General features: G+C 38.3%; 6 protein-coding genes, 1 long non-coding RNA gene and 2 pseudogenes across 7 annotated transcripts; 8 read left to right on the top strand and 1 right to left on the bottom strand.

The window, feature by feature from the left end:
- Positions 1 to 3,093: 3,093 nt before the first annotated feature.
- On the bottom strand, positions 3,094 to 4,595 carry LOC110725103. The gene is made up of 3 exons (XM_021904570.1): positions 4,356 to 4,595; positions 3,788 to 4,267; positions 3,094 to 3,738 (listed from the first exon to the last, which is right to left on the bottom strand). Exons 1-3 carry the CDS (start codon positions 4,593 to 4,595, stop codon positions 3,094 to 3,096), a joined length of 1,365 nt encoding a protein of 454 aa, XP_021760262.1.
- A 13,965-nt stretch (positions 4,596 to 18,560) lies between these two features.
- LOC110725102 lies at positions 18,561 to 19,661 on the top strand. Its single transcript, XM_021904569.1, has 2 exons — positions 18,561 to 18,841; positions 19,268 to 19,661. Exons 1-2 carry the CDS (start codon positions 18,561 to 18,563, stop codon positions 19,659 to 19,661), a joined length of 675 nt encoding a protein of 224 aa, XP_021760261.1.
- Positions 19,662 to 23,019: 3,358 nt separating this feature from the next.
- On the top strand, positions 23,020 to 28,184 carry LOC110725101 (annotated as a pseudogene).
- Positions 23,562 to 25,416, top strand: LOC110725295. The gene is made up of 3 exons (XR_002512154.1): positions 23,562 to 24,608; positions 24,697 to 25,004; positions 25,097 to 25,416. It is a non-coding gene; the product is annotated as an uncharacterized LOC110725295 (long non-coding RNA).
- A 2,901-nt stretch (positions 28,185 to 31,085) lies between the features above and the next one.
- Positions 31,086 to 34,669, top strand: LOC110725100 (annotated as a pseudogene).
- A 2,586-nt stretch (positions 34,670 to 37,255) lies between these two features.
- LOC110725050 (GDSL esterase/lipase At1g29670-like) lies at positions 37,256 to 39,791 on the top strand. Its single transcript, XM_021904523.1, has 4 exons — positions 37,256 to 37,822; positions 38,524 to 38,754; positions 38,918 to 39,158; positions 39,277 to 39,791. The coding sequence occupies exons 1-4, from the start codon at positions 37,418 to 37,420 to the stop codon at positions 39,498 to 39,500; spliced, it is 1,101 nt and encodes a 366-aa protein (XP_021760215.1). The 5' UTR covers positions 37,256 to 37,417; the 3' UTR covers positions 39,501 to 39,791.
- A 1,082-nt stretch (positions 39,792 to 40,873) lies between these two features.
- Positions 40,874 to 43,499, top strand: LOC110725099 (GDSL esterase/lipase At1g29660-like). Its single transcript, XM_021904568.1, has 4 exons — positions 40,874 to 41,293; positions 42,167 to 42,394; positions 42,605 to 42,851; positions 43,282 to 43,499. Exons 1-4 carry the CDS (start codon positions 40,874 to 40,876, stop codon positions 43,497 to 43,499), a joined length of 1,113 nt encoding a protein of 370 aa, XP_021760260.1.
- Positions 43,500 to 46,350: 2,851 nt separating this feature from the next.
- LOC110725293 (GDSL esterase/lipase At5g45670-like) lies at positions 46,351 to 48,600 on the top strand. The gene is made up of 3 exons (XM_021904784.1): positions 46,351 to 47,027; positions 47,223 to 47,450; positions 47,719 to 48,600. The coding sequence occupies exons 1-3, from the start codon at positions 46,647 to 46,649 to the stop codon at positions 48,196 to 48,198; spliced, it is 1,089 nt and encodes a 362-aa protein (XP_021760476.1). The 5' UTR covers positions 46,351 to 46,646; the 3' UTR covers positions 48,199 to 48,600.
- A 1-nt stretch (position 48,601) lies between these two features.
- On the top strand, positions 48,602 to 51,827 carry LOC110725292 (G-type lectin S-receptor-like serine/threonine-protein kinase At1g34300). The gene has a single exon (XM_021904783.1). The coding sequence runs from the start codon at positions 49,211 to 49,213 to the stop codon at positions 51,536 to 51,538; it is 2,328 nt and encodes a 775-aa protein (XP_021760475.1). The 5' UTR covers positions 48,602 to 49,210; the 3' UTR covers positions 51,539 to 51,827.
- The last annotated feature ends 7,982 nt before the right edge of the window (positions 51,828 to 59,809 follow it).

Genomic DNA, 59,809 nt, shown 5'->3' with positions numbered 1-59,809 from the left:
CGGTAAGTTTAAAACGGGTAATTTTTATATTTTTTCAAATTTCACATGTCGGGTACCCAACCCGATAAAAATAAGTGTAGCAGGCCGGGTCATGGGCCGCCCTTGTACTAGGCAGGTACCCGCTGACTCGTCAAAGTTTAGTATTTTTTTTTTTTTTAAAGCTTAGTATCCTAGGACAGTGGCATGGATTGCTAAGATAATAGAAATTGAGAATCAAGGGCTTTGCGGCAGCGTCTACTCATTACCGAGACAGTGGGGTGCTCTTTCACTCTTTGTGACAGTAAATAACAACAGATTATTTATTAAAAAATAAAAAACAAAATAAAAATGATTGAATTAAAGTGGTAGGAGTATGATATTCAAAGTTTCTCAACGACAACTACTGCCCCACCTCCCTCCCCCCCCCCCCCCCCCCCCCCCCCCCCCCCCTCTCTTTTTTTATATTTTGCTAGTAGGGTTTTATTTCCCCTTTCAAAGTTTCAAAACTTTGGCAGCCACCATTCTCTTTCTCACACGGCCATCCGCAACACCATTGCACAAGCCTAGCAAATCACAGCGTATTTACATCAAGAGATCTGAATTTAGCTTGACAATACCAAGCATGAGATCTGGCCACACCATTGCAAATAAGCTTGTATTTTTTATTTTTTTTTAAAATTATTTTATTTTAATTGATTACATTTGACAAAATGATGATTATAATTACTTCCTCCGGTTTCGGTTATTTGCAACATTTACCTTATTGGGGTGTTTGCTATTATTTGCAACAAATAGATTTTTTTTCAATATTTGGTTTTTTAATTGTCAAATTACGGTAACGCCCTAAAAAAAACTGATTATAATCTAATCACAAGATTAACTCTACTTACCTAAATTTAATACCCACCCAATTAATATAACCATTCCCACCAAAAATTTAGGGTTCCCATCCTATCCCATTTACCCTCTCAGTGTTCATCTTCCCAACCACCATATTGAATGCAAGTTCTACCCACCACCATTAATGGCGGCTGTTCAAAATCCTTGTTCTTCCCCCTTTCTACACCACTTATTCCTTGTTTTCGTCTTTTGCTATTTCACTCTCACTGTTCTCACTGTTACTTCCTTCTTTAACTCACTCTCTCTCCATTTCGAAACCCTAAAATTGGCAGATCTAGGCTTTCCACTACCTATTTCTTCCAAAATTTCTGAAAAATGAGTTCCCCTAACCAAAACAAGGAAGATCCTGACATTATTGCCACCTACAAGTGCCACCCACGCACGGGGAGGATGCATTTGATAGGTACGCGCACTGCAATGTACCTTGATATGAAACGTCGAACTGGAGGGGGTGCAAAGCTGACTCCTTACGTCTCCGATGAGGAGCGTGGTCAGGCTTCGAAACCAGATCTGGGCAAAGACGTTGAGGTTTTCGTCAATAAGCCTCCTGAAATTGTTGTTCTTGACAGCGATGATGATGAAACGCCAATTGCAACCTCTGTCCAGGCCAGATCCGTTGCGGAGGAGGTGGGAGTGGTCAGATCTAAGACTACCCAAGAGTACTCTGGAAAAAAGCGCGTCAGATCTGAGTCCCCTAAGGCTTACAGTGTTGAAAGTGCAGGGTCTTGCAACCCTTTCACCACTACCACCAACTAATCTAGCAGCGTAACGCATTTCTTAACCTACTTCTTATTCAGTCCTTTATCTCATGGTTTTTGATTTTTCTCTTGATTTGATGTGGCGTTCTTTGAAAAATTTGCGTTGAGTAGCCTGATTTTCATGCTTATTTCCATATTAAGTATGTGGTATATGTGTTGTTGGTATTTCATGCTGGTTGCCCTAATTGAGATTGATTGCTAGTAACTGTATTGTTGGAATTTGATGTTGTTTGCCCTAATTGAGATTGATTGCTAGTAACTGTGTTGTTGGTATTTCATGCTGGTTGCCCTAATTGAGATTGATTGCTATTAACTGTGTTGTTGGTATTTCATGCTGGTTGCCCTAATTGAGATTGATTGGTAGTATATGTGTTGTTGGTATTTCATGCTGGTTGCTCTGTATCCAAATTGAGATTGATTGCTAGTAAATGTGGGATTATTGAGTGGGATGGTTGTTGGGCTTGTTGTCCTGAGGCTGATGCACATAATTTGTAATTTGTTGGCTGTATTGCTTGCTTGTTGTGCATCTTCACCTGTTTGGAATTCTGTTGGCTGGTGGTTGACCTATTCATGCTCTGTCTGCTATTCATTGTGGTTAGTTGTGTGCTTGGTGGTTGGGATTTTAAAAAAAAAAATTAAAATTGTAGAAAATTGGTTGGGCTGTGTAGGCTGTGCTTGTTGTCCTGAGGCTGGTGCAGATAATTTGTATGTAGTTGTTAGATGTATTGGTGGCTTGTTGTGCATCCTCACCTGTGAGGAATTCTGTTGGTTGCTGGTTGACATGCTCTGCATGATATTGATTCTTGTTTGTGGTTTGCTTGGTGGTTGGGATGGTTAACCAAAAAAAAAATAGTGGGAAGGTGGTTGGCCTGTTTATGTTGTGTTTGTTGTCTTGAGGCTGGTGCACAGAATGAGGACCAATAGGTTGCCTGCATGAGTGTCCCTGTATGAGTCCCCCCATGTGATACCTGTCCCTAGGTGAATAGAGTCCCTCAGTGTGTTGTGTTGTGTGTGCCTGCAAAATCCAAGTGATGAAGGGACTCATTTGACACTTAACATTCATAACTAGGAATTGCTCCAACAACTCCATATAAGAGTTGTTGTTGAGGGAACCAGTTATGTAATGTATGTGAAAAAAACCCCCATCTAATGGAATGATGCTTTCAGCCTGATTTGCACATATAACTCATCTTGTTTGTAAACACTTGTAAATAATTGAACCATCAATGAAGTGGTAACACTTACCTAAAACTTGTAAATTTCCCAACAATAGGATCTTAAGACTGCCTTACAATAATAGTTTGCAAAAATTTAAACAAAAGACACCTAACCAATGATTGACACAGTATACTTAATCAAAACAGCACATACTGTGTTGCATGCTTGTTGTTTGATTTTCAATGGTTATGTGTGGCAGTCTCAGTCTGTTGATCTTCTTCATTTGTTTGAGTTGAGTTCAATCAGCATCTACTTGCATAGCTTCATCTTCTTCAATACCTTGGCCTTGGTGAACTGGTATGAAAATGCTGTTGAGGTAATTAACAGCCTGTTGCACCACATTCTTGTCCACCTCCAGTTGCTCTGGCAGCATCCCCATCCTCTCAAGCCTTTTTTTGCCTTTGTGGGGAGGGATAAAGTTATTCCCTCCTTGGTTTATCAGAATTTCTTCCATAAAACATTGTAGACTTATCCAAATTTGCTTGTTCAACTCTAGGTTGAACATCTGATAAGCCTCTGTCACTCTTTCAATGAGTTCCTTTAGGTTTTTTGGGAAGGATTGGTATTGTATTGATTGGATTACATTAAATAGCCCTAGATCCAACACATTTAAATCTGGGGACTGAGCTGGTTGGTAAATGAATTGAATGTTGAATCCCTCAGAGTGACAAACTGTTTCAAATTCCTCATCCCTAGGAATTTGATGAGGTCTGGCATTATCCCACTGAATAAATATGTCCTTGGGTAGATGGGCAGGCCATTTAGCTTTGATTGATGGAATGACATTGTTGATTAGCATTGCTCTTATGGCTTCTTTGTTGACATTCTGTGTTGCCTTGATTTCCACAGCACCAGCATCCCTGTTTTTGCTTTTTTTTCTTTGCTATGTTTTCATAGACAAATGGAAAAATTCCATACTTTCCATCATGTACTAATGCTCCATCAGGACCAAATATGGGTTTGCCAATTGCTGCCATGAACATACCTTTAACTTTGAACCTCTTGGACTGTTGGCACATGTATGGGTTTGCCTCATTTGGTAGAAGGTAGAACCTCCTTGTTTCTGGGTTCAAGTAGAACCATTTTTCATCTACATGGATAACTTGTTGCATGTCCACAAATTTGCAATCCCCATTCTGAGTGGCTGGCAGTAAATGAGTTAACACCCATTTCATTCTTGCTATTTTGTGATTGGATGTCAATGCTGGGTGATTTGTTGCTGTATGTGTTCTCAATATTCCTTGTTTCTTTAGCTTATGGATGGCTGAATGTGAGATCTTGAGAGCACATGCATAGCTTCTCTCTGTTGTCCTCTTATTCAATGGTGCTGACTGTAGGAACTCATCAGTGTACTCTCTGGGTTTGGGTCCTGTTTTGCCTAGTTTCTTGCTTCTCACATCTATGACATTGCCCTGTGCCATTTGTGTTTTGATGTCTGTAAATAATCTCAGGATGGTTGACCTGTGTACATTGAATTTTCTTGCTTGTTCTGATAAGTACTCTCTGGGCAACTCCCACCCCCTCTAACTTAAGTAGAAAACCATCTACCAGCTCCCTTTTTTGCTGAGTAGTCAGTTGTTTTCTTGTTGTTGGTCCCTGACATGAACCCTCATGCTGATTGCTGTTGCTGTCATTCAGTTCAGTCCCTTCTTGGTGGTTTGCTTGACTTTGTCCCATACTGTTTTCATTGTTCAGCATCTGATCAATGCCAAAATATGGATCATTTGCATAATCTGACATGTTCAAATTACTAATTTTACTGAGTTCCAGTTGTCAGGTACTGGTGATGAGGTGTGGGAGCTGTTTTTTGATTGAGTTGCTGTTACTGAACCAGGGAAGAAGAAGATGAAGCTGCAACTAACTTAGTAGATTTTTATGTCTGGAATTTAGGCAGAACATTCATTTTGGGACTGATTTTTGTGTCTGGAATGTAGGACACAAATTTTGTAAAGAATATTTCTCAACTGTTTTCCTGGTAGCTTTAAATGCCCCATCTTTGAATGAAAAATTTAAAGGGGGGAGGGAAATTTGAATGGGTTTTGTAAATTTGGATTTGGTGGGAAAAAAAATTTCGGTGCTGCCCTCTTATCATTTGGGACCTGACTTGAAAAAACAGGAGGGAAAAAATTTTGAAGGGGAAAAAATGGTGCCAAAATAATTGGGGCCACAATACCCCCAATTATTTGAAATTTTGGGACCATATGTTTCTCTTTTTCTCTCTCCTCATTAAATTAGAATATCTTTCCCTCCTTTTTTAATTTATTAATCACCTACCCCACTACCCAATTTTCCACTACTAAACACCTCCTAAAAGTTTTGCATTGGTATCCGTAAACGGTACCAATGTTGCAAATAACCGAAACCGGAGGAAGTATGTGTAATGTGTTTTATACGAAGTACATAGTATCAAGTAAAACCATGAAAGATTTTTATTTTTTTAAAAATAAAAATATAGTAAGTTAATAAATTCGGGTACCCTATGACCCGACCTGGAATAACTGGGTACCCGAAACTCGGGTATCCAGTTTTCTCAGGTTAGGACATGGGCCGAGTTTTAAACTACCCGAAAATCCGGGTACTCGCTTTTTCGAGTACCCGAAAACCTAGGTATCCGGATTTGAACACCTCACTACTAATGTTTTGGGTAAAAATACCCAGGGCCACGTGGACCAATCAGATGGTGACTTGATCACCTTACGAGAGGTTTAAAAGAATCAATCCTCTCTTAACACGTGGCACACCCAGTCATTGGGAAAAAGGCGCCTTTCCTGCTCCAATTCCCGAGAAAGCCCACCATTCCTAGGTTTCCGTAACCTAGGATAGCGGCACGCATCCCGAGACCCTATAAATAGAGAGATGTTCCCCCATGGGAAAACACTCAGAAATATTCATAAAAACAGAGCAATCATTAATTGTAGATATTTACTCTTGACCTCGGAATCCGAGAAGATACTTTACTTTCCGCACTCTTTACTGACTCCATACCTATGTGGCCCCAGACGGGTCACTCAGAACCAGGCGCACTCGTCCCATGGAAACAAGGGAACGGGGCGAAGATCAAGCTGATCCAAGCGAGCCAATCGGACAGTCGTCTAGATAACCCCATGCGGCAGAAGGCGCAGCTCTAGATACTAGAGATGAACTCATGAAATTCATGACAAGTTTCAAAGGGGAAATCAAGGACCTAATCAACAGGAAGACGGCTGGCTCCAGCAGGGGTCAGTCGGCCAAGAAGAAAAAGCCAGTCAAGGACCGAGTGCCTACTCCGCATCCCAAACCAAAGGATGAGAACCGACCCTTGATTGAGCTGTCTAAGATCCGATTCCCTGAAACAGGGAAGAGGAAGGCCATCCGGCATGTTCAGCCGGATGGATCAAAGAAGACTTATTCTGACGCCCGGATGTTAATCCAGCAGAAGAAAAGTCAGCAGCTATCTGAATCGACCTCAACGTCGACTTACCCAGACAGCTTTCAGAATACCTCGCAATCAAACCGAGAGGGTCAGTCAGGCGGCCTGTCCATCCACTCTGGCCCTCAGATAATCCACTCGGCTCCGTATGTGCCTCAGCAGCCATACATGCAGTATGGGCAACAATATATGCAGCCGACTCTCTTTGGGGGCCAAGCGGCACAGAATGTCCAACCTTTGGACTGGAAGCTTCGTCTGCTCAAACTTGGGGAACAACCTTCTGCATTCTCCAAGGAGATAACCGAGGCGGCCCAGCCGGCCAAGGTTAAGAATGTGTTGGTAGGTACTTATGATGGTACCACCAACCCTGAAGATCACCTGATGGCCTACACCAACCTCATGTACTTACAGCAGTTGGATGATGCCACTTGGTGCCGATGCTTCTCGGCTACATTGAAGGGCATTGCCCAACGATGGTTTGGTAACTTGCCAGCCAGTTGCATCAATAGCTTCAAGACGCTTACGTACTTGTTTGTATCTAACCTCTCTATGAACATCCCTGCTAAGAAAACAAGCCTGGACTTGAGTGCCATACAACAAGGATATAGAGAAGGGCTAAGGTCCTATGTCAGGCGATTCAATCTGATGAGAATTCAGATTCAAGGGATGTCTGATGAAATGACTTACACAGACTTCTTCAAAGGTCTGAAAGACGGATCGACCTTTAAGTTCGATCTCGTGAGGAAGAGGGTTGCTACCCTCCAAGAAGCCCTGATGGAGGCGAAAGCCTATATACAAGCGACTGAGCTTTGTGCCATTAGTAAGCAGTCAGACCCTAATAAGTCTGACAAAAAAGAGAGTCGGTCTGCTCAGCCGGCTAAAAAAGAAGAGAGTAAGAAGAGAAAGGAAGTCGGTGTAGTAGATTACTCGGAGCAGCCATCTCAGAAAAAGAGTTTAAACCGTATGTTCCTAAGTACGAGTTTAACAAGGACTGCTACTCTGTCGTCATGAAGATCAAAGATCGGGTGACTATTGACAAACCGACTGCAATGAAGGATTCCTTAAAAAATCGGAACAAGAACAAATATTGTCATTTCCATGAGGACATAGGTCATAACACCAACAACTGTTATAGCCTTAAACGGTTGTTGGACTGTTTGGCTGATAAAGGGGTGCTGAAGTCCTACATCCTAAAGTCCAAGTTGACCCTAAAAACAAACAATGGACAACCGTCCAAAAAGGCAGCCCAACTTGCTATTAGCTTGGACACTAATGAAGAGTCGATCTATACAATAGCAGGCGACTTTGCTGGAGGGGGTCCAACCATTCGGGGCACCAAGGACTACATCAGGCGGTTGTTAGAGTTTATCTCTGTAAAAAACGACTGACTCTCTCTCTAATTTCTTGGAAATGTCCAAAAATGGGAAGGGTAAAAAGTTACTTAAGGAAGGGTAATTCAAGGGGCATCCCCGTAATTTCCCTAAAAGACAAATGGTTAAAACTGATCACCAACGACCGAGTGACAAGTGTCACAGATGCCACATGGCACGCCACGTCACACCTGTGAGGGCCATATGTTTTGGGTAAAAATACCCAGGGCCACGTGGACCAATCAGATGGTGACACGTGTCACCTTACGAGAGGTTCAAAAGAACCAATCCTCTCTTGACACGTGGCACACCCAGTCATTGGGAAAAAGGCGGCTTTCCTGCTCCAATTCCCGAGAAAGCCCACCATTCCTAGGTTTCCGTAACCTAGGATGGCGGCATGCATCCTGAGACCCTATAAATAGAGAGATGTTCCCCCATGGGAAAACACTCAAAAATATTCACAAAAACAGAGCAATCATTAATTGCAGATATTTACTTTTGACCTCGGAATCCGAGAAGATACTTTACTTTCCGCACTCTTTACTGACTCCATACACGTTCTAACTTGATCGTCGGAGGCAGAATTCCAGCCAACCGGAGTCTCCATTGTTTTGCAGGTACAGGGGCCCGGAATCTAGTCTTGGAATTGTAACTCTCCCGAGGAACACGGAAAACCCCGAAACAACTAATACTTTTTTTTAATAGCTACTGTTTGGGTCCAATTCATTACAATTGGGCCGGTCCATAAATGTTTTAATTACAAAAGCCCAAACAAATGCCAAGTCAGTCAAGGCCCAATCAAGGTGGTAAGCCCACTTGGTCTAAGGTCCATTCATCCATTAAGCAAAGGTATAAAAGCCTTCATTTGTCTCTCTTTACATTCATTTAGAAAAAGCCTCAAGCAATTAATACTCTTGCATAGCTTTCTCTCTCTAACACTGTACTGACTTCGGCATCGGAGGGGCCTTTCTCAGCACAACCCCCGAGGCCAGTTTACGTGTATTTGTTGTGCAGGAAATCCTCGGCCCATTCATAACCTAGACCGAGATCAGTCTTCAGCCCTTAAAAGGGCCTGGTCGAAGGTCCTATTGTTTTCACCCGAAACAATTTGGCGTCGTCTGTGCGGAGTGACATTCAAAATCAAGTTAAAAATCAACCAATCTTAGCAAAAATGTCTAAGAGCGGAAAGAGTAATAAGAAAAACGACCCTTCCTCTTCGAGGAAAGGTCCAATTACGGTGAGAAGGAATCCACCTATTCCACCATCACCAGAACCTTCTTCTTCTTCTTCGAAAGCTCCCTTGCTCTTCCCCGGAAAGGTTAGCGCCGGAGAGGTCACCATCCCATCATACTCGCCAGCCGACCAGCTCCTATCGGCCGAGTCAGTCCAATGCAAAAGTTCCCCTCGAAGTTTCCATTCTCGGTCTCAACCGAGAACAACTCCTCAAACGGGGCCCTCTACGGAGGAAGTGACATGTGTTGTTGCGGTCTTCATGGACCTCATGAAGGTCCAAGGAGGCAACCTTCCACCACCCCGTGACCACTCACCTCTTCCGCCAAGAAACCTGAGAAGGAGGACTGGCCAAGAGGAAAGTGGACGAGCTCCATCCTTCAAGGAGCTCGGGAATAAATGGGAGGAGGACACTTGGAGGACCGAATGGGAGAGGAAAAGAACCCTCAGTTCTTCAAAAATTCCAAAACCCGGGACTCCCGAAGCTACAAAAGCAGCAATACAACCTCCGTGTGGCAAGAGCCTGCTCGCGAACGTTCACGAATGTCTTAAGACCAAGGGAGGTGAGCGTGCATAGTCGCCTCACCTACCCCGAGGGAATTGAGCCTTGTCCCGAGTCGTCTCAGCCGAAGACAAAAACCATTTCAACCTCTTTGAGAGGGAGGAACGAGGTCCTATCGGTTAAACATAAGTGAAAGGCCGTGATGGTTCCCACCAGCTCACCCTTCCAAAGCTGGATTTTGGAAGAACATGTGCCCACAGTGAAAATTCTGGCACACATAACTTGTGATGGTACTTCGGACCCGAAAGACCACATTGCCTCTTACGAGGGGCACATGTACCTGAACCCCAGGTCCGAAGAGACCTGGTGCAAATATTTCCCTACCACCCTTAAAGGTGTTGCACAAACTTGGATCACCAAGGGAGTAAGGGAAGACTCTATAACCGGTTGGAAAGACCTTTCCAACAAATTCAAGAGCAAGTTTTCTACGGCGATTTGCCGGGAGAAGAGAGCTGCATAACTGATGAGTCTGCAGCAAGGGGAGGACGAGAGCCTTCGAGACTATCTGACTCGCTTCAGCTACGAGTTGTCCAGAATCACAAGTCTGGACCATGGGCTAGCCGTTTTCGCACTGCGAACGGCCTGCAGGCAGGAAAGTTCCTTGACTTCATGATCATGAATCCCCTGCGGACCTTGGAGGAAGCTCTGGATGCCTTGGATAAATACATCTAGGCCGAAGAATGGAACAAAACCAAATCCCAGTCCCAATCCGGGACTGGGAAGATAAAAGCACATCAGTCCAAAAGCCAGGGCCAGAGGAAAGGGAAGGCGAAAACCTCAGAACCATCCTCGACTCTTGAGCCGAAGAAAGAAAAAACCCCATTCATGGGGAGATACGAATCATACACTCCTCTCCCCCTTCCACGTGCTAACATTTACAGCATAACAAAGGACGAGCAGAAGTACAAGAAGCCGAGGCCACTACCATCGTGGCATCAGCAGAAAAACAAGGACCTGTTTTGGGGTTTTTTGATGTCCTGCGGGAGAGTTACAATTCCGGGACTTTTATCCTTGCGCCTGTACCTGCAAAACAACGGAGACTCCTTGTGGTGGGAGCTCCGCCTCCAACGGTCAAGTTAGTACTTGTTTGAGGAGTAATAAATGCGGAAAGTAAAGGTGGGAGATCTGGTTCCTCTAGGGGAGGAGTGATCAATGTGTTTAGACTTCTCTAGGTGAGATGATTCTCTTGTTTATGGAGGCTAATGACATGTTTATATAGCCTCAAAGTACGTGCCTAATACTAGGTTTTCTGGGAAAACCTAGGACTGATTGGGCTTGCCTCGGGAATTTGGCCTGCGATGGCCGTTTTCTAGGTTGGCGGATAATGGGCCACATGATGTGACCTGATTAGTCCATGTTGGACCTCTTAGGGTGACAAGTGGCGGACGCTGATTGGCCCACGTGGTTGACACGTGGCAGGTCCGGATTGGTCCATTTGTCATGGGTAATTTTACCATAAACATTTGCCCCTCGGAAGGAGTTATTTCTCTTTCCAGGAGGGATTGCTCCTTTTGAAAGTTAGAACCTCGAAGCTTTGCTAGGTCGGCATCTTGTCTAGTTCTATGGGAGATGGACTTGATTAACTTAGAAAATTTTGATACCTTGGGCGGTATGACATTTTCAAAGTTAATCAATCATAATAATGATTGCCCCTGATCAGGTGGACTGTCATTATAGCAGTAGAGTGTGTTGTGGATATTCATTATAGCAGTCCTTGGCAAGCCCTACTATGCAGATAGCCCCTGATCAGGTGGACTGTCAACTATTGCACAAGGGGTAAGCGTTTAGCATTATTCGGCCGTTGGCCTCTTTTGATTCAATATACTAAGTTTGGTACTTAGTTTATTTCGTTGGGGGATGGCTGGTCGTCTGCTTTGGTGGCTGCATAGAAGCAGGCGTCAGACAGGACGTCCAACCAAAGTAGCTACGCCTGTTGGGTTACAGACGACAGCTTTAAGTATAGCCAACCTAGTAAGAATAGTGGTCGAGTACCTCTGTTTACCAAAAAACAGGCGGACTCCTCATACCTTTTAGGTTCTGTACTAAGGAGGGCGACTGGTTAACCTTGCGGTTAGTCAATCACTGCCTATTTTGTTTGAGTGGTAGGGAAACCAGGCGGCGGGGGCCGGATAGTCCCCTTGATTCGCCAAGTTTTTCTTGGCTATTAACTCAAAGGTTGTTAACCTAGCAGGAGTAGTGGTTGAGAGCCCCTGTTTGCTAAAAACAGGCGGGCGACTCATACCTTTTAGGCTCCATACTAAGTTTGAGAGAGTGACTATGAGTTAACATGGGAGTTACTCAGTCTCCGTCACACTCTAGCTTGAGTAGTAGAGGTACCAGGCGGCGGAGGCCGGCTGATCCCCTTGATTCGCCAATGTTTGTTGGCTATTAACCCAAGGACTGGTTACCTAGTAGGAATAGGGGTTTGAGTGCCCCTGTTTGCCAAAAAACAGGCGGTCTACTCAAACCTTTTAGGTTCCATACCAAGTTTGAGGGAGTGCCTATGAGTTGACTTTGGTGTTACTCAGTCGCCGTCACTCCTGCTTGAGTAGTAAAGGTACCAGGCGGCGGAGGCCGGCTGAACCTTTTGATTCGCCAATGTTTGTTGGCTATTAACTCAAGAGGTACCCCCTGCATTTATCCCAAGTAATACAGGGGGTCATCCGACTCAGATGTCAACTGCTACCACTGGTTTGGTTAGTGATAAAGTTATCCTTGTCTCAAAAACGGCTACGTGGTTGCCCTTGGGGACAGTCGTATAGGTGCCGTGTAATTAGTTTATAGAGCAATGTTCCACCCAAAAGGGAGCTGCTCTCTGCGACGAATTTCATCCGGAGGGATGCCGTCGGACGCCTGCTATGATGTTGGGACAGGTCGTATTAGTTTAAAGATTGGATCAGTTGGCTTGGCGCCTGGACTGATCATTCGGCTTGTGGCCTTGGATAGTTCTTGGTGAACGTAGGTGCTAAGTAAGAGGAGGGTAGCCACCTGTTTAGGCACAGGGTCGGCCAGGCCCTGATCATTTTTTAGCTAAGTATAGAAGGGTGGCCGTTTGTTTTGGAACCAGTCGGCCATCTTCTATGGAGAGTAGCCGATTGTATGTCCAGACGGCATGCCCCTCTGGTGATAGAGTAAAATAATCAAAGCAGAGAGTAGCCGACTATAGAGGTACTACGGCATGCCCCTCTGATCATAGAGTGAAATACTCAATGGAGAGTAGCCGACTGTAAAGGTACAGGCGGCATGCCCCTCTGAATTAGTATCAAGTATTGAAATAATTTCAAGTGTTAGAGTAGATAGATCACTTAGCTCCCTTCCATGGAGGATTGATGACTCTACTTTCTTCAAATGGGGACAGGTGGTCGTGATAAACTTGTTTTAATGTGGTTTGCGACCTCGCTGCTCGGCCCACACATTTGCCGCCGGTCTTTAGCCCCTTAGTGAAATTAATGAGGGTTGACTGCTTTCATAGCTACGAGACTTCGTCGTATAGGGGGGCGACTACTATTCATGCCGCCTCTCTTGCTTGTTAGACTTATGCAATATTTTTTGAGGGGATCTTATGCTTTTGTTTTATTCTCATGCATGAGAATGAGAATAATGATGTTGTTAGGCGGCTCCCTCCTTATATATATATATATATATATATATTTTTTTTTTTTCCTCTCTTTTTTTCTTTTTTTCTTTTTTTTTAATAATCATAATAATGATTATCATAATGATAAAGCAAGCCCCTATTCGGTATGTCGCTTGCTTTCATTTGGCAAGGCATCCAAGACATTCAGCTTAAAAACCAAGATGATGATGATGATGATGACGCTTGCTATGATTACAATCACAAACCTATGCCGGCTGTTATCACCAAAGGTCGGCTTGTGTTGAGCTGCCACCAGCTAGCTTATTGGCGAGGGCCGAGGAAGGTGTTTTCATCAATGCCCAATGTCGAATTGCTGGCTACTCAAGCTCGAGCTATTAGATATTGATTGATTTTGCTGGGCATCCGGCCACTCATTGCCGGCTGATAATGCCAGTTGGACTTAGCATGATAATTGAACTTAGCATGATAATTGGACGAATGGATAGCTTAGCATGAACTTAGCATGTACTCGTATCCATGATGGACGAATGTTTTGTAATTGGCTGACCAAGGATAGGTATTACTCTCACAAGAAAGTTTTGGGCGTCCATGGGTGGCAAGCATCTCCCACTCACCCAACCGACTTGGCATTGTAGCTAGGCCTCAATACGCAAGCCTGTCTACGCAAGCATGCACCATATGGCTCTATTGAAACGACTGTAGACGATGGCCTTTGGACTATGTTCTCACAGCCGGCTGTTATGTTGCGTTTCATGTGCCGCCTCTTTTAACATGGCTGGCTGCTTTGGTTGCAAGTGTCGCCTGCTAGCTTGAGCTACGATACTTCGATGCCGGTTTATTGTTTTAGAGATGGCAGACCGAATGCTCTTGTGCCAATTCCAGCTGCTAATAATTGGCAAGAACGTTAGCAGATGGTCATTCAACAAGTGCTGGCTGTTTTAATTGCCGAGTAGCCGGGCTTGTGATGGCCACGTGTGGCGCCTATTCTTGCTTATTCAGCCAAGCATAACACACTCACGCCCTTGCTTCCCATACATACAGCCGCCTAGCCGCCTGCTTTGTACATTCACACGAACTTATTCGACTCGGCTTTTAGAGTTGCTTGCTGTCGGGGTTTGAGCTTTGCACATGGAGCCCGCCGCAAGATAAGACCGGCTGTTCCCACTTGATACTGCCGGCTGCTGGGTGGCTTTGTATTGTGAACGATTTCAATGGTTCAACGATCCAAGATTAGGCGCCTAGCTGAAAATAGCCGGCTGATCTCGTTGATTTTCATTTGATACTAAGCCGGCTGTTTTAATGATTTGCTCTGATTTGTACCCAATGTCACTGATATCAAAGGAGAGCATAGCACCCATAGCTTCTTGATTACTTGGTTTCCACCTACTTTACCTTAGCGTGGTCAGAGGCGGTATTTCCTTTTGCTTGGACACTAGGTGCCGCATGATCAAGCTTGAACGCTAAGTCGCTTCTACACTCAAGTGGACTGTGGCTCGGTTTCTTCTACACTCATTTGCATCAAGTATACTTGGTACCATAATTTTGAGCCAAAACCATGCGACTGTACCATGATAAAACATCATATAGAGCCGGCTGGTCTTATCACGATAGCAAAGATCATAGATGCTCGCATGCCGGGGCCGTTTTTGAACCTCAAGTAAACCGAGCACAATGGTTTTTTGGGTATGGCCGGCTGTAATCTTGAGGAGCACTTGTGATTGTGTAATTATTCACGGCGTTCTTGCTTTAAATACATATAGTCGGGTTTTCAAGGCTACCCTCGACGAGCACCGGCTGTTTGGCTGACCGAATGCCGACTAACTCTATAATGCCGCCTGCTCTCAAATGTTGAGAGTGCCGGATGTTTTATCAAGAGCTAACTAATGTTGCGTAGAGATGGCCGGCTGACTTGCTTGTTATGCTTTATTTAACAAAATTCGAAGAGTGCTCTGTTTTCATGGAGTTGAAAATTTATTGCCTCGAACTCGGCATTTGGTTGCCTATTTTTAAAATGCTTGTGCCGGCTTCGTGGCTGGTACTAGGCTGGCTGCCGTTTTCTTTCTTGAGGGAAAACTTAGGTGCCGCCTACTCTAGCAAGGGCTCCAATGCTCAGCTTCTTAACAACCGCTTCAAGCATGGATGGTATCTTTGTATTATATACCGCTTGATATTTGTATAGTATATACTATATTGTATAATGTATACTTGGGTAAAGTGGTTCATAAAAGGCCAGCTGCTTCTCTTGATAAACCTTGTTGGTTTTGAAGTAGGAGCCATTAAGACCTTGTTTGCAAGATTTCAACAGCGAGGAGCCGAATGCTTAGCGCCTTATGCTTATGAATGTAAGTAGTGCCCTGTAAAGAATAACTCACAAAAATAGTCATACTCCAGCTGGCCATTTTATGCTTTAAGCTAGTTGTCAATAACTTGGTATGGAAGTAGCCATGTGTTGCCAGGTCATTAACAAATTAGTGTACATGGCATGTTCATGCATAGCAAATAATTCTTTGTCAATAATGCTCGGCACTCCGAGCCATTCGGCATATTAAAAACCCCCTTTTTTTTTTTTTTTTTTTTGAAAAAAAAAAATAAGTGGGGGACGACTCATACAAGCTTATGCAAGTGATATGCATGTCATTTGTATGTATATTGCACGTGTATAAGTGTGCATGCAAATTGATGCAATGTTTGCCAGCAACATATACATGCCATTCATATATATATACATATACATATATATATATATATATATATATATATATATATATATATATATATATCAAAATCATAATAATGATTTGGCAACACCAATTATGGACAGTCGGTCATCCGACGCTTGCAATACTTGACTGCTTGGCCGAATGCATAGAAGCTGGTGTTTTTCCGGTTGTACCCAGTGAGTGTCATGCGAGGCGCATGTAACTTCAACTAGGAGTGGTTTGATTTGGCCGAGTGTTCCTTTGCAGGAACAAGCGCCCTTTGGTTGATCAAGTCTTGGATCTCCCCCTTGAAACTACTCATGAGGGTCATGAGTTCATTCCTGGTGATAGGGGAAGATCCCTCGGCCGCCTGTTGATGATTAGGCGGCGGGCCGACTGGTTTACTAGATTCAGCCAGGCAGTCTCCCCGTTCCTTCCTTTCAATGGGACGGGTGCGTCGAGCTCTGAGGGACCCGTCAGGGGCCGTGTGAGTCTCGACTTCATATTCTTCGTCGGTATCCTGGTCTGACTGGACCAGGGGGTCGTCCATGGGACGCTTCTCACTTAGAATCGGTACAGAATGTGATACTATCTCGAAAGTACTCTCCCCACAGACGGCGCCAAAATGTTTCGGGGTTTTTTGATGTCCTGCGGGAGAGTTACAATTCCGGGACTGTTATCCTTGCGCCTGTACCTGTAAAACAACGGAGACTCCTTGTGGTGGGAGCTCCGCCTCCAACGGTCAAGTTAGTACTTGTTTGAGGAGTAATAAATGCGGAAAGTAAAGGTGGGAGATCTGGTTCCTCTAGGGGAGGAGTGATCAACGTGTTTAGACTTCTCTAGGTGAGATGATTCTCTTGTTTATGGAGGCTAATGACATGTTTATATAGCCTCGAAGTACGTGCCCAATACTAGGTTTTCTAGGAAAACCTAGGACTGATTGGGCTTGCCTCGGGAATTTGGCCTGCGATGGTCGTTTTCTAGGTTGGCGGATAATGGGCCACATGATGTGACATGATTAGTCCATGTTGGACCTCTTAGGGTGACAAGTGGCGGACGCTGATTGGCCCACGTGGTTGACACGTGGCAGGTCCGAATTGGTCCATTTGTCATGGGTAATTTTACCCTAAACAGGACCGATGGTGTGAATTCCATGAATCTTCTAGACATCACACCGAGGACTGTATCCAGCTGAGGGATCGATCGAGGATATGGTCCAAAAAGGTTACTTGAAAAAATATCTCATGGTCCCCCGCAAAGAGAAAAGAGCCAAGAAAGATTCTCGGCAAGAATTGGATTTCACCTGGAAAAAGGACAAGCCGCAAGGCAAAGATAATCCTGACATCCTTGTCATTTCCGTAGGAACATACTCTCGGAAAGCATTAAAACGCCACTTGAGGGGCTTGACCCATCAAGTAAATCATGCTGACATCCGAGCACACCAGTCTCCGGTGCCGAACTTCACGTTCACAGCCGAAGACTGTCGGGGGGTGGCATACCCCCATGATGACCTGCTGGTAATCGTTACGGGCATCGTGAACCACAACGTCTGGCGAACTCTCGTCGACGCTGGAAGTGGTGCGAATATCCTCCTTCGGGAGGCATTCGACCAGCTGAAGTTGGAGACCAAGCACCTGACTCTAGTACCCTACCCGGTATCTGGATTCAATGGTTCTTCAACATATCTTGACGAGAAAATTTCTCTTCCTGTCACTATCGGCAAAGACCGAGCAGCTCGGAATATCATGGCCGAGTTTTTGGTCGTGGACGTTCCGTCTGTGTACAATGGATTATGGGGAGACCTATAATTCACGAGATCCAAGGAGTCGTCTCGACGTACCATCAGATGATGATATATGTCTCGGACGAGGGACGCTCCGAAAGAATTCAAGGCAGCCAAAAGGAGTCCCGAAGATGTAACTACCTCAAGCCATCCAAAGGTCGCCGCGACGACAGGTATGATGAGGAATAAAGAGAAAAGAACCGATGCACAAAGAAGCCTACAGGCTTAAGTGCTTCGGCCCAAGGCACCCCAACCAACAAAAATCTTTGGGGAAAGAAAAAGCTGGTTCCTCATCTGAGCCAAAAGACTCAGAGCACCAGCCGAGGTTTGGGAAGCCTGCTGATATTTACAGCAGGCTAGATTGTGAAGAGTCCAGTGCCAAAGCAATGGAGCTGGACCAGCAGACTGAGTCAATAGAGTTGACCGAAGGAGACCCTGAAAAATGTGTCAACATCAGGCTCGGACTCCATCCGAACGTTCGTGTTGAGCTTATTCAACTCATTCGGGACAACCAAGATGTGTTCTCTTTCTCGGCAACAGACATGCCCGGGATTGACCCGAACCTCATCGCCCACAAGCTTAATGTCGACCCCACCTGTTGACCGGTTAAGCAAAAGAAGCGGAATTACTCCGAAAAGAAGAACCGAGACATCGCAACCGAAGTTAAAAAACTCCTGGATGCAGGTTTTATTGAACCCTGTCAGTATCCGGAATGGTTGGCCAATGTGTGATGATGGTTCAGAAGGCAAATGGCACCTAGAGGATGTGCGTTGACTTCACGGATCTAAATAGGGCCTGTCCGAAGGACTTTTATCCCTTGCCGAGGATCGATCAGCTAATCGACTCGACAAGTGGGCATGCTCTGCTTAGTTTCATGGACACATTCTTGGGGTATCATCAGATCTTCATGCACCATAATGATCGAGCAAAAACGGCCTTCTTTACGAGCGCCAGGGTGTATAATTACAAAATGATGCCCTTCGGATTGAAAAATGCGGGGGCAACATATCAAAGGCTGGTTGACCAGGTTTTCGCCGAGCAAAAAGGCCGCAATATGGAAGTCTATGTTAACGATTCAATCGTCAAAAGTAAAGAGGACAAAAACCATGTCGCGAACCTGGCCGAGACCTTCACCGCCCTAAGAAAACACCAAATGAAGGTGAATCCGAAGAAGTGTGTTTTCGGCGTGAAGTCAGGCAAGTTATTCGGTTTCATGGTGAGTAAAAGGGGGATTGATGCCAATCCCGCCAAAGTGCAGGCAATGCTCGACCTTCCCGAGCTAAGAACAAAGAGGGACGTTCAGCGTCTCACTGGGAGAATGACTGCCCTGTCCAGGTTCATTTCCAGAGCCTTGGACAAGGGGTTACCCTTCTTCAAAGCGCTGAAACTCCCAAAAACCAAAGAGCTCATCTGGGAAGACGAGCAAAAAGAGGCCTTTAAGCAACTCCGTGAACATCTGGCTCAACTCCCGATGCTAGCACGCCCAGCCGAAGGAGAAACTTTGTACTCATATGTGGCAGTTAGCCCGACCACTATAAGCGCGGTTTTGCTGAGGGAAGAAGAAAAAATTTAGCATCTGATCTACTTCGTCAGTCACACTTTGACGGATGCCGAGACTTGCTACCCCCTACTCGAGAAAGTTGCATATGTAGTAGTGGTAGCCGCTCGGAAGCTGAGGCCATATTTTGACTGCCATCAAATAGTGGTCCTGACTGATCAACCGCTAGAAAAATTCCTCGACAAAGTTGAAAAATCTGGTAGGCTAGCAAAGTGGGCCTTTGAGCTCACTGAGTTCAGCATCAGTAACCAGCTGAGAACAGCCATCAAGGCTCAAGCCCTAGCGGACTTCCTCACCGAGTGTTCTTACCAAGAGACATTGGACGAGGAAAAGAAAATTTGGACTGTATTCACGGATGGATCCTCCACCGTAAATGGTTCGGGGGCAGGGGTAGTCATAACCTCGCCCGAAGGCAAGTCCTTTGAATATGCACTGAAATTCTCATTCAATGCTTCAAATAATGAAGCTGAATATGAAGCAGCAATTGCTGGCTTAGAGCTGTGCATAGCATTGGAAGCTGAGCTGAAAAATCACTGGAACCCTTGGCGAGTGCATCTATGTAAGTGCATATATTCCGAGCCGAAGGTTAGTACTTAGGAAATTTTTGCAAAAATCAAGAAGACAAGGTAAGAAAAAGAGCAAGGCATAGGAAATGAAGGTAAAGCAGTGCATTAATAGTTCAAAGATGCTCGGATCTCCGAGGCACATCAAAAAGTAAGAGTTTCAAAGTTAAAAACAAAAAAATTCTACATCGGCAGCCGCCCACAAGCGGAAAACACAGCTGCCGAACTAGGTACAACTACTTAAGACAAAGCAAAAATAAGAGTTTGTACAAGGCAAGCTGAAGCAAAAATCAAGGCAAAGAAGATACGACAAAGATAAATAATTAAGTGCAAGTTGATCCGCAAGACTCTGAGGACGACTGCCCGAATTCCTATACTTCAACATCAACAGAATCAGGCTGAGCAGCTGGGCCCTTGGAAGTCCTAGCACCAGCTGAAGAGGAAGCAGGTTGAGGCTTTTTCTTCTTGGCTTCTTCATCTTCCCTCTCAGCTCGAGCCTCGGCTTCAGCCTGACGAGTGAGGAAAGCAACCTCAGTATCATGGGCTATGTGAAGATTCAGGTGGTTGGGATCCATCGACCACTCTTTAGCTGCATCCTAGTTAATGCTCGGATCAGCATGAAAAGACAAGCGTCGAGCTACCTGGAAGCCATTGTCAAAACCCTCGTCGTATTAATCTTAGGTATAGATTCTGACTTGCAACAGCTTCTGGGCAGCCTTAAGATCAGCCTGAGCCCTAGCAGCCCCCTCAGTCTGCACTTCCAGCTGGCTCCGGACGCCATTCAGAGCAGCCTGGGCCTTGGAAAGTTCAGCATCTTTGCCTCCTAGTTTAAGCCTAGCCTCAGAAAGTTTTGCATCCTTAGCCTCCATCTGACCCCTTATTTGCTGAATCTTAGCTTCCAGTTCAGATTGCCTCTGCTTGGCTTCAGCCTCGGCCAGAGCAGCCCTCTCATTAAAGTCCTTGGCCAGCTTCTGCTGAGCCTCAGCTTCCTTCTGCATCTTTCGCTCGATCCGAGCCTTGAAGCTAGGAATATCCACAGCCATATACTCCTGGATCAGGGCTTAACCCTTGTCTATCCAGGGGAAGATGGACTGTTCCATTTCCTGGTAGAAGTCGCGAAAGCTAGTAGCCATTGCGTCCATCTGAGCTCGGCATGCAGCAGATTCTTCTTCTGCTTTCTGGCTCTTTAGCTCAGCAAGCTGAGCTCGGCATTCAGGTTCTTTGACGTTGCCTGCTTTAGCTTTCAACTCCTCGTTCATTTCCACGTCTATAAAGTGGTTATGAACGGCCTGCCGAAAGGTAGGGCAATGATCAACTGAAATAAATAAAAAACAGAAGAAGAATTCTAAGGATCAAGAGAATGTTTCTCCCAAAGTCCAAGACTTCTGAACAACGTACTCGCTGATTCTTCAAAAAAAAAAAAAAAAACAGAGAAAAGAAAAAGAAGAAAGCTGAAATATAAATGAAGAAGGTAAAGTGCCGAAAGGTTTACCCGCATTAGCAGCCTCAGGTTTTCCATGAAGGGGTCTGGAATTCTGACAAATGGCTCGGAGGCCCCAGTTGTAGCACCAATGGTCCAAACCCTACAGCTCTGACATGTTGGTGAGGTCGCCGAAGTAATTCATTGCAGAGCTGTGCTGGGACACTATAATATCCCGAGCATGGGCAGGAACGTGCACTAGGGGGGAAGATCCGAACCCTATTTCAGCGGACCGGAAAGTCCTGAAGGATCCAGTAGCATAGGAAGAGGGTATATCAATGTGCCTAGTCTCCTCAATCCTTTGTTCTTCCTCGGTATCCTCAGCACCGGAGTCCTGAAGGTCCTCAACTATAACCCTGTCCTCAAGGCAGACAAGCAAGGTCTCAGCCTCCTTCTGGACCTCGCCAGCAAAATCCTCGGCCACGTGCCGAGGAGAGGGAGGAGCTGCATCTGAAATGTCGACCACTTGAACCTCTGGAGGAGTCTTTGTTTGGACCTTTTCCTCAGCATGAGCCTCGGCAGGAGGAAGAGTCTTCTCTTTAATCACCTCGGGCTGGTCCTCACCTAACTGAGGTCTCTTGGCACGCAGCAGGCTCGGCAGTTTGAAATTGCCCAGGGTTGATGACGACTCTTCTCCTCCTCTGACCAGCCATTTCTTCATATGAATATGATTCGTCCGAAGTTGACTTTACTTGAGCAGCCTCGGCTGGCTCTCCTTTGTTCTTCATCTTCGTCGGACTGTAGAAGAAAGAACAAGGGGGCAAAGAGTCACATAAGTTCAAAAAAAAAAACCAACAAACAAAGAAAGAAGAAGCAAATTCAGACAAGTCCAAAGGCTCACCAAAGTCTTTAACAGACGAGCGTCTTCGGAATCTTCTTTTTCTTCAAATTCCTCTACTCTCGACTCAACATCAGGAGTAGAAGGCCCAGCTCCGCTTCTGAAGGCCTCAGCAGCGATAGTTGCAGCTGCTTGCTCTTTGGCTGAGTGGAGAAAGTAGTGGTCGACCTTCTCAAACCAAGGTCTCTGCGCCTGATACTCAACAGCGCTGACCACCTGAAGCCTCTTCTGGTGCAGGGAAAGGGCCTGATCCCTGTAATCAGTGATTTTGGGGGTGTTGGTGATCGGGTTCCTCTCTTGACTAATCCCTAGCACTTCGTAATCAACGCCTGAGTTCTCTTCGTACGGCTCTGGAAAAACAAAGAACAACGATTAGCTTGGCCGAGAGAAATAAGCATCAGAAGGCAGAAAATAACAAAAAACAATAAAGTTTTTGGCCCCAGCCGAGTCCTGGAAGGTATAGTGGTAGCAAGGCAGCCAGATGATAGGCACATTTTCCATTTGGCCTATGGCCCCAGGCATGTGGCTCATGCCAAAGAGCTCCATCTGTTTCAGATCGGCATCAGAAAACTCATCAGGCCCGATGCTGAACATCTTCGGATCGGGCTTCCTCAAGTATCGGGGTCCGCCGAAGAAATTTGGATGATCCTCGTCTGACGGCGCCCGAACCCAGATCCATTGGTCTCTCCAGTCTTTATCCAAAGTATCATTCAGATAGGTAGAAAGGAACCCCCTCTAATCTTCAATTTGCCAACAACCAGGGCCATGCCATTTGTTGGACTGCTTATTCGGCATCAGATTAGCTTGTGCATGTAGCGGAAGCAGTGCACACTCGGCTCAAGCTCGTAAACACAGGCAGACCCAAAGATAGGTCATTATCCTTTGGATACTGACGGGGTTCAGCTAAGACAACGAGATGTTGTACCCATTCAGCACCTTGATTACAAAGGAATGGACGGGAAACCAACGCCCGTACTGCAGCTGCCGAGTATAAACCCCAATATATCCAGGTGGGGGGCGATGAATTCTGTCCTCGGCAATAGACATCGGCACTAGTACCCATCCTCTTCCATTATGCCGTAGAATATTTCAAGTTGTTCGGCAAAGCGATAGGTGGCGTTATTTCAAGTTGTTTTTGCAGTGCAAGTAACAAGCCTAGAAACGGAGGCGGGTTTAAGGGAATGTTCATCTTTGGTAGCCCAGTAGTCGACAATGGAAACAATAACAACCTAAATGGTAGTACGTCCAAAGCCAATTTTTTACCATATGGTATTGATTTTAATGTTGGTCCAACAAAAGCAACAGGAAGATTCTCAAATGGGAAGAATATTGCTGATTTAATTGGTGATCATCTTAAGCTTCCTTTGATTCCTTCCTTTGCTAATACTCAAACTCAAGGGGATTCAATCCTTTACGGTGTCAACTTCGGTTCTCGTGGCTCCGGCATCCTTAATGAAACCGGCGCAATTTTGGTAATATAATTAATTAAACTTATATATATATATATATATATATATATATATATATATATATATATATATATATATATATATATATATATATATATATATATATATATATAGAGAGAGAGAGAGAGAGAGAGAGAGATTGGATCATGTGAAAACAAACCTAAAGCTGAAAACTGAAAACAGATGATCTAGACCATTGAATTTTCATCTGACGGATTAGATTACATTCGCGTTATTTGTAATCTTGACCGTCCATTCTCTCTGCTCTATTTTTATCTTTCTTCAATCTCACGATATCACTGGTTCTCTATCCTTCTCCCAAAAAATCATCAAATTTCAGAGGAATTTGCTTCAATCTTCATCAATAATTTGCTTCAATCTTCATCAATTTCGTCTTTAGCTTCAAAATTAAACCTGAAAAGTGAGTTTTGCGTTTCAACAATCAATTATGTGAGTTAATCATTTTCGTCGCTGAATATTCATCCCATTGAAGCGAGTTTTGAGCTTTCTCGATCCTCCATTGAAGCGAGTTTGAGCTTTCTTCTCCATTGAAGCGGCTTCTCAGGTAGTATTTCTTAAATTATCGACTATCAATTTCACAATCTAGGGTTTATTTCTAGTTAATTGCTCGAATGTTTTTGTTATGAAATATAAATTGTTGTTTGGATTCGAAATTTGTTGAATAGCATGCGAATTTTGTCGATTCAAGCATTTAATTGTTTTTAGATTTTATGTGTCATGTATTGTGAGTTTGTGACCCTTGAATTTATGTAAAATTGGGGGATTAGAGCAATCTTGAGCTCTTCATTGTGCCTTTTGCTTGGTCGGTTTGTTGTCACGGATTCATGGGGGAATTCGAGTAGTTTAGCATCTGTTTCTTGTGATTGTACTGCCTTGCATTTTGATGCAGAGTAAAGATGAGAAATAGGGTTACATTTTTGGGAACTAGCAAGCTGAACTTGGTGAAATTGTATAATTTCTTGGATTATATTTTCTTTATGTTTAGTACTTTTAAGGCTTTATAAAGAGGCTTCCATTGCATATATTGAGGCTTCCATTGCAAATATTAAACAGATTTCTACATGTGAAGGAGACAGAAAATTGAAGTATGCCGATCATCATGGTTTTCTCGTAATTACACTTATTGACACGCCAAGAGCTTATGCTGATCTCAAATCTGAGGAACTTGGTCAGGTGAGTAGACAACTACTAGTTTATTTCAAGTTTATATTGACTAAACCTGTGGTAATGAGGATGAAATGATTTGTCTCTCTGAGCTCAGGGTGAAGCTATAGCTCAAAACATAAGGTCTATGTTTGGACTGAGAGTTCCTGTCATCTCAATAGTCACCGGTGAAGGTGGTTTTGGGGGAGCTCTGGCCATCTGTTGCTGCAATAAATTGTTTATGCTTGAGAATCCTGCTTTCTATGTTGCTAGGTTTTCTTCGCATCTATTGTCTATTTTTGGTTTCTTATTATTATTCAAATTCCTTCATCATTTTCCAATACATGCTTACCTTATTATTTCCCTTTTGACATTCCTGAAGCATGCGTTGCAATATTATGGAAATCTGCCCAAGCAGCCCCAAAGGTATATGAATTTTTCTCTTGCTAGATAGTTAATAAGCTTTCATGGGATACAGCCTTATTAATTTCAGAAGAATCTATCTTTTTCATGAAAAGGCTGCTGAAAACATGAGGATAACAGCCCAAGAACACCTTCGGCTAAAAATTGATGATGTTATCATTCCTGCAAGCTTTTCTAAATTCTCAAATTTCTGCCTGAAATCAACATGATTTGTTTGGACACTTGGAATGCGTTCATTTGGACTGCATGCTTATTCCACATAATTGGCAGGTGTGATACTTTTGTGTTCTTTGTGTGATATTCTTTCTGATTATTTGTCTCGAACACTCTTCTTTTTTCTTTTTGCTGTTATTCTGAAATGTTGATTTGAAGCAAATTTCTTGTAGAGACATACTTCGTATACCTTAAAAATATTTGGGTCTAAATTATGTGGCTTTGTATGATACATTCTTGATCAATAAACAATTCTTAGAGCTACTTAGAGCTGTTACATGATTGGCTCAACTTGATTGTGTGGGTGTCAGTATACATTGATTGTCCACTGTAAAATGGATTAAATCAAATTGCTTAGAAGCATATATATATATATATATAAAAACGTCCAACAATACAGACAGAATATCTACTAGTGATCTATTATCACAAAAACTGCATATGCTTTGCTGATGCCACATGTGAGTTTGAATTGTTGCTGATGATTCGTTTATTACATTCACTTGCAGCTGGGAATATGCGCCACTTAATTGCTGAAGCTTGCATGGTTTGGATTGTACTTGATATCAACATACCTTTGGCCTCCTTTCAACCAAAAAAAAGAAGTTACTAGTGGTAATGACAAGTTGGATGAGGCTCCGGAGATTTTTCCTGAAAGTGATTGTATGAATCCTGAAGTGTCTGCTTTTAGACCCACAACTTTGGAAGGGTATGTGATCTGCTTGAAAACTCTGGTAAAGGTACTTGACTTTAGTGAATATGTTTATGAATCTAAAATATGTGTTGGTTTTAAGCCTCTACGTTTTTGGCATGTTGAAAGCCTATTAGCTCAATTGGTCGAGCACTGTGTAATCACGGGATGTAGGTTCGAATCCTACATAGACTTTTTTAATACTTATTTTTATATTTATTGACCTCTGGGTAAATGGTGTCAAATTGATATATATAATTACCCGAAATGTATATATAGTTACCTTATTTTCGATATAATGACCTTAGATTTATGGAAATGTTGTAAATTTTGGTTCAATCACCTTATTTTTATATATAGTGACCTTTATTTTTGTATATAGTGACCTTTATGTAAATGGTGTCAAAAACTCAGATATAGTTACTTTATTTTTGTATATAGTGACCTTAATGTAAATGTTGTAAAAATTGTTATAGTTACCCTATTTTTGTATATAGTGACTTCTATGTAAATATGGTCAAAATTGATATAGTTACCCTTTTTTTGTATATAGTGACTTCTATTAATAGGATCAAAATTGATATAGTTACCCTATTTTTGTATATAGTGACAAATGTTGTAAAAATTGATATAGTTACCCTATTTTTGTATATAGTTACGTTATTTTTATATATAGTGACTCTATGTTATTTTATTTTTTTTAAACCGTTAGATCTTGTTAGTAATAATGGATGGTTGAGATTTTCTGTTTTTAGTTTTCACCATAAGCCCTGTTTTTAGCGGAACCTCCCCGTATATATATATATATATATATATATATATATATATATATATGCAAACGAGTTTGTTTAGGATAGGTTAATTAATTTGAGACGAATTATTTGTAGTATGTCTGTCTTTTTGGGTTCGGTTTAAGTAAACATCGAGTCAACTTAGGAATAGTAATTACACAAACAGAAGAACTCACAAACTCAATTCAATTCTCCATTTGTCTTATGAATAAAACAGGGAAAGGTGATCTCTTTACATGAGCAAATCACAAACTTTGAAGAAGTGACCTTGCCAAAATTAGAAAGCCGGTTGAGACGTCAAAGGGATAAGATACTCCCTGATTATCTATTTTTGGTAGCTGCTGGAAACAATACTACGCTTTTCATTTATTAATTTCCCCCGAAAGCGGTTCTCAATCTTCTCAATCTGCCGAAGCCTTTGCTGCAAATCTTATCACGTTTTATTCTGTTCAACTCAAGGTGCGTAAAATGTCCATAAACCATAAAATTGTATTACTATTCAATCTGCTTGTATGCGCAGAATTTAAATGTTCCATTACTAGTTCATACTCGTAAGTTATATACTTCATATATTGTGTTTCACTTTAACTATGACAATTAATTTTGGAAGGGAGGAATATTTGTCGATTATTGTCTAATTATCATTTTTTCCTATGTTATTTGGTGATTTGATATTCATAGAGATTATACAAGGCCGGAGCTAAGAATTTTCTATTGCTACATCCCTATAGTAAGAAAAGGCAAAGGATGCTTACCAGAACTAGATGCCTACATATCTGTATTTTACGATCAGTCGATTTCCAAGGTTAAACAAATGAAACACGAATTGCCTGGTTCAGAATTTATAATTCTCAATTATGTTAAAGTCATCACGGATATTATAAACAACGCGAATTCATCAACATGTAGTTAGTACAATCTCTGTCTCAAATAAGTCTTATTTATTCTAAACAATGATGTTACGTAATATTGCCTTATCTTATTAATTTATTATGCTACGCATACTCTAGCTAGCTTGGAGACTAGATACATATGTAGTTCAAAGTTTACAATATTAACCTTAAAAAGTCAAATGTTAAAAATTAATTTGCGACGTATAGCATTGGAAATAGCCTTTACAAAAACCCGAAAATTGTAGCTTTTGAAGAAATATTTGGCCTACTACAATTTTTTCTTATCCTATATGGCACTATGTTACAAGATTATACACACTTGATGAGTTGTTTTGGTAATTCAAAATAATTGTGCGTAGATTTGAGCAATGTGAATGATCCATGTTGTGAACTTTTATCAAATGGATCGTCATGCAAAGTTAATGGCACCACCTGCGATGGTCGTAAACACTATGCATTTTTTGATATCAATCATTACACAGAATCTGCGTGCGCTATCATAGCAGCTAAGGTTTACGGTTCTCGTGACAGGACCGAAGTTTTTCCGGTTAATCTTTACCGACTTTCTCATCGCCAACACTCGAATTTGCACTAGTTATAAACTCTACAAAGTATGCCGCCTTTTGTTTGATTTGAGATTCTTCGATGTTCTTCTTTTTCATTTGACATTATTGGCTCAATGATCTATATTGATCGATGTTCTTGTTGTGGGTTAAAATTCCCTTTTTTTTTCCCATGAAATAACTAAAAATTTATGTTCATTTCAAGCTAATGGATTTACTAATCAGCTACAATTTGTGATTATCCAGTGAAAATATATGGAGTCAGAGCATTTTACATTTATACTACTATGTCTAAAGACTGACTTAATTGTAATTCGTATATCTTTTCAATAAGAACATCGCTAACTAACGCAAGATTATCAAACTAACAAATGACTACTGCTTGGATGCAACGTACTCTGTATCAAGTTTTATATCATTAGGGACAACAAAGCAACATTAACATATAGTGCAATGCTAGCAACCTGGACAACTAACGGATTTTTCGTTTGGTATCATTGTGATTTTCTGTTTTTTGGTTTTTTGTTTTTCAAAATCATATGATATATGCTATGTAAAAACTTAGTCAAACTTATTAAAATCATGATAATTTCGAAAACTGGCAACTAAAAAATGAAAATATCTTTTTCTTGTTTCCAATTTTTGATTAGTTTTTTTATTTTATGTTCGAAAAAACAAAAAACTGAAAACAAAAAACGAAGTCAAACAAGCTCAAGGATTCGTTTGGTATCGTTGTGGTTTTCTGTTTTTTGGTTTTTTGTTTTCAAAATCAATCATATGATATATGTCATATAATTAATCAAAAATTAGTTAAACTTATTAAAATCATGATAATTTTGAAAACTGACAACTGAAAAGTGGAAAAAACTTTGGATCTTTTACCAAAATGGCTGATTTAACAAAAGTATTTTCCAAAACGACTAATGATAAATTTTAATTCCAAAATTAGCTAAATAATTGACTTGGAAGGAAATTATTTATTTCTTATACCGAAAAGGTTTACTATTTTGGGGTTTTTTTTTTCGATTTATTTTAAATTTTGCTTCGTTTTTTTTTTTTTTTATTTTTGTAGTTGGAGAATTTAAAAGCCTTTTGTACGTAGTATATGACATTTAAATTCCGGCTTGCCCACATTCCCTGTTTTTTGGGTTTTTTAAAAATTTTGTTTTTTTTTTAATTTTTTTTTGGAAAATTCTAAAGCCAAAGTTTAAAATATCCATTAATTTGAAAAATAACATTCAACCTAATATATTTGCAACAATTCTCAATTCTCAATATAAAGTTACACAAATTAAAAAAATCACTCAGAAAATTACTCCAAACTTCCAATTAACAAAAATTAGCCGATATTAGCAGAGAGCATACAATTAGCGAACATGAAAAAGATAAACAATATCTTAAAATCCCTTATCGTCGTATAAAGTTGCGTTTGTGTTGCTAGAACAATACTACTTCAAATTCCAATGTTTTTGTGATACAATCAAGACAAAAAAAATTGGATTTTTTTTTTTTTGTGTGTGATCTTGAAATTAGGGTTTCTTATGAGCGACTTTACGTATATCTGTATATAGCTTTTAAAATTTTCAACTAAAAAAACCCTAAAAATAAATTAAAATAAACCCAAAAATACACACACACACAAAAAAAAAAAAAAAGGTGAACCAAACCGGTTCAAAGGCAAATAAGAAATAAATAATTTCCTTCCAAGTCAATATTTTAGCTATTTTTGGAATTAAAATTTACAACTAGCCGTTTTGGTAAATATTTTTGTAAAAGTAGTTATTTTGGTAAAAGATCCAAAAACCTTTTTCTTGTTTTCTGAAAACTGAAAACAAAAAACAAAAAACAATGTCAAACAAGCCCTTAGCAATTAGTCAATTCTTTTCCTTGTCACTTATTCATTCATTTAATTCGTATCAAGTTACCATATATTTTAAAGGTTTAGGGTTCAAATCTTACCAAATACGAAGTCCGTGTATTTTGAAAGTTGGAATCCGAACTCTTATCTTAACCCATACTTTTTCTAAGCATATGACCTGGCCTGTAAAAATTAGATACGTAATAAAAATAAAAAAAAAATAAAAAATAAAAATGTGAGAACACTCGTCATTTGTTCTCGCACTCAACTGAATCCATTTTTATCATTTATTTTGTATCGTAATATGCATGGCAGCAAGGTTTCTGGGTTTTTGACTTGGGAGAAGAGGGAAAGATTGGGAAAATTAATAATAATGGTGCTGTACTTTTTTTTGATTTGTGGGAAAATTAATTGACGGAACTAGCAAGGAAGATTCTTACACTATTCGCATGTTGTAATACACAATACAATATTACAAAAATTACTTCCTGCGTCGTCCCATATATTTATACTTGCATGACGACAATATTTGAGATATACCTCTTAAATCTTAATATCAATATTTTTAATTATGTCAAAAATAAAACAAAATTATGTATTACTCCCTCCGTTTCATAATGATGTTCCTGTTTACGTAAATCGATGTAACTCATGTAAGTTTTTACCCATCTTTGACCGCAAATATCTTTAGTATCACATTAGCAAAAATTATAAAAGTTAGATATTAATAATGTACTCATCAAGACGAATCAAACTAGATCCCAAATGACTATATTTGTTCTCATAGATTGAGAGAAATTAAGAAGATTCTCTCTTATTTTTAAAAAGTCAAAGATTCCATATAGGAACATCATTGTAGAACGGAGGGAGTACTATACATTAGTACAAATCTTATAATATCTCACATGACTATTGCATGTTTTGTATATCTTAATTAATGAGACTTTTTTTTGGGTCAAAGTTTATAAGTTTGATTATGAAGTAAGATATGAGCATTATATTATAGGATAGAGGAAACATGCATGGACTATAAATCTATAATCATGGAAAATGTATAGTAGATTAATAGAAAAAAAAAATCTTATATTATGAGTTTATGACTATTCATTTATTTTGCTTTTTCTTTGAGAAGATGATGCTAATATTATTAAAGAAAATGCTATACATTAAATACACACTATTATTCAGATGTAACCCTATTATTAAATTATAGTTAACGTGTCAGCTAATTAATTCAGTTGTATAGTACAAGCTACTCCGTATTTCATTCATATTTTATAGTACAAGCTAATTAATGAATTCAATTTTTATACTCATCAAAATTGATGTTAAAAATACATAAAAAAAAATAGGGAAAAAAAGATGACAACTCATCAAAAAGAGGGTAATAATGTCAAAAAATACAACCTTTAAATCGAAAGAGGCATTGTATTTTAGTTTACCCAAGAAGGAAAAGAGACATTATATTATGAAACGGAGGGAGTATTACGTAGTACAAGCTATAATCAAAATAAGTTTTACTATTTCGAAGTTATGCATTCAAATTCTTAAAATTGAATCACTAAAAACGTGCACTTTCAAAGATTTATCGATAATTCCTCCTACACTGGCTACATATACCCCTTTCATTTCATCAAAATTTATACTACGTATACAAAGACTTCAAACATGGCTATAAATTTAAGTAATCACTTACGTATCATCGTCTCCCTTTGTTTCTTTGCACTTGCTTGTTTTTGCAGTGCAAATAACAAGCCTAAAAACGGAGGCAGTGGGTTTAAGGGAATGTTCATCTTTGGTAGCTCAGTAGTCGACAATGGATACAATAACAACCTAAATGATAGTACGTCCAAAGCCAATTTTTTACCATATGGTATTGATTTTAATGTTGGTCCAACAAAAGCAACATGAAGATACTCAAATGGGAAGAATATTGCTGATTTAATTGGTGATCATCTTAAGCTTCCTTTCATTCCTGCCTTTGCTAATATACTCAAACTCAAGGGGATTCAATCCTTTATGGTGTCAACTTCGGTTCTGGTGGCTCCGGCATCCTTAATGAAACCGGCGCATTTTTGGTAATATGATTAAACTTATTCGTTTTATCATATGTTGTATTATTGTCAAAAAAAAAAAACAAAAACATATATCTTTCGTATATCTTTGTTATAAAGTACTATTTTTTTTGAATAGTTTGTATAAAGTACTTAGACTAGGCAGACGAGTTGTTTACGTTAGATTAATTTAGATTAATTAATTTGAGACGAATCATATATTTGTAGTTTTTCTTTCTTTTTGGGTTGGGTTTTGCATAAAGCATATGGTGGGCTTAGACTAGGCAAACGAGTTGTTTATGTCAAGTTAATTAATTTGAGACGAATTAATTGTATAGTCGGTCTTTCTTTTTGAGTTGGACTTACATAGGTGTCGGGTCAAGTTAGAATAGTAAAACAGAAGAACTCACAAACTCATTTCGATTATCCTTTGTCTTATGAATAATACAGGGAAAGGTGATCACCTTACATGAGCAAAGTACAAACTTTGAAGGGGTGATCTTGCCAAAATTAGAAAGCCGATTGAGACGTCAAAGAAGTAAGATACTCCCTGATTATTTATTTTTGGTAGCTGCTGGAAACAATGACTACTCTTTTCATTTACTTTCCTTCGGAAACGCTTCTCAATCTGCCAAAGCCTTTGCTACAAATCTTATCGCGGTTTATTCTGTTCAACTCAACATGTCCATATAAACCATAAAATTGTACACTATTCAATCTGCTATATATATTGTGTTACACTTTAACTATGAATGTGAAATTTCGAGAAAACTCCTTGATTAGAGTGATTTCCATTAATCAATATTTAGGAGCCGTTTGGTTCACAATAATAATCAAATGGAATGGGAATCCATGGGAATCATTCCCTTTGTTGTTGTTGTTGTTGTTGTTTTTTTTTTTTTTCCATTTCTATCATTCCCTTTCCCCTTTGATTACCCAAAAACCTTCTACTCCCATTCCCCACCCCCTAGCCTTTCCCATTCCCTTTCCCCAACCACCACCGTACCTACATCGGCCACCCTCACCCACTTATCGCCGGAACGTCGCTGCCCCTCACCGGAATGTCGTCGCCATCCCCCGACCCTCACCACCCCTCACCGGAACATCGCCGCCCCTCCTCTCACCCAAAAATCATTCCCGAATAAATAATCTGGAACTTCCGAAACAATCGACGACACTTCTCCTCTTTCCAATCCGCCGCCAGTAGAACCGCCGTTTAAAGCGTCGAGAAACCAATTTTCCTTCTTCCTAGAACCATCTAGAAGCGACGCAATACTCGAAGTTCTAGAAACTCCTCCTTCATTCGTATCCGGAAACAGAAAAAGCCGCAACCGCGGGATCTTATTCGTAGAGGAGGAAGATAATCTGTCGAATTCCTCCATTCCCTCCATCTTATTCGTAGGGATGTTTCTAGGGTTTTTCGGGGCTAAGGGATGTTTTTTGGGGGAGGGAAGAGTTGCGCGGCAACCGGCGAGGGGCAGGGGAGGGCCGGCGAATGGTTAGGGAGGTGTGGCGAGTGGTTTGGTGGATGGATAGTGGCTGGATGGTGGCTGGAAAAGGTGGAAAGTGAATTAATTGGTGGTTGTGTGGTGGTGGTGTGGTGGTGGAATTGTTTCCTTTTGTTTTTAAAACAAACGACATAAAGAACATAAGGTATTTTCATTCCATTCTTTTCCATTCCCTTTGTTCATTCCATTCCATTTACCCCGTGCGAACCAAACGACCCCTTATAGGGTATGCGAAGGGCCCATGTTGCATCTACATTTCAAGCCCAAAGGACTCTCATGTGAGAGGGCGTGATAGAGTATAAAATATATCGTTGGGCCTCAACCACTAGCTTAAGCTTTTGGTTGAGATAGTCCTTTAATAATGAAAATTAATTTTGGAAATTGGAAGGGAGGAGTATTTGTTGATTACTGTCTAATTGTCATTTTTCCTATGTAATTTGGTGAATTGATACTCGATAGAGATTATACAAGGCCGGAGCGAGGAATTTTCTATTGCTATCAACACATCCCCTAGGATGCACCCCTGTAGTAAGCAAAGGCAGAGGATGCTTACCAGAAGTAAATGCCTACATTTCTGTATTTTATGATTAGTTAATTTCCAAGGTTAAACAGATGAAACACGAATTGCCTGGTTCAGATTTTATAATCCTCAATTCTGTTAAAGTCATCACAAACATTCTAAACAACGCGAATTCAACAGATAATTTGTACAATCTTTGTCTCATATAAGTTCTTATTTCTTAGCTATCTTAAAAAGTCAAATATTGTGCGTAGGTTTGAGCAATGTGAATGATCCTTGTTGCGAACTTACATCAAATGGATCGTCATGCAAGGTTAATGGCACCACCTGTGATGACCGGAAACGCTATGCCTTTTTTGATCTCATTCACTACACAGAATCTGCAAGCGCTATCTTAGCAGCTAAGGTTTATAATTCTCGTGACAAGTCCGAAGTCTTTCTTGTTAATCTTTTTACCGACTTTCTTATCACCAACACTCGAATTTGCGCTAGTTCTAAACTCTACAAATTATGCCTTTTGTTTGATTTGAGATTCATCATTGTTCCTCTTTCTTATTTGACATTATTGGCTCAATGATCTATATTGATCGATGTTCTTCTTGTGCGCAATTTCTATCTTACTCTTGAAGTACCATGCGCAAGGTACTCGAGGTTTATAAAATTCATGTTACTTTGATGTGAATTTCTTATTATTTAAATTTATATATATGTTATTTTTAAATAAGTACATGTTATTCTATACATGCATGTTGTTTTTTAATATTCAACATCATATCGATCATTTCTCAGGTTTATAAAATTCATGTTATTTTGATGTGAACTTCTTATTATTTCAATTTATATATATGTTATTTTTAAATAAGTACATGTTATTTTATACATGCATGTTGTTTTTTATATTCAACATCGATCATTTCACTGTATAAAGCTCAGTTAGTTTGAATCTTCCATACTCTTAATAATAGTTTTTATGTAATATTTAATTTTCTCAAAGGAGTGAGAATACATATAAGTTGATTTTGAAAACAAAAAATTATATATATTAACATATTGTTTTAGCAAAAAATAAGTATATAACATATTGTTTTAGCAAAGTAACATGAGATTTAAGCAAAATAACATAAAGTGTAGGCAAAATAACTCAAGCTTATTGGGTATGGAGTACCATGATCCATAGTACTCCAGGAGTATATAATACTAACTCCTTGTTGTGGGTTAAACACTTAAAATTCCCATTTTTTTCCATGATATAAATAAAAATTTTATGTTTCAAGCTAACGAATTTACCAATCAGCTACAATTTGTGCTTATCCAGTGAAAATATATACTTACCATTTCTTTATAGTTGCAACACACTTTATTACGGTATTTAAGAAAAGTAGACCTCACATGATATAATACACTTAAAATGGGGTTAAGAGGTTGTTACCCAACAAAAAAATGTCCATATAGAAACGAAATTCTAGCGACAGAATTCAATTCATTTCTAAATTAGAGACGGAATTAAAAAAATCCGTCTCTAAATTAATTTAGCGACAGAATTAAAAAATCCACCTCAAAATTAGAGACGGAATTAAAAATCCTTCTCTAAATTAGAAACGGAATTGAAAATCCGTCTCTAAATTAGAAACGGGATTTTTTTTTCCGTTGCTAAATTTAGTGACGGATTTTTTTTCGTTGCTAAATTAGAGACGGATTTTTTTTTTCCGTTGCTGATATGAGCAACGAATTTTTAATTCCGTCTCTAAATTATTTTCGAAACGAATTAGGTAAAATATCACTTTAGAGAGGAATTATGTAAACTAAACTAGAATCGGATTTTCAAATCCGTCTCTAAACTAGAGATGGATTTGAAAATCCGTTTCAAATCCGTCTCTAAATATTACTTTAAATTTCGTCTCTAGTATTTCTTTCACTTATTATCAATTATATGCGTAGAAGTAAATAAATAATATTTGGTATAGTTGGTAAGAGTTTCACTATGTGACTTTGAGGTCACGAGTTCGACTCCTACCAATTGCAATTCTTGGGATTGGGGATTCAAGGAGTCTTACATGCAAAGCCGAGTCGAGTTGACCCGAGTGAGGTTGAACCGAATAGCAACTACTTTTAGAGCCAAAATATTTTTTTTCCGTTGCTAAATTTAGAGATGTATTTTTTTTTCCGTCTCTAAATCCATTTAGCGACAAGGTTTTTACCAACAGAGTGATTCTGTTGATATATCCGTAGCTAGCTATGTCCAGCGACGGATTTTTAGAAATTAGCAACGGATTTCACCCGTCGCTAAAAGGCCAAATTTTTGTAGTGTTAGGAGCATAATCAAGTGGCCCATGAGCTTTATAAAAACCTTTTTTTTTTAGAGTGTTGCAACTATTATGACATTTCTATTTTAGGAAAGTGTTGCAATTATAAAGAAACGGAGGGACATTTTATACCATACTCGTCACTCGATGAGATGATGACAACCTATATAATTAATCCTCATGTACTCATTTGAGATATGATAGTATATATTTGATCGGAGTGATATAGATTATAGTAAGATAATTCTATGTCATTAGTTTAGGATATATTCTCTATGGCGGAGTAAGAAAGATTATTTTGCTTATAAATTATAAAGAAACATCATCACATGCAATTAGTTATACCATAATACATAAAATATTTAGATAAAGCCAATTGTGCCCAACTTGTATTAGATTATTAGCTAATAGAATTATTCAAATTATCCATTATGAATAACAGATGGGATCAATATTTAATTTTTTTCTTCATAATTTCGTAAGAAATCCCAACTACTTAATCTCCAAAATCTAAAAAAAAGGATAATTCATCCGCCGAATTCTGACGACTTGCCAATTTATTAAAGGTTATATTTAAGACCTCTTTCCTGTCTTACATACTAGCTTAGCAAAGCATAATACGAGTATAACAGTATACTTCTATTAATTATATATAACGCCATACCGTATTTCGTCAAAAAAAACAACACCATTTAATAATGAGGAAGTAGTACCCAAATATAATCCATATTTTAAATTTGATAAATCATGAATTAAATATTGTCTTTTCCAATGAATGTTTTGATCATTAATTTCAACACATCGTTATAAAAAAAAAAATTGTTTTTTTTCCCTTTTTTTTTTTTTTTTTTTTTTTCCTGGTGAAGGAAAGGGTATCTAAGCATTAAATTAAATCTTTAAAAAATTGAGTCATTGATTTTTCCACTTTCCAAGATTTAATGATCAATCTTCCTACATATACCTCTCTCTCATTTCATCAAAATATACATCAAAATAGCAAATTTATTAAGTAATTAAATTCCATGGCTATATATATAAGCAATAACATGAGAATTTTCTCCCTTTGTTTCTTTGCATTTGCTTGTTTTTGCAATGCAAAAAACAAGCCTAAAAACGGAGGCGGTTTTAAGGGAATATTCATTTTTGGTAGTTCAGTAGTTGACAATGGAAACAATAACAATGTTTTTGGTACCTTAGCCAAGGCCAATTATTTACCATATGGTATAGATTTTCGTATAAATGGTGCAACAAAAACGACGGGCAGATTCTCAAATGGGAAAAATTTTGCTGATTTTATCGGTGATTATCTTAAGCTTCCTCTAATTCCATGCTTTGCTGATACTCAAACTCAAAGGGATGCAATCCTTAACGGTGTCAACTTCGGCTCCGGCGGCTCCGGCATTCTAGATGAATCTGGCCTAGTTGCGGTAAATATAATTAACTCGCTCATTTTACTAAATCTAAGTTCTATACTTTTTCTATATATATACAAGTATTATATAAAACTATTCAATTGCAGAGTATTTATCTAAGTTATATATGGTGCGCGTAAACAAGATAAGCATAGTCACGTAATGATGTAATGCGTGTGCTAGTGTGTTTGATAATGTGCTAGTCATCTACTAGTAATAAGTAACAACACCCCAAAATAAGTTAACTATATTTGAATTGTTTTGCGTCACTTTATTTTATAGGAGGAAAAGTAGGGAATTGTTTGTTTATCCAACTATTCTGTTTTTAAGTACCACCTCCTTTTCCATGTTCATAGTGTCTATCATTTCAATAATATGCACATGATAAGAACTAGCAACGTGACGATTTCACATGTTACATCAATTAAGTTTAAAGGTTGTAAGCATGACAAGCTGCAACGTCCATGTAAACTTTTTACCAAAAATTGATATGCTTAAAAAACTCTAAATTTGTCTATGCTCTTCCATCAAATTTTTTTCAAAGAAACATAAATAATAGTTTGAAAGTCGTTTCTTAAGTCTCCATACGATAATATTATATCCTAACTTATCAAAAGAAATAATCCGAGAAAATTTACTATCAATATATGCAGCTAACAGTCAATAGTTAATTTATTACACAAACAAAAGAAGTCACAAACTCTGAAATAATACAGGGGAGGGTGATCAGCTTGAATGAGCAAATTACAAATTTTGAAGCAGTGACCTTGCCAAAATTAGAAATCCAGCTTGGATGTCAAAGAACAGAGATACTCCCTGATTATTTGTTTCTTCTTGGTGCTGGAAACAATGACTACCTTTTAAATTACTTTTTACTAGGACAGCTTACTCAAACTCCCCAAGCCTTTGCTGCAAAACTTATCTCTGCTTATTCTGCTCAACTCAAGGTAAACCATAATACCGCGTAGCCAGGTTTGATTGTCACCTTACTAGTTCATTTTATACTTTTAACGTGACAACTAATTCCAGATACATGGAAGGAGTATATGTCGATATTTGGCTAATTATTTTGATTTTGTTGCACTTTTAACGCGATTTGATATTTAATAGAGATTATACAACTTGGGAGCAAGGAATTTTTTACTGCTATCAGTGTATCCCTTAGGATGCAGCCCTGTTGTGAGCAAAGGCCAAGGATGCTTACCAGGACCAAATGCTGTCATTACTATATTTTATGATCAGTTGATATCTATGGTCAATCAGGTCAAACCCCAATTGCCTGGTTCTAATTTTATTGTCATCAATTCAGTGAAAATCATTACAGACATTATAAACAACGCGAATTCAACAGGTAATTAGTACAATTTCTATCTCAGATTAGTGATAACAATTAATTTTGCCGAACATAATATGGCTTATAATAATAAGCTCGATTATTAATGATTGGTATATATTTTCAATTTGTGTAGGTTTCAGTAATGTGAGTGGCCCTTGTTGTGAAGTTTCATTAAATGGGTTGTCTTGCAAAGAAAATGGTAATGTATGTGATGACAGGAGTAGCTATGTTTACTTTGATGGCCAACACAACACAGAATCTCTAAGCGCTGTCATAGCAAATAAGGCTTATACTTCTCGCTACCAGTCCGAAGCCTATCCTATCAATCTTCATGAACTTGCTCAAACCCACCTCTAAACTAGAACGATGTACAAAAACTCGACAATTTAGGGCTTTTGTATCTTTTTAATTATAATTATGGAATAGTCCCTTCGCATTATAAAGTAATTAATTTTATTTGCTAGTTTTTTTTTTCTTTTTCTAATAAGTATAGGAGGTATTTGGAGGAAAATTTATGAACTTCCTTGTTTTGTATGTATAATATTTTTCTTATAACATAATAAAGAGGAAACTTTTAATTTTTTATTGTATGCCCATGATAAAAAAATTACAAATTTAAACGAATTCCAAAACCTATAATGAGTAACACATTTTTTCTATGTTTTTTTCGGTCCATAAGCCAATTTTGCGGCATCAAATTTGAAGTGTTGAACATCACTAGAGAGTAGAGACACACAGTAGATGGCGCAATTATATCGATCGCTAATTATATGGAGTGGAATCCAACTGCCAATCTCGAGCTAACTCAACATGTCACATAATCTCCTTTCCTTTTTTGGTATTATATTTATTTATTTTCACATAAATATGATTGTCTCATAAAGTATAAATGATAGTAGTAGTATTGGTAAAGAAACTTGTCGAAATAAATACATTTGAAGTTCCAAATCAAGTTGAATCAATTAACGTAAGTATAGTAGTAAAATTGCTAGTCAATACTCAATACGGTCATACGGAGTATTTAATACAACATTAGAAGAAAATACTAAACGAAACTCTAAGAATTGTGAATATAAAATTGTTAAAAGAAGAGCTAGTTAACTAATTGTATTTTAAAACACCAATGACGCTTGATTTTACTATATATCCACAGGCTAGCTTGTACCATAACCCTCAACCGCTTAAGGTTATCCAAACTGTGTATAGCAATTCTCAAAATTTAAATCTACCAAACAAGCATGATACATTGATACTGTCATTTTCCAACATTTTCCTCTGTCTCTAAATAGTTGTAAGTTCCTATTTTTAAGGTTTCATCTTTATCATTATTTTCTATTCAACCATTACACATTGCTAAAAATATTACTAGACTTGATCCCAAAAAGAAAGTAAAAAACATAAAGTAGTATTATTACATACAGTATGTTTGAGAGAAATGTATTGTCAAAGTTAAAGTTAATCCAGACAAACATTATTGAATAAGGACACCAATCTTAGAATAAATGTATTAAGTGCTCACATAAATACAACCATGCAAATGTAAATTGTGCCCATAAAAGGGAAATGCAAAGGTTCACTCTACCAATTCTCTTGATAAAGAGAAGGTGTACCATTGACGAAAGCCAAAACCAGAGATGTACCAATAATAATTAGGTTAAGGTTATGTGTTTATTCGCACATGATAATTTTTTGAGACATAAATCAACAATCCTAAAACACACAAATATAGAATGTCTAGAACTCCAAATAGCAATTCCATTTCCATAAATCTCTTCATCACCCTTTCTTTCTCTGTATTAGCTAGCTATAGCAATGTCGTCGTCGACGCCTCGCCAACAAATTTAATCAATGGAAGTAGTTTGCGGGGAATGTTCATATTTGGCAGCTCAATTGTTGACAATGGAAACAACAATAATTTGTTTGGTAATTTTGCCAAGGCCAATTATTTACCATATGGTATTGATCTTGCATTGGGTCCAACCGGCCGATTTTCGAATGGAAAGAATGTAGCCGATCTTATTGCTGATCACCTTAAGCTTCCTATTGTTCCACCCTTCTCTGATCCTAATACTAAGGGTAAATCTATTGTTCATGGTGTTAATTTCGGGTCCGGTGGTTCGGGCATCCTCGATGTAACTGGTGTTTTACTGGTAAACATTATAATTTCTTTTTAAAGGAATTTTGATTTGTCATGGTTTAATTTAATTCTTGCATTGCACTCCCACCAATAAAAGAACACATTAGGGCACATACTAGCTAGATTCTAATAATGAGTTTAATTAATTTCCTCTATTGAAATTCTTCAAGTTTTGTATATTTTAGCTATCAATAATGCTTTGAAATTATAATTGAAATTGCATTGATTCACCACAATAATATATAAACTCTTGGAGTGTAAGATCAAAATTATTTTGCATGAACCTATTTCAATGTTTTTGCCAAAAAATCAAAATTAATTTAAAAATTTGTATGAATGTTAAGATTGAATGAAAATGTAGAAGTCGACTTGTAATTATTTATTCCTTGTTCATCTTAAGATTGATTAACAACTATTCGTAAATTATGGAGTATAGTAGTTGACCCATTTATCATGCAATGATTTTTAAATAGAGTAAAAATAGTTGATCTTAGTTAAAATTCATTTTTAAGAAGGAACCAACTAAGGAAGAAATTGACTTTAAGTAAGCTAATCATGTTTAAAGACCAATGTATTGCCGAGTAATATTAAATTAATAATAGTGGGAAAAAAAAAATCAAAGTGTGTCAATTATTTTGAAATGGATGAAGTAATAACTTAAGTAACAACCTAAGTTTTATAAATTACCGTACATATAAGTAGTTACATTATGACATGACTCTTGTGATTTTGGTGACTTGTGAGTTGTGAGTCATTTAATTACATTATGACATTTACTCATGTATCATTATTTTGTAACCTTTTTGCCTGGGACGTTGAGTTAATATTATTGATGGACCCTGTATTTTCTCTGTTTTACAAATATATCTTTGCTTTAAATAAACAGGGTGTTACAAGTATGAACAATCAAATTAAGAATTTTAGGAACAAGATTTTGCCTCAATTGGAGACGGAAATTGGGCGTAAAGCACACAAAATACTTCCTGAGTACTTGTTTTTGGTGGGAGCTGGAAATAACGATCACTCTTCCTATTACCTCTTGCACCAAAACATCATTTGGACCCCCAAAGTCTTTGCTGCTAAGCTTATCAGTAACTTGCTTGCTCAACTCAAGGTATTGTTCACTAACATACATGATCATTTATTATCACCTGCCAAATGAAATTATTCATAAAAGGTTCCCACTACGTAATATAGTCTTTATAAAAGTAACATATGTACATCTGACCAAACTAAAGAAGCCATAATAATGTAAAATAAATAATTTATTTATCTTATGATAACTAAGTAGGTAATATGTTGGTGTGTAATCATATTATTACAGGAGTTATACGATTTGGGAGCTAGGAAATTCTTACTGTTATCTGTGTATCCAGTTGGGTGCAATCCAGTTTTAGCCAAAAACAAAGATAATTGCGTAAAAGAACTGAATGCAGCTGTTTATTTATATCATGATCAATTGTTGGTTATGGTTAAACATAAGATTGACCAACATATGCCTGCTGCTCAATTTTCTGTGGTCAACTCGGCCAAAATCATCACCGGCATGATACAAAATGCGAACGCATCAGGTACTTATCTACTCCGTATCCCTTTAAGGAATTATACATTTTGTGTATGTATTACGAGTACATACATCAATTCAGATTTTAACAAGATCTACCGTTTAAATCAAACTTCTTTGACAAAATTATGCGTATATCATGTGTTAGCATATACTTGTACTTCAAATTAAATTTACTACCTCCGTTTCATATTTTTTTGTAACTTTGAAATATTTTATATCTCACAAATAATACCCAAAGTTGCAAAAAATGTGAAAACGGAGGTAATAGTACATTTCAAATTTTCAAATGATCATTTGGATGTACGTGGTAGGATAATTAACCTATATAACTAACTAATTGTGCGTGCGTGCGCATCTATATCATACTTCCAAAATAGAGTTTTGAGTAGTTTGTAGTTGTAATAAGTTGTAACTAGGTGAATTAATACGCACAGGTTTCACGAATGTGGATTTTACTTGTTGTGATACTAGCATGCTGGGAGGTCTTTGCAAGAAGAAGGGTAAAGTTTGCCCAAAGAGGGACGAATACGTTTACTTTGATGGCTTGCACCTTACCGAAGCTGCCAATGCTATCCTTGCAACTAAAGCTTACAATTCCATTGATAGCTCTGAAGTTTTTCCTGTTAATCTTGAAAAGTTGGTCCAATTTTAAGACCAATCTTGCCTTTGCTCTCTTGTATTTTTTTCTTCTAATCATTATTTCGTGACATTTTTATGCATGAGTTCAAATAAGAGTTTGTACATATTGGAATTTTTGCAACAATAGTTGTGCTTCGATCTTCCGATCCCCCTTTTTCTCTTGAATGTGTAGTCCATACTGTAAATTTTTTTTAATTATAATAGGAAAATTGTAAACTAATAATCCCACCTTTAGTCGATCTTCCATAAACAATCCCACCTTTTGAAATTTCAGAATCAATCCCACCTTAAACCCCCATCTTCCCTTAACAATTCTTTACCGATTGGATTGTTTTGATAACCGGTTTTCATAGGTTATAAGACACGTGTCAGGTTTTAATAGGTTTAACCTTTTTTTTTAAAAAAAAACAAAACTAATAAAAAAATAATATAAAAAAAACAAAACCAAAACCCCCAGCCCAACCACCGTATCCCTTCCCCATCCCGCCACCGCATCCCCACCCTTGCTTTCCCCGGCAACCCAACCTACCCCTTCAAGGCGCCGGAACCCAACCCCTGTAGCCCGAAATCAGCTCCTGCAGCCACCTAGCTTCCCCTAAAACCCAACCCAATTCGCAGCCCAGAACCCCTCTTTCTCCTTCTCCTTCTCCTGCTCTTTCTCTCTTCTCTGAATTCATCAATTCATTCCCTTTCAATTCGATTTTTCAGATGATTGAAATAATAATTTGCGTTTAATTTCAAACCAAAAACCGAATTGGAGACGATGGGTGACGTTTTACGGGGTCGGAGTAGAGTATTTCGTGGCTAGGGTGGAGTATTTCGTGGCTGAGGATTGAGTTTCAAAAAAAAAAAAGGCCTAATTAATCCAAAATCTAATTAAGGATTAAATTAATTGGTTAAATCAGAGGGCAAGATTGAGGTCCAATCTGGGACTTGAATGTTTGTTATGATCAGCGGTGGTGATCTCACCATCATCGTCATCATTGACGTCATCCATCTTCCTCTTCTTCTTCAAATTGTTGATATTATAATCATCAAATTTGGATATTTCTGGATGAGGTTGCAGAAAATCAATTGCAGATTTTTCAGAAGAAACAGGCAGCTGTCGATCTCGATCACTCTCCTGCTGATTCTGATGAGAAAGAACCTGTCGAAAATCCTCCCATTTGAAGGAAGGCATCCAGGTTGTCCGAGTATCTGTAGCAGAACCTTTATAATTATAATTCAAATTCACATCACTCTTATTCTTCATCTGATTATTATTATTATTATTATTATTGCGATTCAATTGAGGTTGATTTTGATGGCGGAATTGATGATGATTTCGAGGTTCATTGAATCTTCTAATTAATTCGTAAAACTTGTCCATCTTCTTTTCTTCTTCATCGTCGTAATCAAATTCCTCTGCTGCTGCTGTTGATGTTGCTCTTTCCTTCTCCATTTCTGATTTTATCAACCTAACAACTTTTGAGATTACCAAACTTTGTGTTTAGGTTTCTGTTTTCGTGGTGGGGGTTGGGTTTTGGGGATGGTTATTGGATTTTCCGGCGTGGTTGGTGAGTTCGTGGTGGCTTGGTGGTGGGGGTGGCGGTAAGGAGTGAGTGTTGGGTGGTGGTTGGGCTGGTGGCTTGAGAAGGAGTATAGTTAAAAAAAATAGATAAATAAATAAATAAAATAACCTGCTTAACAAGTTGTAGGTCAGTGGGATCGTTAGTGGAAGATGAGGATCAAAAGTGGGATTATTTCTGGAATTTCAAAACGTGGGATTGTTTATGGAAGACCGACTAAAGGTGGGATTATTAGATTACAATTTTCCATTATAATATCGTTTGATTTATATAGTAAATTAAAGTTCATCCAAACAAATCGAAAAAAAAAAAAAAGACCAACTATTTTAGAATATATGTATTAATTGCTTACAAAATTAAAGCCATGAAAATGAAAATTGTCCCTGTAATATTATCTACGACTCACATGCATGCATTCATGCACATTATCATTTAGTTTTTTTATGTAGTAATTTTTTTTTTGGGTGCGTGTATTCACACATTATCATTATTTGAGACATAACTCAACCTACTAATTAAACACAAGCATATACTATGTCCAGACTCTAAATAGCAATTTCATTTTCATAAATTTACAATCAAAGCTAATAGATGAATGGTGCAAAAAGTCAAACTGTGATAATTATTCATTGTACAAAAATAGCTAATGAATGTTAAAGTGAGGCACGTAAATAATGTCGTCATAGTCCATATAGTACAACTAAACAAAATGGAGGAACATAGTCTATATATAGTACAACTAAACAAAATGGAGGAACTAATCATAATGTAAACTGTTAGTCTCATCTAAGCAACATTTACTTTGTCCAAAATTAAGAGGGATGAAGTATGGAGTATCACTTTCCTTCAAAAAAAAGAAAAAAAGTATGGAGTATCACTTATACTTCGTAACGTATAAGATTGTACAGTAATATCTAAAGTATTTCCCTCAAAAAAAAAAAAAAAAAAAATTCCACTTTATCAATATTTTCTACTCCGTAGCATACTAGTGATACGACTAGAGTAAAACTTTTTAAATGTAAGTTATAGCTTACAATTAACATGCATGTGTTATGGGAATTAAATGTGTTAGAAACTTATACTCCGAACCGTGATAAAATTATTTTCATCTTGGGGATGAGTGATTGTATTGGTAAGGAGGATCATCATCAATTTGCGTGCATGCTCATAATTTTGACGGACTCCTAAGTTTTGGACAACCTTATTTATGATCCTCGTATATATTTTGCTTAATTATTCAATTTTCAAATATCATGTCCTTAAATCAAGATCTCAATTATGAATTTGTAGCACTTCTTGTGGCAAAAACTCTTCAAAAATAACTTACAAAAATAAACATACGTGGGACAATTTTATGGTTAGGAAAGCAATTGTACAACAAATTACTAGGAAGACAATTTCAATTCATTAGTTAAAGATCCAAGACAATCTCAATTCAGTTACCATGCAACACTGTAAAATCATACCTCCTTTGTTTTCACAAATCACACAATCACTTCTGCTCAATAGTGTTACATACATCGTCTCCCCGCTCTCCATTTCTCTAGTATCCCCTTAAGAGCACTCGAAAAGCGAAAAAATACGTACGTACCATGGCTAAAAGTTCGCTATTGTGCATAATTCTCTCTATTTTTTTGCTTGTAGTAAGGTGCTCATCAGCTTGTGATAACAACACTGGTTTAAAGGGGATATTTGCATTTGGAGACGACGTCGTTGACAATGGGAACAACAATAACATTCCTACAATTCACCTAAAGAGCAATTACATGCCCTATGGTGTTGATTTCCCATTCGGCCCTACGGGCAGGTTTAGCAATGGTAAGACCATTGTTGATTGTGTCGCGGATAACCTTAAACTTCAATCTCCTCCACCTTACCCGGATTTTTTCCACAAGGGTACCCCTCTTCTTGATGGTATCAACTTTGGCTCCTCTGGCACTGGCATTTTCGGTATTACCGGTGGACTCTTAATAGTAAGTTTCAATTTATTTTTTTCCTAAGTATTTCAATATGATAACACATATTTATTCATTTATTTAGTTTAATTTGTCTTGTCATACAAATGTCAACTAATTTAGTTTGATGGTCATGCCATATCTTTAACTAATTGTATTAAAATGTGATCGATACACTCATCTTATTACATACAATGTCATCTAATAATACAGGGAGTTCAACATATGGACCAACAAATAAACAGATTTAAGAACAATATTCTGCCAAAGTTGAAGGATATGCTAGGATGCAGTGGAGAAGTCATACTTCCTCGGTATTTGTTTGTGATCGGAGCAGGAAACAACGATTACTCTTCGTATTACATATTGAAGCAATACTTATTCATAACTCCCGAAGTTTTTGCTGCCAATCTCGTCAAGCAATACGTTGAATACATCACAGTAAGCATATCGATCCTAGATAAAAACACATATACTTCGTATATATATATACATGCGCGCATGTAATAATATATAAAGTTAGGACTTAGCTTGTTCGTTACATTACAAGTTTATTACAATTTATGGACAGTTTTCAAATGGCTACAATAAAATTATGGCCACTGAGTGAATCTCAACCCTCCATTTAATAAAAAATTCATCATATTCATCCATTTAGTTGACTTTAAAATACACCTTATTAATTTGTTTTATATAATTAATATTGCAGGACTTGTACAAATTGGGAGCAAGAAAATTCCTATTGATCTCAACATATCCACTAGGATGTGGTCCTGGCATAGTACAGGAAAGAAAAGAATGCGTAAAATTTCTAAACGATGCATCAGCAATGTTTTACGACCAACTACAAATCGCGCTTAAGCATCAGCAACAAAACTTTCTTGATGCTGAATTTTCAGTCCTTAACTCGTTCCAGCTTCTCTCAGATATTATAACTAACAATGCAACAGCAGCCGCAGCAGGATTTAAGAATTGTAATTGCGCGTGCTGTGATACCAACCTAGGAGGTACTTGTAAGAAGGCTGGTAAAACATGTCTAAACAGAAATGAGTATTTGTACTATGATGGAATTCATCTTACTGAAGCAGCAAATTGCTACTTAGCTAGCAAGGCTTTCGACTCGGCTAATACTACCGAAGTTAGTCCGGTTAATGTTAAGGAGTTGATCTCAGGCAAGAACCATAATTAGGAGGAGACTTTATCTTAGACGTAGATCAAGATTTAGGATCAGAGACTATCTTTCAGTTTCTAGCTTAACTTTCTTTTAGTTCGTTTTTTCGCTTTATGTTTTTTTTCCCTAAGCAGTTTTGTTCTAAGTCGTTGTACATGATCAATTTTGGAATAAGAGTTTGATTTTTTTTAGCAAATTGTGCCTTCTTTGGTTTTTCATATAGAAAAGGACTTCTAGCTAGGTTCCGAAAATAATTAAAGGTTATAGAGTGACCGATTTATTTTATGATTTCTAACGCGGTCACTGGTAGCTCGATTACCTTCCCTAAAAACATGTCTAATAACACATAAAATAGTTGAGAATTGTAAAAATGATCAAAACTCTAAAAGCAGTTTTTTTTTTTTAGTTACTCTTGTTTAATTTAGATTTATTATAAACTTCATATTAAAATCCATCATAACACTACATTTATAAAGCTATTAACCCTTAAAAAATTACAGATTGAAATACACGTTGAACATTGTACAATAAAATTACCGTATAATCGGGTCACGATATTGAAATTATTGTATTAAAAAATCAAAGAAAGGAACACGAGGATATTAAAAAATTTAGAATAGTCAAAAGAAGGTTCCCCAATCCCCACGGTCTTGAAAAGTCTCACTTCTAAGGTTCCATCACCTTCTTCTTACTATGTTTTCCATTTCCCGCTGTATTTGTCAACAAAATATACAGAACACCTGAGAAAACAAACAAAACATTTTATCCTTTTTAGTCCTTTTTTATGGCTTACTTTTCCTTTGCCTCGAGTACTGCCACCCTTTTACCCTTCAACTCCAACAACATATTACAGTTTGGCAAATGTCGATGTCGAGACCTCAGATCAAACCCGTCTACGTTACTGTTACTGTCGCTCCTTATACGAGTAGTTCTCTATACATCAAAAAACAGTTGGGGGTCATTAATGCAAGATTAAATGCTGAATTGATACTTCTTGTGATTGAGAAACCAACTTTTCAAAAACATAAAAATGAATATCAGAAATTTTCTGATTTTTTATCCTCTGTTTTTCATTCCATTATTATCATCATCCTCTGTTTTTGCAGCTGATATTCTTCCAGGCTCTTCTCTTTATGCTTCGAGTAAAAACCAAAAATGGTCATCACCCAGAAATACTTTCTCTCTCCTCTTTCTTCCCATGACTCCGACCACTTTCTCTCTCTGCATTGCATATGGAGGATCCGTTTCAATCTGGGAACCCGCCGGAAAAACCGACGGAAATTCCTCTTTTCATTTCCTTTCAGACGGAAATCTCCGGCTAATTAACGGCTACGGCGAATTTTTATGGCAATCAAACACTACCCATCTCGGAGTTACTCATGCTACCCTTGAAGATTCTGGTAATTTCGTACTAAAAAATGGCTCTGTTTCATTGTGGCATTCTTTCGAACACCTTACGGACACTCTTGTTCCTTCTCAAAATTTCACTGTTTCTGATGCTTTAACTTCTGGGTTGTACACTTTTAGTCTTGATAGAAGTGGGAATTTAACTTTGAAGTGGAATAATAACATATTATATTGGAATTATGGGGTGAAATGTATTAATACTGTTATTTCCAATTTGACAAACCCTAGTTTAGCAATTAGGCAAAATGGGATTTTATCTCTTTATGATCCTAATTTGTCTAATCCAGTTAACATGGCTTACAGTAGTGATTTTGATGATGGTAATGAATTTAGGTTCTTTAAGTTGGATAGTGATGGAAATCTAAGAACCTATAGTGTTAGCAATGGAATTACTACTGTAAAATGGACTGGAATTAGTGATCAATGTGAGGTTTTTGGGTACTGTGGGAATATGGGAATTTGTACTTATAATGTGACTGGTAATCCTACTTGTTCTTGTCCATCAAAGAATTTCCTTTTCGTCGATCCTACTGATAGTAGGAAAGGTTGTAAGAGGAAGGTTGAGATCAAAGATTGTCCCGGGACTGAGACCGTGTTACCTATGAATCATACTCGATTCTTGACCTATCCACCGGAGTCATCTGCTGAACAATTTATTTTAGGTACTACAGCTTGTAGGTTGAATTGTCTTTCTGGCAGTGGTTGTGTTGCCTCTACTGTCATGGCTGATGGTACAGGATACTGTTATATCAAAACATCAGGTTTTGTTAGCGGATATCAGTCTCCTACGATCCCTGGAAGTTCATTCGTGAAGGTTTGTGGACCGATTGAGCCAAACCTGCCTATGATACTAGAGGGATCAGGCAATTCTACAAGTTGGAAACTGCATTCTTGGATAATTGTTGTTCTTGCTTCTTTAGGTACATTGGTTGGGTTATTCATATTAGGTGGTGTCATTTGGTGGACGTATTTTAGGAATAATCCCAAGCTTGGTGGGTTTTCTCCTCATTATGCACTACTCGAGTATGCATCTGGGACTCCTGTGCCACTTTCATACAAGGATCTTAGGAGGGTAACCAAAGGGTTCAAGGAGAAACTTGGAGCTGGGGGATTCGGAGCTGTTTACAAAGGAAGTCTTTACAACATGGCTGTTGCGGTGAAGCAACTTGAGGGTATCGAGCAGGGAGAGAAGCAGTTTAGGATGGAAGTCGCGACTATCAGTAGCACTCACCACTTGAATCTGGTGAGGCTGATTGGTTTTTGCTCTGAAGGCGGTCACAGGCTGCTAGTCTACGAGTTCATGAAAAATGGTTCCCTTGATAAGTTCCTCTTTGTAGGGGAAAATCAATCCTTTAACTTGAATTGGGAGCAAAGGTTCAACATTGCAGTTGGTACTGCAAGAGGGATTACTTACCTTCATGAAGAATGCCGTGATTGTATAGTTCATTGTGACATAAAGCCGGAGAACATTCTCTTAGATGATATTCTCAATGCCATAGTTTCCGACTTTGGACTTGCAAAGCTCATCAACCAGAAAGAACAACAAACTCGCAAGCTTACAACCTTCAGAGGGACAAGAGGATATTTGGGGCCAGAATGGCTTGCTAATCTGCCAATTACATCGAAATCTGATGTCTACAGCTTTGGGATGGTTTTATTAGAGATTGTCAGTGGTAGGAGAAACTTTGAAGTTTCAGTGGACACAAACATGACAAAATTTTCCATTTGGGCTTATGAAGAGCTCGAGAAGGGTAATATAATGAATATAGTCGATAAGAGGCTAGGTGAAGAGTTTGATGTGGAGCAAGCTAGGAGAGCTCTTCTAGTAGGCTTTTGGTGCATCCAACATCAACCATCTCAGAGGCCGGTGATGGGGAAAGTGGTGCAAATGCTTGAAGGAGTTATACCTGTCGAAAATCCACCTCCTTTGAAGACTAATGAGGAAGATTAAGTGGATTTATGTACTAGCATTTGTGTTAGTACCAGCATTGGTGCATCTTCTTCAGTGCAAAAATCCTTTGTCTCTGAACGTCCGTCTTCTTCTCTTCTACAGGAAGAAAATGATATGAACAGATGAATTATTACACTTTGCATTTTCTAGTATTATTCTGCTATGCAGTTTGATACAGAGTGATGCAACCTTGTTTGTTGTAAAATTAGTAGATTATCATTCATGATTAATGATGTATGTATTAGTGTATTTACCAAATATATAATTGTTTGTATTGTTCATCACTTTTGCCTTTAAACTTTCCCGCAACCTTAACCACTAATACATTTATTTTGTTATTAAGAAAATATTTGAACAAGAAATTCAACATGGAAAATTACCGATAGAAACTTTGAGATGTGCACACGACACGTTTAAGATGGGTCTAAGTACGTGATAGATACGAGACATGTCCTTATAGAATAGACACTGCTACCCACATAGTCAGTCACATAGAACGTCAGATGAATGGAAGCCTGTTTGCCTTGTTATATTGCACTTTGACATTAGCCTATAATAAAACAGTTTGACTAAGAATATTCTTCATCTTTTGGCTTAGGCTGTATTTGACAACCTGAAATACTTGTAACCCGTCATTATTTTACAAACCTCTTAGTACGTAACAAAGCTGTTAATAATTCGGCCTTTCACGTGAGGCCGAATTCACATCAGAAATCGCCAACATGAACACAAACGAAATCTTTAATTGCGTATAGGAACAAAACGAACCACTTCTATTCTCGGAGCTGAGGTATATGAAGAATGGCTTTTTGGTCCCTTTCATTCAGTGGTTAGGACATCGTCTTTCAATGTCGAAGACACGGGTTCGATTCCCGTAAGGGATAGGCACTCATTCTCGGCCGCTGTCAGTTAGTGTTCATTGCTAAGTGATTGCTCGCTATCTGGCTGAAAAAGGTGGTCCAGAAGCTTCCTCTCTCCCAGCAAGCAAGACGAGATCACCACTTCTCTCAGTAATGGACTTTCTTGAACAATTTCATTGCCTTAGATGCCTTTTCATAGATTTTCGAATTTCCGACGGAAAGAATCTCCATGCATGCCTTCTTTTTCTTCTCCTCTCAGCCGTCCATTTTTGTTCTTTCTAGGTTTGTTTTTGTTAGGCATTGAACCTTGCCTTAGGTGCTGAGTGGTGTCCTCTCTCTCCTCTAATACCTAAAAAAGAGTTCCGTGTATAGGGCTTAAAGCTTCAACCATGGCATGGCAGTAAGTTGGCCCAGTCTCTTTCCCAGCCTTCGCCTTCTTCAGTGGCCAAGTTGAAGCATCAACGGCTCTTCGGCCTACCATCGCCTTTCTTGAAAAAGAAAGTTGAGCTTTTCAATTGAAGCTAATGCTGTGCTGTCCTTCCCTTGAAAAAGAGAAAGGGAGGACTTTTTTTTTAAGCTGCTAGCCAAAACAAAAGAGATTAGTCTCTTGATCGATCGATTGATTGGATCAAAGTACGAAGAGGTTTATTGAAGTGTGAGATCAGCCCAAGACTAAGGCCGAGCAACTAGCTGCTGCACGTCTATCTATCTTACCCCACTCTCCTACTCTTTAAAAGGCCGGCGGAAAGAGTGCTCTGCTCATCTTTCTTACGGCTCGTTAACGCCCCCTTCGGCTTCTACAATTCTAAAAGGTAGTGTCTTTTTCCTATTCTTATCGGTAAATAGCGTTTTGTTTTGAAGCTGTTGAGCCTTTTGATTTTGATGGACAAATTGACAAACTCGACTAATGAATGTTTTGAGTCTTTGGTGAATAAAGGGTTCAAGCAAAGTTCGTTCCGGAGTAGGAACTTGGATGCGGAGTAGCATTCTTTAAAAAGCCTCGTGCAAATCTCACGTTCTAGTTTTAATTGTGAGCACTCAATAATATAAAGTCGGAAAGGAACTCAATGACTTATGTTAAAGACTACTGGAATAAAAGTTAGTTTTAAAAGATAATTTCTTAAAGAAAAGATAATTTGTAAAAGTTTTAATAAAGATAATTATCGAAGATAATTATCTAGTTGTTTTAATAAATAATAAATTTATCTTTTCAAATAAAATCTTTTTAAACAAACTTTTGATAATCTTTTAAATAAATATTTGATAAAGTTAGCAAGTGGTTTTTCTGTGAGAAAATCTTTTATACGGCTAATGGTTATCAAGTTGTTAGGATAGTGGTTTAATTAGATAAGGCTAGGAAACCTCTTCATGATCACAATCTGTCAAGATAACTCCACAAGTTGTTAGTGGGTTGTTGACATGTGGACGTGATTATGGTGGAGGTTAATGACTAAGCCTTCTCTATAAATACTCATGCAAACTATCTCAGAAAAACATAACTCTTGAGCATAAAAATTCCAGTAGCCATTTAATAACATAAAGAGAGTTATTTTCCTTCATATATTCTTGAGTGCAATAGGTATTTGTAATCACAGATTGTATTCAAGTACTTAGGGGTTGGGATTGTGAGTTTGTAAAGTGAGGTCAAGGAAGCTTCGTTGCTGAAGTCTTCTGTGAGAGTTGGGAACAAGTTCCTAATTTGTGGAACTTGTTAACGGGTTTGAATCTTCACTTGTAAAGAGTTTGATTACTTAGTGGAAATTTAGAAAAGCCTATATCTTCTCTCGTCACTATTTCATTTAGTTAAATTCCGCAAAAAGTTTTTAGATTTCACCTCAAATACAATTCACCCCCCCTCTTGTATTAGCCAGTTAGACTTTCAGTTGGTATCAGAGCAGGAACTCAGAACACGCAGGCAACCCTGTTGAGTAAGTTCCTGGAAAATGGCTTACACAGAGGAAAAGGAATTCGGGAGTACATCCATTCAAAGGCCTCCATACTTCAACGGCAAATTTTATCCTTATTGGAAGGATAAGATGGAAATCTTTATCCAAGCAGAGAATTATCAGGTATGGCGAATTATACAAGTAGGAGATTACGAAATTACGAAAACGAATGCTAATAATGAGGTAATCCCTAAACCTATGGATGAGTATGAAAAAACTGATTTTGAAAAACTTGAAATGAATGCTACTGCCAAAAAGTTTTTAATTTGGGGACTTGGACCCGATGAACATACTCGTGTCAAAGGGTGCAAGTCCGCAAAGGAAATTTGGGATCTTCTGGAAGTTACACATGAAGGAACGTCAGATGTTAAACGTTCCAAAATAGACATTCTTTTGTCTCAGTATGAGCGCTTTGAAATGGGAAACAAAGAATCCATTAAAGACATGTTTACTCGATTTAAAGGTATTACTAACGAACTAACGTGTCTTGGCAAGATAATTCCTATAGATGAGCAGGTCAGAAAAGTCTTAAGAAGTCTTCCAGACAATGACAGATGGAGAGCAAAGGTTGCAGCGGTGCAGGAATCAAAAGACTTCACCAAGTTCAATCTGGAACATCTTGCGGGTTCCCTCATTACTCACGAGATCCAGTCGAACAATCGGACTCAGGAGACTGTCAAAAGTCAAGGGCTAGCATTAAGAGCTAATGAAGAATCCGAAGAGAAGTCTGACATCGATGAAGAAGAAGCTGCAATGTTGGTGAGAAGGCTGAAAAAATTCTACCGTAACAACAAGTTTTTAGACAAGAAGAAAGGATACAGTAAAAGAAATCAGGAACCCAAAGCCAAGTCTTCTTGTCACAAATGTGGAAGCACCAACCACTTCATCAAAGAGTGTCCATTATGGGAATCTGAGAAAGGCAAGGGAAAAGAAGCTGATCAAAGCAGAAATTCCAAGCCTAACTTTTCTAAAACAAATTTCAGGAAAGCAATGATTTCCACGTGGGGAGAATCAAGTTCCGAAGAAGAGGAACAGGAACACACAGACGATGAAGTAGCCAATCTCTGTCTAATGGCAAAGCATGATGATGAGGTAGTCATTCAACCTAATTATTTGAAATCTCTCTCAAAGGATAAATTAATCTCTTTATTGTTAGAAACCTTAGATGAATATAAAGAATTATGTGCAAAACTAAGGCAAGCCGAAAAGGCAACTGGAATTTGTAGAGATCATGTTAAGTATCTGAATAGCTTAAGAAATGATGTTCAAGGCAGATTCTTTGAATTGTTAGATAAAAATATTATGCTAAAAGAATCCCTTGAAAGAGTCAAGAGTGAGAATATCATGCTGAATATTGAATTGACTCAATATAAAATGTTGTGTACTAACATTGATTCTTGCAGGTCTACTGAAGTTCCTTTAATCATGTTTAATAATGAACTAGAGCATGTTAAGAAAGAGATAAAGGAAACCAATGATAAAAATGAGAAACTAGAAAAGGACCTAGAAATTGCAAGAAAAAGTAAAAATACAGCAAGCACGGGTGTTCCCAAGTGGGTAAAGGAAGCTCAGACAAAAAGAACAGAAGGTCTAGGCTATGTTCATAAGAAGAAGTCCACTGGAAAGAAAAAGAAATATGTGAACTTACCTAGTGAGACCGTTTGTTCTTTCTGTGGTAAAAAGGAACATCGCAGTGAAGAATGTACTAAGAAAGCAAATCTGTACAATAAGAATGTGAATTATGTTTGGCAGAAGAAATCTGATTTAAATGTGTCAACACAGGAACCCATGAATGAAAGGGTTCCTACTACTAACTCTTAATTTCTTTTGCAGGTCGAAGTGAGGGGGAACAACCAGTGGTACCTCGATAGCGGTTGTTCTAAGCACATGACAGGAGATGAATCCAGATTTCTCTCACTGACGGCCTATACAGGGGGAACAGTGACCTTTGGAGACAATAAGAAAGGCAACATTGTTGCTGTTGGCAAAGTAGGAAGGTCAAGTTCCCATGCAATTGACAATGTATTTTTAGTCGAGGGTTTGAAGCATAATCTACTCAGTATTTCTCAGTTTTGTGATAAAGGAAACTTTGTAAGCTTTTCTTCTGAAAAATGCAAAATCATCAACAATAACACTGGTAAAATCGTTTTGGAAGGAACTCGTAAAGGGAACACATATACCGTGGACCTTAACAAAGTTCCAAAATACAATCTATCTTGTTTAAGTGTTATTGAGGATGATCCACTTCTATGGCATAAACGTTTTGGACATGCTAGTCTTTCATTGCTTGACAAATTAAGGTCAAAGGACTTGGTAATCGGATTACCTTCTATCAAATTCCTAAATGACAAAATTTGTGAAGCCTGCATCAAAGGAAAGCATGTTCGATCATCATTTAAATCAAAGAAAATGGTAAGCACCACAAAACCATTGGAACTCATTCATATGGATTTGTGTGGCCCCGTTAGAATTCAAAGTAGAAGTGGAAAAAGATATGTCTTAGTTCTTGTGGATGATTATTCTAGATTTACATGGGTCATATTCTTACATAGTAAAGATGAAACTTTTGATATGTTTATGACTTTCTTGAAAAAGACACAAAAATCAATAGGTAATCAACTTATTCATATGAGAACTGACCATGGTACGGAATTCGAAAATTCCAAGTTTGATGAATTTTGCAGAGAACAGGGAATAAGTCACAATTTCTCAGCGCCAAGAACACCACAACAAAATGGTGTGGTTGAGAGGAAGAACCGAACATTGGAAGACATGGCAAGAACAATGCTAATAGCAAGTGGGCTTCCAAGAAATTTTTGGGCAGAAGTCGTCAACACAGCATGCTATATCGTCAACCGAGCCATGCTCAGACCAATGTTGGACAAGACACCTTATGAACTGTCAAAAGGGAGAAAACCTAATATTGCTCATTTAAGAGCTTTTGGATGCAAATGTTTTGTTCACAATAATGATAAAAGAAATCTTGGAAAATTTGATGAAAGGAGTGATGAAGCAGTCTTTTTAGGATATGCATCTAATAGTAAAGCTTATAGAGTTTACAATAAGAGGACTATGTGTGTAGAAGAAAGTATACATGTGATTTTTGATGAAACTAATAATTATGGTTGTATACAGGAATATGAAGATGGAGATTTTGAAATTGGTCTCACTCGTTCAACAGACCAAGATGAAGAATTAATTCCCAGAAAGCAGCATGTTCGAATTACTGAAAATACTAATAAGGAACCTACTGAAGTTCCAAATAATACTGAAGCCTCTGATCAAAATACAGAAGAAACAGAAAATACAGAAGGCGAAGCAAATGCAGAAGCAGAACACCATGAAGAAATGGAAGAAAGAGCAACTCAAAATAACACTTTTATACCAGCTCAATCATTCCAACCAAAGCCATGGAAACATCAAAGGTCACACCCCCTGGATAAAATTATAAGTGACCTAAGCAAGGGAACTCAGACGAGATCCCAACTGAGAAACTTCTGTGCATTCAACGCCTTCTTATCAACACTGGAACCTCGAAATCACAAAGAAGCCTTGGAAGATGCTGATTGGATTGTTGCCATGCAAGAGGAATTAAATGAATTCGAAAGAAACAAAGTGTGGCACCTTGAACCCAAACCAACAAATCAAAAGGTTATTGGTCTCAAATGGGTATACAGGAATAAGCTAGATGAACATGGCACAATTGTAAGGAACAAGGCAAGATTAGTTGTTAAAGGCTACAATCAGCAGGAAGGTATCGATTTTGAGGAGACTTTTGCTCCTGTAGCTAGATTAGAAGCAATTCGTATTTTAATTGCATTTGCTGCATTTATGGGTTTTAAACTTTATCAAATGGACGTCAAATGTGCTTTTTTAAATGGTTTTTTAAAGGAAGACGTCTATGTTGAACAACCACCTGGATTTGAGGATCCAAACTTTCCTAACCATATTTTTAAACTTGATAAAGCACTGTATGGATTAAAACAAGCTCCAAGAGCATGGTATGAAAGACTTTCAAAATTCCTTTTACAAAATGATTTTAAAAGAGGAAAAGTTGACAAAACTTTGTTCTTAAAATCAAAAGGAACTCATTTATTAATTGTACAAATTTATGTTGATGATATTATTTTTGGTGCAACTAATGAATCCTTGTGCAAGTACTTTGCTGATTTAATGAGCAGTGAGTTTGAGATGAGCATGATGGGGGAACTCAACTTCTTCCTTGGGCTCCAAATTAAGCAAACTAACGAAGGAATAATGATCCATCAGCAGAAATATGTGAAGGAGTTATTAAAAAAATACGTGTAGGTCTTTGTGCTAGATTTCAATCGGATCCAAAGGAATCGCATCTAACAGCCGTCAAAAGAATTCTACGATACTTGAAAGGGACGGAAGACTTGTGTCTGTTTTATCCAAAAAGTGACTCGTTTGACCTAAAAGGATATGCTGATGCTGACTATGCAGGAGATTTGGTCAATCGTAAAAGCACATCAGGTATAGTCCAATTCTTAGGCTCTTGCATGGTTTCTTGGAGTTCCAAGAAACAAAACACTGTTGCTCTATCCACTGCCGAAGCAGAATATGTGGCTGCTGCTGCATGTTGCTCTCAATTGCTATGGATAAAACAACAGTTGCGTGACTATGGCATTATTTTAGAGTGCGTTCCTATTCATTGTGATAACACAAGTGCCATTTGCATTTCTAAAGATCCAGTACAACACTCTAAAGTTAAGCATATACATATAAGGCATCACTTTTTGAAAGATAATGTTGAAAAGGGCTTAATTAAGCTAGATTTTATTTCTACTGAATTTCAAATTGCTGACATTTTAACTAAGCCTTTAAGCAGAGACAAGTTTGAAAAGATGCGTGTGGAATTGGGGATGCTACGGCTCAAGTGATTTTTGTTTGGAACCCCTAAGGTAAAATCGGATGTAACTAACAATGCTACGCTCAATCTTGTGTGAATAACACAGCTGAAATTACCCAGGGGAAAGATTTGTGAAGTATTGAAAAGTCACTTATACATACTTTTAATATGTTAAAAGTATTGAGCCATGTTGTTTCAAGTTCCTTTTTCATCATTCTTTACTCTCTGTATCATGATCACGTAAATTATCATCATAATTTACAATCAATCTGCTCTCATTTATCTTTTTCGTTTTTTTTATTTTTCTTCTTGTTATTTTCTTTCTTATCTTGTATTTCTATCTTATTTTTTATTCTTATCTTTTTCCTTCCTTATTTTTTCATGATGAATTTTTCTATTCCTCATAGAATTCAAAAATACAAAAAGATCTTATTTGCTACGTAAGATAAGAAGCATGTATATCAACTTCTTAACTTACGATTTTATTTTATCAACATTGAATTAGATGAGTGCAATTATTTCACCAAATTAAATCCTACTACCTCTAAAACTACCCCACTACCTCACAGTTTAAACCGTCACTTTTCTTTCTCAC

This window comes from Chenopodium quinoa, unplaced genomic scaffold (genome assembly GCF_001683475.1).
Source record: "Chenopodium quinoa cultivar QQ74 unplaced genomic scaffold, ASM168347v1, whole genome shotgun sequence".
Taxonomy (NCBI): Eukaryota; Viridiplantae; Streptophyta; class Magnoliopsida; order Caryophyllales; family Amaranthaceae; genus Chenopodium; species Chenopodium quinoa.
This window is presented reverse-complemented; position numbering and strand designations above follow the sequence as displayed.

Coding starts and splice junctions, on each gene's coding strand:
- LOC110725293 (XM_021904784.1), top strand. CDS start 46,647: ATGGCTAAAAGTTCGCTATTGTGCATAATTCTCTCTATTTTTTTGCTT. Junction 47,028..47,222: donor TTACCGGTGGACTCTTAATA/GTAAGTTTCAAT, acceptor CTAATAATACAG/GGAGTTCAACATATGGACCA. Junction 47,451..47,718: donor AATACGTTGAATACATCACA/GTAAGCATATCG, acceptor TTAATATTGCAG/GACTTGTACAAATTGGGAGC.
- LOC110725103 (XM_021904570.1), bottom strand. CDS start 4,595: ATGTCAGATTATGCAAATGATCCATATTTTGGCATTGATCAGATGCTG. Junction 4,268..4,355: donor GGGTGGGAGTTGCCCAGAGA/GTACTTATCAGA, acceptor CAAATGGCACAG/GGCAATGTCATAGATGTGAG. Junction 3,739..3,787: donor TTGGTCCTGATGGAGCATTA/GTACATGATGGA, acceptor ATGAAAACATAG/CAAAGAAAAAAAAGCAAAAA.
- LOC110725099 (XM_021904568.1), top strand. CDS start 40,874: ATGTCTAGAACTCCAAATAGCAATTCCATTTCCATAAATCTCTTCATC. Junction 41,294..42,166: donor ATGTAACTGGTGTTTTACTG/GTAAACATTATA, acceptor TTAAATAAACAG/GGTGTTACAAGTATGAACAA. Junction 42,852..43,281: donor ACAAAATGCGAACGCATCAG/GTACTTATCTAC, acceptor TAATACGCACAG/GTTTCACGAATGTGGATTTT.
- LOC110725102 (XM_021904569.1), top strand. CDS start 18,561: ATGGAAGTCTATGTTAACGATTCAATCGTCAAAAGTAAAGAGGACAAA. Junction 18,842..19,267: donor AGAATGACTGCCCTGTCCAG/GTTCATTTCCAG, acceptor AAAATCTGGTAG/GCTAGCAAAGTGGGCCTTTG.
- LOC110725050 (XM_021904523.1), top strand. CDS start 37,418: ATGGCTATATATATAAGCAATAACATGAGAATTTTCTCCCTTTGTTTC. Junction 37,823..38,523: donor ATGAATCTGGCCTAGTTGCG/GTAAATATAATT, acceptor GAAATAATACAG/GGGAGGGTGATCAGCTTGAA. Junction 39,159..39,276: donor AAACAACGCGAATTCAACAG/GTAATTAGTACA, acceptor CAATTTGTGTAG/GTTTCAGTAATGTGAGTGGC.
- LOC110725292 (XM_021904783.1), top strand. CDS start 49,211: ATGAATATCAGAAATTTTCTGATTTTTTATCCTCTGTTTTTCATTCCA.